This window comes from Zea mays, chromosome 4 (genome assembly GCF_902167145.1).
Source record: "Zea mays cultivar B73 chromosome 4, Zm-B73-REFERENCE-NAM-5.0, whole genome shotgun sequence".
In the NCBI taxonomy this organism is placed as follows: Eukaryota; Viridiplantae; Streptophyta; class Magnoliopsida; order Poales; family Poaceae; genus Zea; species Zea mays.
In genome coordinates, this window is record NC_050099.1 from 76,409,443 (window position 1) to 76,480,758 (window position 71,316).

The following is a 71,316-nucleotide window of genomic DNA, read 5'->3' on the forward strand; positions in this document are numbered from 1 at the left end:
CCGATAACACGTGCCCCAAAAATTGAATTTCTTCCAGCCAGAACGCGCACTTACTGAACTTGGCATATAGCTGATGTTCCCGGAGGCGCGTCAATACAATCCGTAGATGCTGAGCATGGTCCTCTTCATTCTTAGAATATATCAAGATATCGTCGATGAAGACTACCACAAACTTGTCCAACTCGGGCATGAACACCGAGTTCATCAAATAGGTGAAGTGGGCAGGAGCATTTGTGAGCCCGAAAGACATTACCAAGTATTCAAACAATCCATATCGCGTAGTAAACGCGGTCTTCGGTATATCCTCGGGCCGAATACGGATTTGATGATAGCCCGACCTGAGATCAATTTTGGAAAATACCCTCGCCCCAGTCAGTTGATCAAATAAGATGTCGATCCTTGGAAGAGGGTACTTATTCTTGATAGTGACCTCATTCAGGGGTCGATAATCCACGCACATTCGCAAGGTTTGATCCTTCTTCTTAACAAAAATGGCGGGGCAACCCCACGGGGACGAGCTTGGCCGGATGAATCCCTTATTCAGTAGATCTTGTAGTTGAATTTTCAATTCCGCCAACTCATTAGGGGGCATACGGTACGACCTTCGGGAGATGGGAGCCGTACCGGGCTTTAGCTCAATTACGAATTCTACATCTCTTTCAGGGGGCAGTCCAGGCAAATCTTCCGGAAATACATCTGGAAACTCACATACTACCGGAATGTTCTTGATCTCCGGTACCATGGCTTCATATACTCTACCAGAAGTTTTGGCTGGGTTGGTTGCGGGGAGGGTCAAAAGAATCTCTTCTTGATTATAGCTCAACCTGACGGTTCTGAGTTCAGTGTTGAGGATTGCCTTGTGTTGGGTTAACCAATTCATACCCAATATTACATCTATATCCTGGCCCTTTAGAACAATCATGTTAGCAGGAAAGTTCCGTCCGGCCATTGTTACTGGCACTCCATAGGCCACTTCTTTAGTAAAAATGTGTCCCCCAGGTGAATGAATTTTAAATCCCTCTTTCGATTCATGGTATGCAATATGATGTTGCTCCACAAATGTCTTGTTAATGAATGTATGTGAAGCACCAGAATCAAAAAGAATAATTGCTGGGTGACTGGCCACGGGAAACGTACCCATCATCACCGGCTCTCCTTCCGGTGTAGTAGCCACTTGAGTGTAATATACACGCCCTGTCTTCTTTGTATTCTTCCCCACAGCATTTCCTTTAGGCTGAGCTGATTTCCCAGATCCTTGCGAAGCATTTGATTGATTTTGCCTAGGATATGGGCAGTCTTTGATGAAGTGTCCCGACTTGCCGCAATTAAAACACCCAGTTGAAGAACTAGGCAAGGCAGGGAATCGAGTGCCTGAGGCACCCGACTGTTTTGGGGTAGTGGGGGTATTGTTGGGGCAGATAATGATTGGTTGTTTGAAAGGGAATGAGGGTGGACGAGAAAAAGGGCGATTTTGATTTGAAGGTCGGATCACAAACCGTTGCTTCTTCGCCTGGCCCTGATTAGGCCTCTCACCACTGAATCCCTTATTCTTCCCAGAATTTGTGTATTTTGCTTCAACAGATAAGGCCGTGCTGACAGCCTTTCCATATGTGAGATCTATGCATGTGGCCATTTTCCTTTGTAGCCGATCATTTAGTCCTCGCATAAAACAGTTCTTCTTCTTTAAATCAGTATTAACCTGGTCAATGGCATACTGCGACAGGTGATTAAACTTGTTAAGATACTGATTGATGGTGTCTCCTCCTTGTTTCAGCTTCATGAATTCCTCTTGTTTCATATGCAGCACCCCTTCAGGTATGTAGTGCTCACGGAAGGCTGCTTTAAATTCTTCCCAAGTGATTTGATGGTTGTCAGGTTGGATAGCCACAAAATTTCCCCACCAAGTACTGGCAGGGCCACGGAGTTGTTGTGCTGCGAACAACGGCTTCTCCGTCTCTGAGCAACGGAGAAGACCAAACTTTTGTTCAATAACCCGAATCCACTCATCCGCTTCAAGGGGATCTTCAGCTTTGACGAATAGGGGTGGACGGGTTTCAGAGAAGTCCAGATAGGTGGTCTCACGGGGTCCTTGCGGATAACCTCTTCCCGCCTGCTGCTGGAATTGCTGCTGACCCGCCATTTCCCTAAGGAAGCGGGTATTGTCTGCGGTGGCATTCACCAAGGCGGCAATCGCCTCGGCTAACGTGGGAGGAACTGGAGGTGGGTTTGGGGTAGCATCCCTTCCCCCAGAAGTTCCTGCTGCGTCCTGTCCTCGAGTCCTGGTCGGCATCTGTGGCAAAGAATATTTGAAGTAAACATAATGTGCCAAAGAAAACCGTCCATTTCACATTACTATAAAAAGTAATGATACAGACTCGATATTACATAACAGGATACATTACCCATTATACAAAAGTTCAACCTATTATACAACAGTACACCCTACAATACACTACTCTACTTTTACTTCTATTACACCATTATTCCTGCTTTCCATTAGTCTTGGCGGCCTCATCGTCAGGTGTGGGAGTCCAGGCATCAACCAACCTCAAAGAAGGAGGGGGCTCAAAAAGGTCTAACTCCCCACCCAGCGCGCGTCCCACAACGTGAGATGGTCCGGCTTCCGCCTCAGTAGGGTGTGCAGGCACACTAGGGTGTAATTGTGAGTATAGTATATGGACTTCCTCATGCAACGTATTGCAGTAAACCTGCAGGTCATCGACAGTCGAGCTAAGTTCTTTAATTCGGGCCTGAGCCCTTGCTTCCTTAGCACACATTAGCAAACGAGACTGTACGGCCCAGTCAAGTGCTAAGTCTCGATCAACGAGCTGATCCTGCAGATGTCGGATGTCCCTTCTCAGTTCATTGATTCTATCTCCGTCGGCGACCCAAGCATCGGTCCTATGTTGCAGCGCTGTTTGAAGTCGACTCACATGGGCTTCAAGATCTCCGATGGGGTCGTTACTTCCACTGCTGCTGCTTTCATGTCGGGGAGCCAGTTGATGCCGAGGCACCCCAATTGGTCCCGTAGACTTGCGTGCCGTTAGCCTGGTGCGTGGCAACATCTTTTTAAGGGGGAAAATGTTATTAGTATGATTCTTAGCATGATGCATGTATAATTACAGAATCAACCTTAGTCGATTCAACCTTCTATACATTGCACTCTTCCAATCTGGTCTTTAAGATAGACTCTTCAGAATACTTAGGTAAGAAGAGAAAAGAGTTCTTAGGTAAGACTTTTGAAAATTCTTTTGAAGATGCCTCATAATATTTGCAAAGAAGGGCTACGCTCCGATACCAGCTGTGACGGAACCTCCCAAGTAATTAGGCCCACCTACAGTTGTCCTTGTCCAACGGACCTCAGACAACCCTGTAGGTGCCCCTGAACTACTTGACAAGTTCGGTATCTTTCCTTACCTTACCAGGAACGTCTCACCCGTCTTGCAGACATTACAGAACATCGGAGATAAAGAAATGCGGAAGCGAATTACATAACTTACATTTATTTCAAAAGCAAGCTTGAGTTATTTTATTACAGACCAGACTAAAAGTGAGTGCAGAGTAGTAATATTATACAAACCAAGGGAGGCACAAACTCCTCCCGATAAGTTATAAGCAAAAGATTCTAAGTGGAGGACCGAGTCCTCCCGCACTTCAGTCTTGTTTTTCTTCTTTGGGAACCACCTTGGCACAGAAGCAGCAAAAGTCTGCCACTTCCTCACCTAAAAACAACGAAGGGATAAACCCTGAGTATGGAATTACTCAGCAAGTCTTACCCGACTAAAGAAAAGACTCTCAAGGGTATGCTGGTTATATGGGAGTCAAGGTAAGGCTTTTCAATCATCAATGACTCTGTTTTTGTAGAAATGCTTACTAAAGTGGATCCTTAAAAATCCAATTTTACTTGTCAAGTTAAGTAAAATTACCTGCACTAGAGTTCTTTCTACCCTAGTTCAATCACTGGTCCTGCACTAGCCAATTTCTTAACAAAAGCCCATCGTCTTTAGTGGAATGCTACGTGTAGGGCAGTGACCAAGTCTTCATAACCGCGAAGGTACGGCGATCCGAATCGATTATACTCAGCTGAGGATCTCCAATCACACGACATATGTAGCACTTAACCCTTGCATATGTCAACCCGCCACCGGGGTTCTTAAGACCGGATCAGGTTCATGCAAACCGAGAGCACAGATACACCACCGTCCAGCCTCTTGCCACGGAGGGTACACGCTACTCTCGCCACCGCTCCACACCCATTTCGTGTTATCTTATTCCGGCCTTAGTCTGCCCGAGGCAAGGCTTACCCATGACGAGGCATGTGACCAGTTAAAGGGTCATCGATCATCAAGCCTACATCGACAAGGTCCTTAATCGACTCAAACGGAGACACTACACCGAGACTCTCTTCTCGTGCAAGTCACCCGCCCGGTCTCAACTTAATTATTTCAAACCCAAAGTTTGGTACCTGGCAGAGGTACATCTTTTCCGATGTTGAACCTATCAAGGCCTTTGATAGATCCATCATCAAGTTTTATTTTCGAAAAACATCCCACCCACTTTTGCCACATCATATTTTGTAAAAACAAAACCTTTTGTTTTTCTAAAGCAAAGCTAAGCATCAAAAAGCTTTTGTAAAATAGGTGATCAAGAAAGGTAATCAAATTCAAGGAAGGTAATGCAGGAATGGTTTTATCAAGCAACTCCTATCACCTAATGCAGCAATCAAGTGAGAAAGATTTTAAAACAGCAAGGAAGGTGGCAAATGCACCGGGGCTTGCCTTCGTTTACAGGTGATTCGGGTTCGGATCCACAGATATCGAAGTAGAAACTATTCCCGGCCTGGGATTCCGAAGGTGGTGGTGTCCTGTCTTCGGTGACTTCTACCTCTTCTTCACGTTCTAAACATAACCATACATAGGTATAAGAATGGATGCCATGGGATGCTCATGAGGATGCAAAGATAGCATAAACTTATTATTTATGTCTTGAATACAACTTTCCTTCACGGAGTTCCGGGAACTTAGGGTTTCCGGAGTCGGTAAAGGAGTTCATAGGGCAGGGGGGTGTTTTGGGTTTTGGTGATCAAACAAGGTTCAAATCAATTCAAACTTTACCCAAGGCTTCTAAATATTGTTTTAAGTTTCCATAAAAAGTTTGGGCATTTTTGGACTTATCAATTATTTTCTAAAAATCTATAACCAATACTTTTAACTATTTCAAATACCCTAAAATTTCTTACTTCAACTAAAAATCACAAAACTATTTTTACTAAATTCTAGGGAAAATAAGGAGCCTAGGAAAATTGGTCTCATATTTTTAGGATTTTTCTGTAATTTTCTACATATTTTTAAAGCTCCACTGAAAAAGAAAAAGGAAAAATTGTAACAGTATTGGGCCAATTCTAACTCAAACGGCCCAACACCAGAGGAAAAAGGGCGCCCGCGCCCGCGCGCTCTGGTGACTTTGCAGAAAGGTCCTCGGTGTTCTGGCTAATCTGAAATGAGCATAAACACTATTTTCAGGAGTCGCTGACACTACACAGAAAGGCCCTCCAGTTTCTATCTCTTCCCCGCGAATGCCCCTGACCACGGCGCGTTGTTCGTTCATCACGGACAAGGTCTGTACCGGCCATGGCCGACAAAGATTGCTCAAGCTAACTATCTATGAGGCTTCACTGACCTACAACGGCCTTAGAACGCACACTAATTTGACCCGAACACCCCGAGAACGACCGGTCCACGTGCACGGCGGAAACCGAGCACGGGAGTACACGTTCCCGCGGATTGGGAGTGGTCTAGTTCGATTTAACGGGTCGGTGAGCATCAAGAGCAAGCAAGGATGTTGAAACAAGGAAACCGAGGGTGAGATTGGACCTGAATCGGGCTGACCACGGCGAGGTCAAGTTGTGCGGTGTTCCTGAGCGTTTTGGGGGAAATCTCAAATTGAAGCTTTCTGGTGGAGGATTTGAGGTGCAGAAGGGTGCGCTAGATGCTCGAATACATAACGAAGCTAACGGTGCACTGGATTTATAGACTCCGGGGGCGGTGGCTCTCAATTTGACCGCGATGTGTTGGCGGCCGGAGACGGGGAAGAAGCCTGGCGCGCGCGGTTACGTGTCCCTAGCCGTGGCGGGCTCATCGGCGATGATGGGACGGCAGTAGGGAATTACGGCGGTGCCGTGGAAAGGCTCGGACACGCGGCGGGCACAAAGATGGCACGACGGCGGCGAGCGGCTTTATCTACGGCGGTGAGCAAAGGGGAGGGGTGCCGTGGCCGATCGGGGTGGCTTCCAGCTCGGCGGTGACGACTATCTTTTGACGCCGCGAAGTTATCCACTTACCCGAGCGCAAATCGTGACGCCGGCGACGTGAATCACGGCGGAGAGGTTACCGGCGTCGAGCTGTCCAAGCTGGCGTCCTTATCAGTGCACTGTACCATCGAGGAGCTTGTTCAGACAGTCTGACAGAGCGATTTGCAGGGGGTTTTCCTTCCAATTTCATGTTGCAACAAGTCTAAGTCTCTGCATCCAAGTTGTAGTTCTATGTACCAGCTACAAATCGACTATAGGGATTAAACCTATTTGAGCACTGGATCAGGGTTTAATTCAAGTCCAAAGTTAGCTCTGTTGCACTGAACTTCTGAACTTCTGACTGAATCAGCCTGACAGCCAATCTTCAGGTTTAATTATCTCCAATATTCTCATAGGATCATGGCTTGAATCCTTAAACAAAGTTGTTCTCCTATGATTGGTTTACAAATTTGGTGCGGTGACCTAGGGAAAAAATCCTATGCTTTGAAAGTTACAAAGCCCCAAAGTGGAGCATTCAACACTGAATTTCAGACTTAGTATAGAACTCAAATGAGGTCCATTTTGCATTTAAGTCCAAAACTTAGGGTTTGGCTTTCAAGTCCACATATTTGTGAACCAAATGACTTAAAATACTTATTTAGCTTGGTTTTTGCACTTTAACCCAAAAGTGGGCTAATTTTGCACATAAGCCCCTAGGGTTTGGTTTCAGGGTTTTCCAGGGTTCCAATTAGGGTTTCTGGTATCCCAGGGGTATAAAGGTGATTCAAGTTTATTTTTGGGGTCATTTTATGACTTTTACCCTAAAGTCTTTAGGTTTCCTTAACTTGGGTTAAGTTTTACCCCTTTAACCACTATTTAGGGTTAAGTTCTTTAACCAGGGTTCTATTTGCAAAAACATTAAAACAATACAACTTGTTTGAAATTTTTGCCTAGTGAATGCACTCTAGGTGTGTCAAACATATGCAATGCCAATGCTATGATGTCATGCTCAAGTTTTAGTTATAGTAACACCAGGGGTGTTACAGACAGTACCCCTCGCTGACCCGCTCCAGGTCCATGTCGTAGTGGGAAGCGAGCACGACGAAGGCCCGCCTAACGCCGTGATGCAGCGCCTCGCGGAGTCTGCTGCGCACATGGCCACCCAGGGACCACAGGCGACTCTGGGGGGAGCTTCTCGAGGGGACGTCGTCAAGACCAAAGACCTGGCAGAAGGCCGAGATAGCTTCAGACATGGCCACGCGGTCGGCCTCCTTCTGCTCAATCGCCTGGGCAAGTGCCTTGGCGGACTCGTTGAGAGCTGACTCGAACTCTGCAAACAGCCAAACAGAATTCTTCAGACACGAGTTGAAGAATGAAGCTGAATCGAAGTCATAAAGCGGCCAAAACATACCTTTAGCCCGGGCACGCTGCTCCGAGGCTGTGGCTTGGGCAGACTGGACTGACCCGACGGCCACGGCTAGGTCCTCCGCAAGGGCTCCGGCCCGAGCAGACACCTCGGCTAGCTGGCCCCCAAGGGCCTCAGCCCGGCCTACAGCCTTGGCAACCTAGTTCCGAGATTGGTCCCGCTCGCCGATGACCTGGCCAAGCTCCAGCTACCGCTGATGCGCCTCCGCCAGTGCCGCCGCTGCCTCCGCCTTTAGCTAATCACAGAGCAACCGAAGGTCCGCCGCCTCAGTGCTTCGTTGGGCGAGGCGTTCGGTAGCCTCGGTAAGTGCAGCCCTCAGGGACTGTAGCGAACCCCAGACGTCGGTCTCGCGGCGGATGAACAACAACTTGGCGGTGCTCAGATCTGTCAGATCCTGAGGAAGGGAAGCAGGGTGTCACAAAGAATGCCCTGGTCACGCGAGAGGTATGCCTGAAATCCTTACCTGGAGGACCCTGGGAACATACCTGGAAAGGATCTCCATGGTCGACCGAAGCGACCCCATCGCTGCCTCGGCATACTCACGGAGCTCATCCCGAGACTGCTCCTCCCGCTCATCGTCAAGGACGAAGAGGGGTTTCGAGGCACCGCGGGTCCAGAACCGGAGCGCCTACCCACGCCACTCATTGGGATCGCGCCGTGCGGGGATGAGGTCATCGCTCCCCAAGACGGGCCGCGGTTCTGCGCCCCCTCCTCTAAGGCGTCGAGACCCCCTGCAGTCGACGCATCAGACACCCCCTCGGCTAAGGAGGCAGGCTTCCAATCACCGACCTCGAGCAGCGGCACCTCAGCCATCTCAGCATCGACGGCGACGGGTGGCTCCACAGGCAAAACAACAACGACCTCGGCAGGAGCTGGTGCCGACGCCGGCAACACGTCAGGTGGGCTCAAGGCCGCGACCACGCCAGCAGCCTCCCTCGGCACGATGGCCGCCCCGATGGAGGGGTCAGCCTGGGGAGCATGCCCCATGGCAACTCGTGCCGCCTGGGCCCCCCGCTTGAGGTCATCTTGTGTGGAGGCCAACCAACCGGCGTGGCACGGTGTGGCACTGGCTGCAGAAGCCAGCGCCGTCTTAAGGGCCTTCCGGGGAGCCAGACCGGCCGAACCTTGCCTTCGTTTGCTGAGAGGGAAAGATAAAGCAAGATCAGGACACACGAAGGAGGAGCTAAAACAGGGGTGTCCTCAGATACTTACCCGCTCCGGACCAAGGCCAATCGTGCCTGCGGAGAGGCCCCTCGGGCCTCGGCCCCCACAGGCGCTGCCGAGGTTTGCCCCGCTTCCGGCTTCGACACCGTTCTCGCCTCGAGCGCCTGGGGCGCCGAAGGGATGGTCTGCCCAGGCGCGGTCGCGACGGCCCCCGAATCAGCCTCCTGTACGGCCGGCACGGGCGACTGCTCTTGGGGGACAAGCGGGCCGGCCTGACTCCCCGGGGTCACCTCAACTACCTCGGCCAAGGGGTCAAGTACCCCCTCGGCCTACCCCCGCTCCTCGGACCGAGACCTAGATGGCCCGGCCCTAGATGCCGACGACTCCAGCCCACTTGGAGGCTGGCTCGACGACCCCTGGCCCAGCCTCAGATCCGGGCTAAGGCCGAGGCAGGCCGCCATGTCATCATCCTCGTCATCATCGTCATCATCATCATCATCGTTAGGCGTCTCCGACGAGGGCTCCCTTGGGAGCCCGTCCCTCTCCTGCCTCCGACGGCGCCTCTCCAAGGCGTGCCGAGCCCGCATCCGCTCGCACGCCCGGGCCTTCTTCGCGTCCTTCTTCTCCTTCTTCTTCTCCGCGGCGACCCTCCGCGCGGCTCGTTCCACCGCGTCCTCCGGGACCGGTGGCAGGGAGGGCTTGAAAAACCCCAACTCCTGGAGACGAACGGAAATCCCGACGGTGAGAATCAAAGGCGACCCGGCACAAGGTAGAAGAAGGAGCAGACACTCACCAGGGACACGTACCCACACTCGGGACACATCACGGGCTGGGTAAGGGCACCGACATCTAGCCTCCCTACCATGCCCGCTATCCGCCTGCGGAGGTCGTCGGTGGAAAGGGGAGCCGAGGACATCTGCGAGCCCTCCAAATAGACCCCCGGCTTCATCTCCGAGAGCGGCACCCGCCGCTCTGCCAAAGGGAGCACCCTCCAGCGATGGATAGCGGCGACCACCCCCGCAGCGGTGAGCCCCCATCTCGCAAACTCTGCAAGGCCTCCAGAAGAGGCTGGAGATTCTCTTGTTTCTCGCGCGTGGCCCCCAATGCCAGTTGCTGCCGGCGGCGGTCACCACTCGTTGAGAAAACGACGGGAGCCTTCCGTCGTCGTTCCGGAGGTAAAACCACCGGCGCTGCCACCCCTTGTTCGAAGACACAAGGATGGCGGGGATGTACTGCTGCGCGCGCGCCTGCCTCAACTAGAGGGTGCAGCCACCGGCCCGCACCGCCATGCGGACCTTCTTTTCCCCCATCGTCAAAGCAAAAAGCTCCGCGGAGAAGAGATGGGTCCACAGATCCCAGTGGGGGTCAACCCCCAGAAAACCCTCGCAAACCACCGCGAAGATGGCCGCTTGCACAATGGAGTTGGGGTTGAAGTTGTGCAGCTCCACCCCGTAATAGTGCAGGAGCGCCCGCATGAAATGGCTCACTGGCACTCCGAGCCCCCGCTCGTGGAAGGAGACGAAACTAACCACATACCCCGGTGGCGGAGTCGGGACGGCCTCGCTCGCAGGGACCACCCACTCCGGCTGCGGGTCACCAGAGAGGGGACAGAGCAAACCATCGGTGACAAGGGCCTCCAGATCATCCACCGTGACGGTGGAGAGAGGCCACGGATCGCGCGGCGAAACGACGGTCACCCTGTCGGCCATCACCGAACGAAGGGGGCGGAGGCGGAGGGAACAAGGTGCGTGGTTTTCTTTTCTCTGGCTATTCTCTTAGGTTGCGGAAACCAAAGTAGAAGGCGAGTAGCAGAGTAAAGAACCACTGCCGGCCCCTCTTCTAAGTATATAAAGGCCCGGGCGAGATCCGTTCAACACTTCGCCCGAACCCGCCACAAAAATTCAAACTCGAAGGCGAAACGCTCGTTCCTCGAACGACTCGCGCACGCGCAACGGCCGCCCCGCGAATCGCCCGTCCCGTCGCATTAACTCCTCGGCAGGGGAAGCGACGCCTTTGGCAGGCGAAGCGGGCGATGTTTCGCCTCCGCCATGATGACCGCGTCAAAAAAAGGTGCGCCACACCGTTTAAATTCATATTCTTTTCCTTCTCCCCTTTCTCTCTCTTGCTACAGGGACCGGTAAAGGGGATACTCCAAAAAGGGATCCTTCTCCGTGAAGGAAGCGGGCCCCGAGCCCTCCTACTGATCAGGGGTTCGAAGGCTAGCCCCTCGGAAGGGTTTGACAGCCGCCCTAGAGCACTAGGGCTTCAGGCTCATTACTGATCAGAGGTTCGAAGGCTGGCCCCTCGAAAGGGTTCGACAGCCGCCTCAGAGCACTCGGGCTCCGCGCCCACTACTGATCAGGGGTTCGAAGGCTGGCCCCTCGAAGGGTTCGACAGCCGCCCCAGAGCACGCAGAGCGAGGGATGACTGTGGGTACGTCTGATAAATGGCCGAGGCTCGGGCTACGCTCCCGAGGTACCCTAGGACATTTCCGAGACCAGCAGGAGCGATTTTGTAACGGAATCTCACCAGAGGGAGGCATCGAGCCCTCGGACCCTATCGAACGGGACCGGTCCGGCAAATCACCTGCAGGTACTTTTGGAGCGCGCCTCTGGGCCACTAGCCGACCCTTATCGAACGGGGCACGGGCGCCCACTCGGATCACCCGTTAGCAACTCACTGGAGACACCATGTTCGGCGCCCTCCGAGGGCAACATGGCGCTTTCCCCCCTCCTTGCGGAAAGGCGATGAAGGGGCGTATGATAAAAGTCGAGTTAGTCCTTGATCGTCCTCTCGCTCCGTGCAGAGGCTCAGGGGCTGCTCTCGCAAACCTGGCTACGGCCAAACCGTTGACAGCGTCAATAGACCAGCCTGAAAACTCGGAACCCGACCTTGCACCCGGGCTACCATCAGATCGCATGAGGGAACAACCAGACCGACCAAGGCATCGCGAAAGGCATTAAGACCTCAGAGGAGTCAAACCACTCCTTCGAGGCCTCAGGGGCTACATCCGGCGGGTGCGCTCGCGCGCACCCACCGGAACAAAATGTAACCGAGAAAGGCCGGTCCCCTTGCAAAAAAGTGCGACAAAGCCTCCAAGCGAGTATCAACACTCCCTTTGAGGCTCGGGGGCTACTATCGGGTACCATAATTAGGGGTACCCCCAACACTCCTAAACTCGGCTGGTAATCACCATCAGCACAAGCTGCAGAGACTGATGGGCGCAATTCAGGTCATGGCTCCGTCCACTCAAGGGACACGATCTTGCCTCGCCCGAGCCCAGCCTCGGGCAGGAACAATACTCCTAGATGAATTCACGCCTCGCCCGAGGGCCTCCTCAAGCAACGGGCGCACCCTCGACTCGCCCGAGGCCCAGCTCGGGCAGGCTTCGCAGTGAAGCAACCTTGGCCAGATCGCCTCGCCAACCGACCGTATCGCAGGAGCATTCAATGCAAGGATCACCTGACACCTTATACTGACGCGCGTTCCTCAGTCAACAGGGCCAAAGTGACCGCAGTCACTTCGCCCTTCCACTGACCAACCTGACAGGAAAATAGCACCGCCTGCCCCACTCCGACTGCTGTGCCACCCGCTAGGGTGAGGCTGACAACAGCCAAGTCCAGCCTCAGGCGCAACAGGAAACTCCGCCTCGCCCGACCTTGGGCCTCGGCCTCAGAAGGAGGTCTCCGCCTCGCCCGACCCCAGGGCTCGGCCCCCGCCTCGGCCTCGAAAGGTGGTCTCCGCCTCGCCCGACCCCAGGGCTCGGCCTCAACCTCGGCCTCGGAAGGTGGTCTCCGCCTCGTCCGACCCCAGGGCTCGGCCTCAACCTCGACCTCGGAAGGAATCGCGTCCTCGCCCGACCCCGGCCTCGGCCTCAGGGGGAGTCTCCACCTCGCCCGACCTTGGGCTCGGACTGACCACGCCACAGGGGGTACATCATTGCCCTACCCCTAGCTAGCTCAGGCTACGGGGAACAAGACCAGCGTCCCATCTGGATCGCCCCGGTAAACAGGTAATGATGGCACCCCGCGTGCGTCCATGACGACGGCGGTTCTCAAGCCCCCTACGGAAGCAAGGAGACGTCAGCAAGGTCCCGACAGCCCCGACAGCTGTGCTTCTACAGGGCTCAAGCGCTCCTCCTACGACCACGACACCGCGTGCATAGGGCTCTAGCACCTCTCCGTCAGCCACGTTGGCATGTACATAGGGCTCTGGCTCCTCTCTGCCGGACACGTTAGCATATAGCTACACCCCCATTGTACACCTGGACCCTCTCCTTGCATCTATAAAAGGAAGGTCCAGGGCCCTCATACAGGAGGGTGGTCACGCGGGAGGACGGGCTGACGAACCGGCTCACACTCTCTCTCTCTCCCTCGCGAACGCTTGTAACCCCTACTGCAAGCGCACCCACTCTGGCGCAGGATAACACGAGCCGCGGTTTTTCCCCACCTTGTGTTCCATCTCGCACCAACTCATCTGGGCTGGGGCACGCAACGACAATTTTACTCATCGGTCCAGGGACCCCCCGGGGTCGAAACGCCGACAAAGATGGTCTCTTGCGATTTAAGGGTCGAGTCTAGATTGGTAATAATGCTACAGTCCAACAGTCCATTATGTCATCTCTCCATGCTTCTCCTGTGGAAGGCCATTCAGGTATCCCTGTGACATACCAACGCATTAAGAAGTTGTTTGCTTGGCCTGCTATGAAGAAATGTATCCAAGAGTTTGTGGCTTCTTGCATGGTTTGCCAACAAGCAAAACCAGAGCGAGTGAAGTACCCAGGATTACTCCAACCACTTCCTATTCTTGACCGAGCATGGCAGACTGTGACTCTGGATTTCGTTGAAGGGTTACCGATGTCAGGCAGTTTCAATTGCATCTTGGCAGTGGTTGATAAGTTTTCTAAGTTTGCTCATTTCCTTCTTTTGAAGCATCCTTTCACAGCTGCCATTGTTGCTAAAGTTTTTATGCAAAATGTATACAAGCTACATGGTTTGCCATCTGCTCTGGTGTCTGACAGAGATTGTGTGTTCACTAGTGCATTGTGGAAAACTTTGTTATCTATGGCTGGGGTTTCTTTGCACATGAGTTCCGCGTATAACCCTAAGTCGGATGGTCAGACTGAGCGGGTTAATCAATGTTTGGAAACGTTTTTGAGATGTTTTGTCCATGCCTGTCCCCACAAGTGGAGTAAGTGGATTCACTTGGTCGAGTTTTGGTATAATACCAGTTGGCATTCAGCTTTGACTTATTCTCCTTTTGAGATGTTTTATGATTATTCTCCTTGGCATTTTGGTGTTGATGTTCTGTGTCCAGTGCCCTCGCTGTTGGATTGGATTCAGGAGAAGGCCATCATGACTGACTTAATACAACAACATTTGAAGCGTGCCCAACATTGGATGAAACATCAGGCTAACAAAAATCGTGTGGAACGCCAATTTTCGGTTGGTGATCTTGTCTTTCTGAAGTTACAACCTTATGTGCAAACCTCAGTGGCTCGAAGATCCTGTCAGAAATTGACATTTCGCTATTTTGGTCCCTGCCGGGTCTTGGCCAAGATTGGGTCAGTGGCTTATAAGTTGGAGCTTCCTGCTACTTCAACTATTCATCCTATTTTTCATGTATTTCAATTAAAAAGAGTTGTCGGTACAACTGTTGTTGTCACCCAGTTGCCTGATTAGTTGGTTGGGTGTCGGGTTCCTGTTCATGTGCTGAAACAATGTGTGGGTACTGACGGGGCAGGTTCAAGTGTTTGTGCAGTGGTCTGATTTGCCTGTGTCCCTTGCTACATGGGAGGACTTTGCTACTTTGCGACAACAGTTTCCTTTTGCTCCTGCTTGGGGGCAAGCAGGTTCTCTTCAAGAGGGGAATGTCAGCAAGGGCACCATTTCATCAGGAGAAGGCGTTCTGGAACCAGTACATGATGTAGCACTTGGTGATGGGCCGAGAAGGAGTGGAAGAGTTCGACGAGTTATCCCAGCTGTGTTCGGCCCAGAGTGGGTCACATATTAAGCCCAAGATGTAATAGAACACTAAGAGCTGATTTGGTGACCCGGGATCCTGGGAGGATTGGAGGGAATTAAGGGGGAAATTAGTTCATTTTCCCCTTAATCTCCTTCAATCCTCTCGTGATCTCCTTGTCACCGAATCAGCCCTAAGTACAAATAGAACCCTAAGTACAAATAGAACAAAGGAGAGAGGAGAGATCAGACTTATAACAGAATGCTAAACTCTTGTCCAAGGAATACAATTCCTCAGCACGTCCTCCTGGGCGTCTCTCATCCCTCTCTTCCAATTCTCTCATCCCACCTCTGCTGCTAACACCTCGTCGCCACCGCCATGTCTCCACCACGGCCACCGCCAGAGGACGACCGCCGGGGCCTGCCTCGCCTCGAGGTTGCAAGTCTAAAACATGCCCCCAATTGCCTTTGAACCATCTCTTCCCTCTGCCATATCTACTCCTCACTCACCGCTCTAGGCGATTGTGGTTCACGCCGGCACCCAGCGGGAGCTTCCGGCCTGCTCGCGTTCGTGTTTGACGAGGTTGCGAGGGCGGCCAACGTGGTTCAGAGGAGGGCGTCCACACGCACGGCGAGTTAGGGCCTGAAGGAGTGCCCAAGGAGGTCATGGCGAAGGTGTTGCACCGCCTCGTTCCGTGCGGGGTCATGACCGCCACGGGTGTCAGCCGAGGCTGGCGGAACTGCGTAGGCCGGGTCTAGCACGTGGCCAAGGAGCTCTGTCTCCGCATCCTCGCCTCCTCTAGCGTCGGCCTCCTCTCCACGCTACAACGCGCTCTCCTGCCTCCACCTCTGAATGGAAAGGTTAGGTACCTCTGGCTGATCTCACCTGGAACAGTATGATTCTTCACACGATCTGGGCACTGATCTCACCTCTACGCTGCTCATTTGATGTGATGCCTAGGGAATTTGTCCACACGTAATTCCTTCTACTCAACTTTGGTTAAGGGAAGGGATACTATAAATCACAAGAATATTATATGGGCAAAAAGTTCATATTTTGTGGTGACTCCTAAAGTAGCATAAGATGCATGTATGTAACACCCCAAGGTCCCCAAACACTTTGGGTATCACCAAAATTACCCTTCCCACAAACTGCTATAGAAAATCGGCATCCTCTCCCTTAGTCTCATAAACGAGGAAACCACAGTGTATAAACATAATGCATGATAAGGATAAACATACATAACATTATTAACTCAGCTAGCAAAGAAACGATCACCATAATGACCAGAACAGATTAAACCACTTGCACACATTATTTAAAAGAGACCAACATCATTGACCCGAAGTCCCTAATTAATGTCATTACTAAGCAGTGGCAAAGTTATTTAAAAGTGTAGGTGAACGTGCTGCTACTTCCCTCCTTTCCCAAACAAGATTCAAGTTCCTGCATCAAGCAATGTAAGAGTGAGATGACACATCTCAGCAAGTAAAATGATTATCCAACAGTTTGACAACATATCTACAGTGTTGTACCAACCACGGATTTCACAACTTCCTTCTTAAATATTAGAGTGCAGCAAGAATACAATGTACCATACACCTAGTTCCAAAATCACAAAGAGGAAAATCTCAATAGTAACATATCAATTCCATGTTCCACATTTTCCTCATGAGTGCATATGACTACAAATGCAATTATGACTTCTGCCTTCATATCTTTAGAGATATGAATCTGCATCGTACCCCTCCTCGGGCAACATACGATGCTTATTGTACCGGTACGGTCGGACCATATGATCGCGACATAACTTCAATGCAAAAGGTGATGGATGCACTATGTATGACAAGCCAACATAATTTCACATCATTTAACATGTGTTAAATAGATACTTCAACTTCATCAAGATAGGAATCAACTACCTATAACATTCTCGAGTCAATGACCTCAATATATTTAAAACAATAGAACATGAATAATTTCAAACAATGATGGACACATTCGATACTTATATAAATTCAAAGACAAGGCACATGATACAACCAAACGGTATAAACCACCACTGCATTTACTTGCCTTCACCGGGAATTTGAAATGGTACTAAGTACGATCCGGAGGTCCACCACCTGTTTTGGCATAAAACTTAGTGCACACATTCACATAACAATCGCTAATAACCAATGCCGCTCCTACGCACAACCCCAACCCGTCGCGGACAGCACCTCTCCCCACCACCCACCAAACTGCAGCAGCACTGCTTGTTAATTTCATAACTTTAAAATTGTAACAACAGCGATATCAAACAAAAACTCCAGAAACATCTACATAAAATTCCCTACAAGTTTTGTATTCAAAAGATAATTAAATTTCAACATCACGATGACCCCAAATAGCCGACAAAGTACACCTTGTGTTCTGTTTTTTGGATAGCAACCTAGTTGAGTTCAAAATGTGATATCTCCTAGAATATTACACCAAATTGAACGTATAAGTACTCTATGGAAAGATATGATAATACTCTACATGAATTTTACAGTGATGATAGCTAATCGACCTCGCAAAAACCCTAGAAACAGCCAACACTACTGCTGTCTGTCCGCCAACAAAAATTAGGACATCACCCCTCCTAATTCGCCTAGGAGAACGGATAACCAAATGAAATTGCAGCACAATTACAAAATAGTAAACAAGATCACCTTGACTCATTCACCCCTTTCTTCTTCCTCCCACCAATCCTCCAATGGAGGCTTGCACAAATCCAAAAGAGATCCAAGGGAGGGGGGTTGCTGCACCTTGGAGGGGGTGGAATGGGGGGTGACAGCTAGGGTTTAGATGGGGAGGAGAGGGCGGCTGCTTGGAGAAGATGGGAAGTAGCTACAAATATGAGAGAGGGAGAGGGAGAGGGAGAGGGAGAGGGAGAGGGAGGGGTGGTCGGCTGCCAAGAGAAAAATGGGAGGGGCGGCTGCAAGGGGAAGTGGGAAGGGGCGACTAAGGTTAGAGGGATGAGGGGGCCTCCAATCCCCTAGATGCGGAATCGACGGCTCACAGCCCGTTCTCCCCTCTGAGCTCCCGGCCCCAGCGAATGAATGCCAAAATGCTACCGTTCAACTGAGGTATTCCGCTCCGAGAACTCCAAACTCCAATGGCACAGAGCACGAAAGAAGAGGGAAAAGAATTTAACTTTTTTCATAAAATTGGGTATCACACTCTACCCCCCATAAAAAGAATTCGGCCTCGAATTCCAACGCTTCTAACGGAACGACACAAGAAAAAACGGCAAAGACAAAAACTCGCCAATAACGAAAAGTTTGGGGTACTTCTGCCACATCAGCTCCTCAAGCTCCCAAGTAGTCTCACGCTTAGACTGATTAGTCCACAAGACCTTAACATACTTAATTGTTCTCCTTCTCATGACATGCTCCGAGGACTCCAATATACGCATCGGGCAACACTCCAGAGTAAGATCTTGCTGCACAGCGATCGGTTCGAACTTGATTTGATGGTCCAGATCCCGCAGATACTTCCTCAACATAGAGACATGAAATACCGGGTGTACCCCTATCATGGATTCCGGCAATTGCAAGCGATAAGCCAAGCTGCCAACCTAGGCAGAGATAGAGAATGGTCCAATGTACCTCGGGCTAAGCTTTCCTGAGACACCGAACCGAACGACTCCTCTAGTAGGTGATACCTTGAGAAGGACTTGATCACCCACTGCAAATTCCAAGTCCTGCCTCCTCACATCAGCATAACTCTTCTGACGGCTCTGAGCGGCTAGAATATTCTGACGAATCTCCCGAACTTTCTCAGATGTATGCTGAATCTAGTTAGGACCGACCAAGGATTTCTCTCCCAAACTCTCCCAGCACAAAGGGGAGATACACCGCCTGGCATATAAGGCCTCATACGGTGCCATCTTGATGCAAGCCTGATAGCTGTTGTTATAAGCGAACTCAGCCAAGGCGAGATGATCCTTCCAGCTACCCCTCCATGAAAGAACACAAGCACGCAGCATGTTCTCCAAAGTTTGAATAGTCCATTCTGACTGACCATCAGTCTGAGGGTGAAAAGCAACACTAAGAGAAAGATTTGTACCCAAAGCACTGTGAAGACTCTCCCAAAATTTGGATATAAATTTGGAGTCCCGGTCTGAAACAATGGACTTAGGCACACCGTGAAGCCTTATTACTTTTTTCATATACAAGGGAACCAACTCTGAAGCTGAATTTGTGGTCTTCATGGGAATAAAGTGCGCAGACTTAGTTAGGCGATCCACTACAACCCATATAGCATCCCTGCCTCGAGGAGAACAGGGTAAGCCAACCACGAATTCCATGGTGATATGCTCCCACTTCCATTCTGGAATTCCCAACGGCTTCAATAAACATGCAGGCCTCTTATGTTTAGCTTTCATGCGCTGGCACACCTCACAGGCTGCCACATACTTAGAAACATCAACCTTTATCCTCTTCCAACATAAGTTTTGCTTCAAATCACTGTACATTTTGGTTTCGCTAGGGTGAACGGTGTAAGGCATTTTATGAGCTTCTCTCAAGATATCCATCTTCACCTCTGATTTCTGTGGCACACAAAGACGGCCTTTGAAACAAACCAAATCATTCTCATCAATGGTGAACTGCTGCTGTGCCACACACACTCTATCCAGAAGGGAGGATTGAATGAGCATTTGAGTCTCCTTGCTAGCGGTTACAACATAGCACAAAGCAACTCCCATATGATCTAGATCCGCAATCAAAGGCTTGGCCACCTTCGGGACACAGGTCCTACTGAGTGCATCAGCCACCACATTTGCCTTTGCTAGGTGATATTGAATTGGCAGATCATAATCCTTTATCAACTCAAGCCACCGACGCTGCCTCAAATTTAGCTCTTTCTGAGTGAAAATGTACTTGAGACTCTTATGATTGGTGTAAATGTCACAATATTCACCATAGAGATAATGCCTCCACGATTTCAGGGCAAACACAACAACGGCCAACTCGAGGTCATGGGTAGGATAATTTCTCTCATGTTTCTTCAACTGCCTAGAGCCATAAGCAATCACCCTGCCTTCCTGCATCAACACACAACCAAGGCCAATACGAGAAGTATCTGTATAAACTGTGAAACGCTTACCACTCTCAGGCAAGGCTAAGATAGGAGCATTCACTAACTTGTTCTTCAATGCCTGATAACTGACCTCGCAATCATTGGTCCAGACAAAAGGAACACCTTTCTCCAAGAGTTTAGTCAATGACTTAGTAATGCTGGAAAAGTTTGGCACAAAACACCGATAATATCCAGCAAGCCCCAAGAAACTTTGGATTTTTGAGACACTAGAAGGTATCTTCCACTCCACCACAATAGCGACATTCTTGGGGTCAACCGCAATGCCATGCTGATTAATCACATGACCCAGAAAAGCAACTTTAGAAAGACAAAAGGCACACTTCTTCAATTTTCCATAGAATTGATTCTTCGTAAGATAAGAGCATCCAGAACGAGACGAAGATGTCGCTCATGCTCTTCCTCTGTCTTTGAGTAAATCAGAATATAATCCAGAAACACAACCACAAAGTCATCCAAGAACTCATGAAACATCTTATTCATTGCTTCCATAAAAGCAGCAGGGGCATTAGTTAAGCCAAAGGACATGATGATAAACTTGAAGTGCCCATACCTGGTGCTAAAAGCTGCCTTCTCAATATCCTCCTCGCGAATCTTCAACCGATGATAACCATAGTTCAAATCAATCTTAGAGAATACCTGGGCACCTCTTAGCTGTTCAAAGAGAACGTCAATATGAGGTAGCGGATATTTATTCTTGATTGTCACTTGATTTAGAGCACGATAATCCACATATAACCTCTTGCTTTTATCCTTCTTCTCAACAAATAATACCAGGAAAGCCCATGGTGACCTGCTAGGCCTAATAAAACCCTTAGCAAGCAGATCGTCCAATTGCCGCTTCAATTCAACCTGCTCCTTTGGAGACATCTGATACGTGGCCTTATGAATAGGCTATGTACCCGGAATCAGCTTGATTTCAAAAGCCGCATCGCACTCTGGTGGAATGCCTGGTAGCTCCGCTGGAAACACGTCGGCATAATCACAGACCACCTAGATCTCCTGCACTCGCAAGGCAGCCTCACTCTCCACCATCATAGAGAAAAGGATTCCTGACTTCCTTGTCCGACGATCCGAAAGTAATTGGGACAACAAGGAAAGAGTGTACTTTGGAGAGCTTCCCAAGAATACCACCTCCCTACCCGACGGCGCCTGCAAAGACACTGTCTTCCAAAAACAGGATATAACTATGCGATATTGAGTTAACCAATCCATACCCAAAATAACATCAAATGACTCCAGGGAAACCACCACGAGATTAGCCGAAAAGATCTCATCAGCAAGGACGACGGAACAACTCGGGTAGACTAAACAACTACTTATGGAGCCCTTAACAGAACTAACCCCAATTGGGTGACCCATCCTTTGCACCGAAAATCAGCACACGACACAAAATCCTCCGAAACGAACAAAAAACTAGAGCCAGAGTCAAAAAGAGAATGTGCATCAAACGAATCAACTGAGACCGTACCTGTTACCACGTCTCCATGATCTCTGCCATCTGCAGAGGGTAGCACATATGCTCCGTGAACACCCACAGAAGAGGAATCTCCCAGAGTGAAATTAACAGAAGAACTCCAAGGAGTTGCAGGATGAGGCGGACGAGGAGCTCCAAACTGAGGTGGTAAAGGAGCGGTCGGTGCAGGAGTAGGCGCGACCAAGTACTGAGGGAAACCTGGCATAGGCAAGTACTGAGGAGTCCCAGGCATATAAAACTTCTGCTTAGGGGGCGGTTGAGAGCACCTAGAGGGGGGGGGTGAATAGATGATCCTGTAAAATCAAACACTAAATAGCCACAAACTTGATTATAAAGGTGTTAGTGCGAGTTAATCAAGTTGTTATGAAGCGAGCTCTTGCGAACACAAACAATCACAGAGAAGAGCAGCACAAGAGACACGATGTTTTATCCCGTGGTTCGGCCAAGTATAACACTTGCCTACTTCCACATTGTGGCGTCCCAATGGACGAGGGTTGCACTCAACCCCTTTCAAGTGATCCAATGATCAACTTGAATACCACTGCTTTTTGTTTAGTGTTCTTCTCCCGTTTGCGAGGAATCTCCACAATTTGGAACCTCTCGCCCTTACAATATAGATCACAAAGAAGCACAAGAGTAAGGGAGGAAAAGCAACGCACACAAGACTCGAATCGCAGCAACACACACGCACACACGTGAAGGAGTGAGCACACAAACATGGCGCAGAGAGTTTACAACTCAAATGGTGCTCAAATCTCAAGAACGATGATCTGATTGCGTGATTGCAGAGTCTAGGCGTCTTAAGATGTTTCTTGCAAGCTTGGTGTGTTGCTCCATGCGCCTAGGGGTCTCTTTTATAGCCCCAAGGCAGTTAGGAGCCGTTGGAAATCAACTTGGAAGGCAATTCTTGCCTTCTATCGAGTGGTGCACCGGACAGTCCGGTGCACCACCGGACAGCTACATTACATGTCCGGTGCTTGATTCCCTTCCATATCGGGCGCAGCCGACCGTTGGGCCTCAGGACCGATTGGCGCACTGGACACTGTCCGGTGCACACCGGACAGTCCGGTGTGCCCAACCGACCGTTGGCGCGGGCCACGCGTCACCCGCTGATTGTGCAGTCGACTGTTGGCCGCAAGCGCCTATGGCTCACCGGACAGTCCGGTGCACCACCGAATAGTCTGGAGATTTTTAGCCACGGCGCTTTATCCTTTTCCCGAGAGCGACGAGTTTGTTGCCGAAGTGCTTGGGCGCTGGCGCTGAAGACTCACCGGACAGTCCGGTGCACCACCGGACAGTCCGTTGATTTTTAGCCACGTCACCCGCCGATTCCCGAGAGCGGCCAGTTTGCCGTCAAGCCAGCCTGGGGCATCGGACAGTCCGGTGTGCTAGGCTAGTGCTGGTTTTGGCTTACTTAGCCATTCCTTCTTCAATTCTTTTCCTCTTTTCTTGGCTATGTCTCTAGCACTTAGATTAACATGTTAGTACCCAAAAACAATTTACTAAGTCCGGAGACATACCTTATTCCTTGATTTGCATCTTGGCACATATAAACTTTGAACCATGTGTTGGGCATCTAATCACCAAAACAATTCTAGAAATGGCCCAAGGGCACATTTCCCTTTCAATCTCCCCCTTTTTGGTGATTTATGCCAACACATCAAAAAGCAACTAAGAAGTGCAAATTTAAGACCAAATTTTATTCACAAAGGATTTTGGCATATTTGGATCACTTTTGCCACCACTTGGTTTGTTTTTGCGAATCAAATCCTTTTTCCTATCTCTAAGTCAAACACCCTTTTTTTGGGTAAATAGTGAGATATTGCAAGAGTAAAATTGATCAAGTGTCAAAAACTCCCCCTTTTTCCCATAATCAAAGTTCTCCCCCATAAGAGACCAAATTTTGCAATAAGAGCCATTTGTGCAAAATACAAATTCTAACTCTACTATTTTTGAAATTCACAAGTGGTTGGCTGATCCAGTTGCTTTGGCCCTTAATTTCTCCCTCTTTGGCATTAAGCACCAAAACGGGAAAACTTTTGGCCCTTTAACCTCATTGCCTCACCAAAATGTCAAATAAGAGCAAAAAGGCAATGAGAGCATTAGTATGAACTTGGAAATTAAATACACTTATACTAGAGTGCAGTGGAAGTCTTTGCATTGTCCAAGTTCATTTTCCCTTTCAATGGTCCTTCGAGACTACTTCAAGTGTACTCAAACAACAAGTTAGTCTTAAAGGAGTCAAGTTGTAGCTCATCTCCCCCTAAACATGTGCATCATTTGCATACGGACTTGTGAGGTTCGGGGATGATTTGTACAAATTGAGCACCACAAATAAGCAATAAATAATTTAAATGCTCAAAGTAACATGATCAAAGGCATGAAACACATGTATGTTATGGATCAATCCAAGTTACGCGAATCTAAGACATTTAGCTCACTACGCAACCTGCAAAACCTTTTCTCATCTAAAGGCTTGGTGAAGATATCGGCTAGCTGGTTCTCGGTGCTAATGTGGTAAACATCGATATCTCCCTTTTGCTGGTGATCTCTCAGGAAGTGATGCCGGATGTCTATGTGCTTAGGACGGCTGTGTTCAACAGGATTATCCGCCAAGCGGATTGCATTCTCATTGTCACATAGGAGTGGGACTTTGCTCAGATTGTAGTCAAAGTCCCAGAGGGTTTGCCTCATCTAAAGCAGTTGCACACAACACTGTCCTGCGGCAACGTACTTGGCTTCAGCGGTGGATAGGGCAATGGATGTTTGTTTCTTGGAACTCCAGGACACCAGGGACCTTCCTAGAAATTGGCACGTCCCTGATGTGCTCTTCCTATCAACCTTGCACCCGACATAGTCGGAGTCTGAGTATCCAATTAAGTCAAAGGTAGACCCCTTTGGATACCAGATCCCGAAGCAAGGCGTAGAAACTAAATACCTAAGAATTCGCTTAACGGCCACAAGGTGACACTCCTTGGGGTCGGATTGAAATCTAGCACACATGCATACACTAAGCATAATGTCGGTCTACTAGCACAAAGATAAACTAATGAACCTACCATAGACCGGTATGCCTTTTTATCAACGGACTTACCTCCTTTGTTGAGGTCGAGATGTCCGTCAGTCCCCATTGGTGTCTTCGCGGGCTTAGCATCCTTCATTCCAAACCTCTTGAGAAGATCTTGAGTGTACTTCGTTTGGAGGATGAAGGTGTCGTCCTTGAGTTGCTTCACTTAGAATCCAAGAAAGTAAGTCAACTCGCCCATCATGGACATCTCGAACTTTTGCATCATCACCCTGCTAAACTCCTCACAAGACTTTTGGTTAGTAGAACCAAATATAATGTCATCGACATATATTTGGCAAACAAACAGATCACCATCACAAGTCTTTGTGAAAAGAGTTGGATCGGCTTTCCCAACCTTAAAAGCATTAGTAATAAGAAAATCTCTAAGGCATTCATACCGTGCTCTTGGGGCTTGCTTAAGTCCATAGAGCGCCTTAGAGAGCTTATATACATGGTCGTGATACCTATCATCCTCAAAGCCAAGGGGTTGTTCCACGTATACCTCCTCCTTGATTGGCCCATTGAGGAAAGCGCTCTTCACGTCCATTTGGAACAGCCTAAAGGAATGGTGAGCGGCATAGGCTAATAAAATATGAATTGACTCTGTCACACCCGGTTTTGGAAGGCAAACCGAATGCGAACTATGTACGTGCCAGGATCAGAACTCACGTACACAGCGATTACATAAATGAACATCATCACACAATGCTCGAATAATAACATAAAAGGGGTACTTATTACATCATAGAGTCATAGACATCCACATATTCATTGTCTTAACAAGTAAATCAAAGTACTAGCGAAACGCAGTAAAGATAAGGCCTCCACAGGCAGCTGACTGGGGGTTGCCGCCAACCCACACCTAGAATTCATCGTAGTCTTGGAACTCCTGGAAGTCTCCTTCCACGACTTCATCTCCTCCTGAGCAGTGGTTGCAATGCGGACAACCTGGTGTTTTGTGGTAAAGCAAGGATGAGTACACATCAACGTACTCAGCAAATGTCCCGTTTGGCTGAAGTGGACTAGCTTTATGTGGGGGTTAGGCTCAAGCAGTTGCTTTTAGTTGGTCAAGTATTTATCATTAGTAGAAGCCAGATTTTAGCATTAACCAACCCGTAAACCATTTCCTCATCGAGGAACAACATCATCATAGTCGAACCAAAACCATAACATAATCCTTGTCTCTCGAACCATCTGTATCTCTAATCAAAGAGGATCCCAAGGCTGCTCTTAACCGTGAGCATGGCTGATATATCAGTTTCACTACCCTCTGCAGAGGTCGCACACTTTACCCATGAGCCGTGATTCCCGTTTTGCCCAGGGATCATGACTCCCCATTGATCACTTCCTAGGTGGTCCGGCAGGGTATCACTACGTAGCTGTTACAAAGATTCCCTAGAGGTCATAGCCGCCCGTTAGGTTTCTCCAGTTTGATAAACACAGTACCTCTCCCCGCAGGAGGGTGACTAACAAAAGCAAAACGAAAGAACCTTGGCACTCAGCCTCGGCAGAGCAAGCACTGTGCCTGGACCCCATTGACGACACGACGGCGAAGAAACTACACCTCTAGTTCCTCTAATTAATTAGCTAAGGGCATCCCATTTCACCCTCATGGTTGCACTGTTATCCCGGGTGATCTCTCAACGAACAGGTCCTTACGGAGAGGCACTCGAGAAACAGCCCGAGTCCCCTAAATGCCACAAGTATATCATCATATCCAGAATGAAATCATAGTATCATCATTGTATCTCATCATGTTCATTGATTAAAGTAAAGCGCTAGCATGTAGCTAACCATAGTAACCCAAAAGGTAAATCAAGGACCAGGTAAATAGAAAGCTAGTAAATCCTTAGGTTGTTCATAGTATGCGGGACAATGTATTATAAAGTAAATGGGACATAATGGGTCAGAGGACACTTGCCTTCACCAAACAGATGCTCAGGGTCTTCAACCTCATAGAACTCAGAGAGCTTGATCACTTGGTCGTCGAAGCTTGACCGTCGACTCCTTGAAGCTTGGAGATGGATCGCACTCTAATCGCAACGCGAAACGAAGACAAACAGACACAAGCAAGCAAACACATATATGCATAAGAACATTACACCATACAAATAAAAACATAGTAAAACATGCAAAACAAAATAGAGAGCGTTACTACGGTCACACGAGGAAAAAGAAATGTCGAACTCGAAGCGACGGCCGGGAAAATATCACGTTTACGCTAAACAAGTATTGACGCTAACAATTAATTCGACCTTATCAATTATAAATTATATCAACCATTTAGTTTGATTAATCTGCTACACTAACAACTGTCAAATAAATAAGTAATTGAATTAACACAAGAGATTCTAAGAGAGACGAATTTATGACAAGCGAAACAACCTGACAGCGTGCAAACGACACATGGACACGCGCGACATAGCACGCTGACAACACACGTAACATTGCGCGCGACCGGCGCGAAAGGCGCGCGAACAGCACACCACCACGTGCGGAATAGCACGCGCGACAGACAAGAAAACTAAATAGGTAACACATTTATACTAAACACCTATTAAATAAATAAAAACAAGTTAAGCTAATATTAGCCAGGTTAAATGCTAATTACAACCTTACAAGTAATCAGATTATATTTACAAACCTTGCATAGGACCTGCTACATTTAAGCAGTAAATCTTGAAAGGCATGACACGCAAAGATCGTAATGACATCGTTTTTATGCTAAGTGGGTATTAACTATAATACTTATTTTCAGCATGATCATATTAATAGGCATTTATAAAATATAAATTAACGCAACTGCTTAGTCTCAATTATTTTAATAATCTAATAGTTAATAGCTACACAGGTGATCAATTAACATGAATGATCATAAGCGAAAACAATTTAATAACGCGCGAAAGACGCGTGACGACACGTGACACTGTGTGAAACAGCATGCGAACGGCACGCGGAATAATGCACACGACAGCGCGTGACACGCGCGAGTCAACGCGACTACGCGCACGAACAGCACGATGTCACACAAACGATGTCGTGCGCGAACAACAAACAAAATAATTAATGAAAAGTATTTCAGTTGGTATTAATCACGTTAACTAACATTTATTTATAAAAGCGCGAGTTAAAGCTATAAAACAGTTTTAATTAGAAGGTCGTTTTAATAAGTATGGAATGAATAGCTAATTAAACAATATAGACTTGTGACATGTTAGAATACATTACTAATACGGAATCGACGCGACTGAACAATTAATTTAGAACGAACACAATATGCCGCAGCGCTAATCGATATCATGTCTATACTAACCAAACATAAACGAAAACGCTTCGGATTGACACAACTACCTTAATAGCTATCGATGAAGCGTGTAATTAAAATTACAAGTTCATTCTCGGTCGAATTGTTATTTTAATCACCGACCGCTAAACAACTAATTACCAGTTAATTGTTTAACATGCACGAAGTGGCGAAACGATTTTACCAAAACGTGCAACTAGCGATTTGCGCGAACGACGGCTCGCGCGAAACAGCACGCGAGACAACCACGAGAAACAGCGTAAACGACGAGCGCGAACGACACGCGGATCAGCACGTAACCACGGGCAAAACCGTGCGTGCGATACGCGAGATAAACTAAATAAACGTCGCATTTATATTAAACTAAATATTAATCACGTCGACGTGCATTTATAAAGCGCAAGTTAATAACTATAAATTAGTTTAATTAAAAGGTCTAATTAATTAACTAGAAAAAATGTAAGACATGGTGAAACGATGTTACTAACGCGTATTGGATGCTCACCTCGCAACGACGGCGGACGACCAGACGAGCTCGAGGCGAGGCACGAGAATGGCGAGACTGCTGTTGCGCTGGGGCTGCGCAAAACCCAACCGGGGACGGGGCTGGGCCTCGCGCACTGCGCTGGGTGCTGCTGGATGGCGCGCAGGGACGGAGGGAAGCGGGCTGCGGGGAGGACGATCTGCGTCGCTACGGGCGAGCCGCGAAGATTGCCCCGCCGAGCCACCGCGCCGCCGCGTCGGTAGGCATTGGACATCGAGCTAAGGCTGCCAAGTTGGGCGTCCCGGCTGGCTAGGGGAGGAGAGGGGAGATCTGGGCGTCTGGGCGCTGGGATCGGCAACGACGAGGCAATAGGGGCATTGGCGGTTGCAAGCATCAGAGAGAGGAAAAAATGGTGATGCGCGTCATGGGAAAGCAGGGAGAGAAGTTGGGGAAGAGAGAGATGGCAGGGAAAGGTGAACAGGGCCCCGACGGCGCCTAGGAGCCCATGCACGTGCTTGGTGACTGCAGGCGCGCGGCTGGGCATGCGCGCGTGTGGGCCGGGCGGGCAGGCCGGCTAGCGAGCCGTCACTGGGGCAGTGGGCCGCTCATGGCCGAGCGGGTAGGCTGTTTTGGGATTTCCTTTTTTCTTTTATTTATTTATTTCGAAATTCCTTTTCCTTTCTTTTTTTTCTTCACGTAAGTTATTCAAAATATATAAATAAATATATGTTTATTTTTTTTAATAATTCCAAATTATAATAATTTAAAAACAATAATATTTCTAAATAAAATATTCAATAAATAATTTTTGGTACATTTCTATCATTAATTAAATTGGGCTTCGCAAAAAGAGACTAAATTAAATGGTAAAAACTCTTTCAACCCCGCAGTAAACAAAAACAATGCCCCAACATGTGATGCAACATTTCAAAACTTGTGGGGGGGGGGGTTTATCTCGCTAACGCTCAACACTTATATATAATATGAAATAACTCTTCATTATTTAGGAAAAAGAGAAGAAAAACAAAAAAAGGGGAGGGTAACACCTGAATTTGGTGGATATTAGGAAAGAAATTTTATAACCCCCAAATTCAGGGTGTTACAAATCTAACCCCCTTAACAGAATCTCGCCCTCGAGATTCAAGAAGAGGCTAGCAAGAAAATGAGATTGGTTCATTGGTTGTTCATAGCTTCTTCTAACTCAATTTTGACTCTGACAACTTTAACTTGTGGACTGGTTGCTTTGGTTTTCAAATGCTTGAGACCGATCGATGCAATTCTTGAGGATCTCCTGGACCTGTGGGTTAGGACCCACACACGCTTTCGTTGCGCCACTCTGATCTTGTTGGTTGATGTTGATCGCATTGTCTTCATTGGGGTTAGCGGCTAACCCCCTTAACAGGAGCATTGATACACACTTGATGAATATGTCGTCGACTCTGATCTTGACTGATTTGGAGGAGTTGGAGATTGCCAAATGGACAGGTGTAAGAGGAAAGAATAGCGAGAAAAGGTAAGTATAGACGGATTAGAGAGCGCAGGGGGAGAACCCAACTACTTAACTCTATGGCACTCACCTAGTAAACAGATTCCATTGCAGACCAAGGGCCACAACAAATCAACACTCATTCCAAAGAAGCAAATCATTCATAGCAGAAGGACAAACATCATGAGCACACAACAACAAACATCTCGTTGCTATATGTTCCTTTTAATTAAATGGTGGTCTTTCCTTAAAAGTGGAAACTACTCTAAGGCCAACAAAAGGCAAGGGGAATAATAAGTCATGGAGGGTAGGGGCATGAGCATAACAAAGGATGGAGCTAAAGCAATGATTGTAACCGACAAGGGAGAGAATGCAACCAAGGTCAAGATAGGTAAAACACCATTCTCAAATCGAGATGGAAAAGATGATATTTCAAAAGGTAGGCATAAGATAACATCATGGAAAGATCTAGAGATTACAAAGGTAAGGGAAGTGAAAGGCAAAAACACACCAAAAGATAGAGTTAGGACAAGACTTGCGACGCAACAGAGGAAAAAGGGAACGAACAAGAGCGGGATAGGTAAGACATCACTCTTGAAATGAAATGGGAGAGGAGGCTTTAAAATGCAGGTGCAAGATAAGCATCATTGTAAAGATCAAGGGATGACAAGGGTTAAGGTGATAACAGACAAACACAACCAAGAATGCATTTTAGACAAAACTTGTGAGGCATCAAAGAAGGGGAAGCAATCAATGGTGAAGTAGGTGAGGCATTATCCTCAAACAACGATGAAAAAGAGTAGGCTTTAAAGGGTAGGTTCAAGATAAGCATGAGGGCAAGGGCATAGATATCACGAGGGTTCTAAAGGTAATAACGGAAAAGGATATAGGATAGGAGGTAAATAGGCATAAGACAAAAGTTATAAGTACCATAAAGGATGGAGTTAGGATATGACCTACAAATGGAAAATGAGAGGGTGCGTCCAAGGGCCAGATAGGTAAATTGCCACTCGCAAATTGAGGTGGAAGAGAGAAATTTTTTAAAGAGCAGGCATAAAGATAAGTATCAAGGTAAGGTCAATGATTGACAACGGTAATGGTGACAGCACACCGAAACAAGTCAAATGATGGAATTAAGACAAAACTTGTACGACGATGAAGAGGGGAAGCGATCAAGGGAGAGATAGGTAACTCACCGCTCTCAAATCGGGTCGAAAGAAAGGGGAGGCTTTTAAAGGATAAGTTCAAGGTAAGAATTTAGGTAGAAGACATAAATATCACAGGGTTCAAAGGCGATAATAGACAAGGGCATAAGGGAAAAGACGAAGGCACAGAAGAGCCAGTGGTATAAGTACAACAAAGAATGGAGTTATGTCAAGGCTTACACGTGGTGAAGAAGAGGATATTGCCAAGGGTGAGATAAGTAAAACACCGCTCTCAAATTAGGATAAGAGATTGGAGATTTTAGATAACATACATAATGTAATCACCAAGGTATGGTCGAGAGATGGGAAAGGTAAAGGCAACACTAAACAGAAGCACAACAAAGGATGGAGTTGAGAACTCGCAAGCGACAAAGAGGAGGATACGACCAAGGGAAAAATAGGTAAAATTTAACTCACAGATTGAGATGGAAAAGAGGAGACATTAAGGGCAGGTATAAGATAAACATCAATGTAAGATATAGAGGCGTCAAAGGTAAAGGTGGTAATAATGAAAAGCATAAGGATAGAGCTCAGGCAAGACTCGCTAGGTGGCGAAGTGGAGAAAACAATCAAGGGTAAGATATGTAAGGTTGCAACAGAATGGTTGAAGTTAAAATTCATTACCGAGGGATGTTACAAGGGAACAACGAGATCACCAAGGATGCGCAAAATAAAATGACCGCTCATGAATCATTGAGAAACAAGGGTGGTCAAGGGCATGTTAACTGAAATGTCTCAAATAGATATTGGGATATAAAGGTAAGCATATATAAAAATAAGAGTATGCAAGATTCCAATGGTACGAGCATACCAAGACCAAGAGAGTACAAATTGCCAAAAAGATAGCGACCTAACAATAGAATAGGAAAGGGTCTCAAAAGACAGTAAGATCATGGACATATAAACTGAAATGTTTAAATAGGCAGCATAGTTTTTATTAGAGGTAGGTATTGAAACAAGAGTATTGAAGAATCTAGGGGTACGAGCATGTCAATACCAAGGGAGTAGACATGGTTAAACAGTGGCAAATTAATGACGGAAAAGAAAAGAATTCCAAAGGCAAGAAGGTTATGATCAGGGGGCATCTATAAAGATGTCGCAAGCACAAGAGTGAGATTAGATCTAATAGGTTGAGAGAAGTATAGACCATACTAGAATAAAATACTTTTGGCAAGGAGGCATATAGGAGCACAAAAAAAATTAGTCGAGGTGACCAATATTTTGAAGCAGAATCAAGGATGAGGTGAAGTAATAATCAATAAGTCCTTAAAACGACCAATGCTACTCTAGGTCAGCGGTCCTACAGTCAGCACGACTTTGATACCACTTATGTCACACCCGGTTTTGGAAGGCAAACCGAATGCGAACTATGTACGTGCCAGGATCAGAACTCACGTACACAGCGATTACATAAATGAACATCATCACACAATGCTCGAATAATAACATAAAAGGGGTACTTATTACATCATAGAGTCATAGACATCCACATATTCATTGTCTTAACAAGTAAATCAAAGTACTAGCGAAACGCAGTAAAGATAAGGCCTCCACAGGCAGCTGACTGGGGGTTGCCGCCAACCCACACCTAGAATTCATCGTAGTCTTGGAACTCCTGGAAGTCTCCTTCCACGACTTCATCTCCTCCTGAGCAGTGGTTGCAATGCGGACAACCTGATGTTTTGTGGTAAAGCAAGGATGAGTACACATCAACGTACTCAGCAAATGTCCCGTTTGGCTGAAGTGGACTAGCTTTATGTGGGGGTTAGGCTCAAGCAGTTGCTTTTAGTTGGTCAAGTATTTATCATTAGTAGAAGCCAGATTTTAGCATTAACCAACCCGTAAACCATTTCCTCATCGAGGAACAACATCATCATAGTCGAACCAAAACCATAACATAATCCTTGTCTCTCGAACCATCTGTATCTCTAATCAAAGAGGATCCCAAGGCTGCTCTTAACCGTGAGCACGGCTGATATATTAGTTTCACTACCCTCTGCAGAGGTCGCACACTTTACCCATGAGCCGTGATTCCCGTTTTGCCCAGGGATCATGACTCCCCATTGATCACTTCCTAGGTGGTCCGGCAGGGTATCACTACGTAGCTGTTACAAAGATTCCCTAGAGGTCATAGCCGCCCGTTAGGTTTCTCCAGTTTGATAAACACAGTACCTCTCCCCGCAGGAGGGTGACTAACAAAAGCAAAACGAAAGAACCTTGGCACTCAGCCTCGGCAGAGCAAGCACTGTGCCTGGACCCCATTGACGGCACGACGGCGAAGCAACTACACCTCTAGTTCCTCTAATTAATTAGCTAAGGGCATCCCATTTCACCCTCATGGTTGCACTGTTATCCCGGGTGGTCTCTCAACGAACAGGTCCTTACGGAGAGGCACTCGAGAAACAGCCCGAGTCCCCTAAATGCCACAAGTATATCATCATATCCAGAATGAAATCATAGTATCATCATTGTATCTCATCATGTTCATTGATTAAAGTAAAGCGCTAGCATGTAGCTAACCATAGTAACCCAAAAGGTAAATCAAGGACCAGGTAAATAGAAAGCTAGTAAATCCTTAGGTTGTTCATAGTATGCGGGACAGTGTATTATAAAGTAAATGGGACATAATGGGTCAGAGGACACTTGACTTCACCAAACAGATGCTCAGGGTCTTCAACCTCATAGAACTCAGAGAGCTTGATCACTTGGTCGTCGAAGCTTGACCGTCGACTCCTTGAAGCTTGGAGATGGATCGCACTCTAATCGCAACGCGAAACGAAGACAAACAGACACAAGCAAGCAAACACATATATGCATAAGAACATTACACCATACAAATAAAAACATAGTAAAACATGCAAAACAAAATAGAGAGCGTTACTACGGTCACACGAGGAAAAAGAAATGTCGAACTCGAAGCGACGGCCGGGAAAATATCACGTTTACGCTAAACAAGTATTGACGCTAACAATTAATTCGACCTTATCAATTATAAATTATATCAACCATTTAGTTTGATTAATCTGCTACACTAACAACTGTCAAATAAATAAGTAATTGAATTAACACAAGAGATTCTAAGAGAGACGAATTTATGACAAGCGAAACAACCTGACAGCGTGCAAACGACACATGGACACGCGCGACATAGCACGCTGACAACACACGTAACATTGCGCGCGACCGGCGCGAAAGGCGCGCGAACAGCACGCCACCACGTGCGGAACAGCACGCGCGACAGACAAGAAAACTAAATAGGTAACACATTTATACTAAACACCTATTAAATAAATAAAAACAAGTTAAGCTAATATTAGCCAGGTTAAATGCTAATTACAACCTTACAAGTAATCAGATTATATTTACAAACCTTGCATAGGACCTGCTACATTTAAGCAGTAAATCTTGAAAGGCATGACACGCAAAGATCGTAATGACATCGTTTTTATGCTAAGTGGGTATTAACTATAATACTTATTTTCAGCATGATCATATTAATAGGCATTTATAAAATATAAATTAACGCAACTGCTTAGTCTCAATTATTTTAATAATCTAATAGTTAATAGCTACACAGGTGATCAATTAACATGAATGATCATAAGCGAAAACAATTTAATAACGCGCGAAAGACGCGTGACGACACGTGACACTGTGTGAAACAGCATGCGAACGGCACGCGGAATAATGCACACGACAGCGCGTGACACGCGCGAGTCAACGCGACTACGCGCACGAACAGCACGATGTCACACAAACGATGTCGTGCGCGAACAACAAACAAAATAATTAATGAAAAGTATTTCAGTTGGTATTAATCACGTTAACTAACATTTATTTATAAAAGCGCGAGTTAAAGCTATAAAACAGTTTTAATTAGAAGGTCGTTTTAATAAGTATGGAATGAATAGCTAATTAAACAATATAGACTTGTGACATGTTAGAATACATTACTAATACGGAATCGACGCGACTGAACAATTAATTTAGAACGAACACAATATGCCGCAGCGCTAATCGATATCATGTCTATACTAACCAAACATAAACGAAAACGCTTCGGATTGACACAACTACCTTAATAGCTATCGATGAAGCGTGTAATTAAAATTACAAGTTCATTCTCGGTCGAATTGTTATTTTAATCACCGACCGCTAAACAACTAATTACCAGTTAATTGTTTAACATGCACGAAGTGGCGAAACGATTTTACCAAAACGTGCAACTAGCGATTTGCGCGAACGACGGCTCGCGCGAAACAGCACGCGAGACAACCACGAGAAACAGCGTAAACGACGAGCGCGAACGACACGCGGATCAGCACGTAACCACGGGCAAAACCGTGCGTGCGATACGCGAGATAAACTAAATAAACGTCGCATTTATATTAAACTAAATATTAATCACGTCGACGTGCATTTATAAAGCGCAAGTTAATAACTATAAATTAGTTTAATTAAAAGGTCTAATTAATTAACTAGCAAAAATGTAAGACATGGTGAAACGATGTTACTAACGCGTATTGGATGCTCACCTCGCAACGACGGCGGACGACCAGACGAGCTCGAGGCGAGGCACGAGAATGGCGAGACTGCTGTTGCGCTGGGGCTGCGCAAAACCCAACCGGGGACGGGGCTGGGCCTCGCGCACTGCGCTGGGTGCTGCTGGATGGCGCGCAGGGACGGAGGGAAGCGGGCTGCGGGGAGGACGATCTGCGTCGCTACGGGCGAGCCGCGAAGATTGCCCCGCCGAGCCACCGCGCCGCCGCGTCGGTAGGCGTTGGACATCGAGCTAAGGCTGCCAAGTTGGGCGTCCCGGCTGGCTAGGGGAGGAGAGGGGAGATCTGGGCGTCTGGGCGCTGGGATCGGCAACGACGAGGCAATAGGGGCATTGGCGGTTGCAAGCATCAGAGAGAGGAAAAAATGGTGATGCGCGTCATGGGAAAGCAGGGAGAGAAGTTGGGGAAGAGAGAGATGGCAGGGAAAGGTGAACAGGGCCCCGACGGCGCCTAGGAGTGCCCATGCACGCGCTTGGTGACTGCAGGCGCGCGGCTGGGCATGCGCGCGTGTGGGCCGGGCGGGCAGGCCGGCTAGCGAGCCGTCACTGGGGCAGTGGGCCGCTCATGGCCGAGCGGGTAGGCTGTTTTGGGATTTCCTTTTTTCTTTTATTTATTTATTTCGAAATTCCTTTTCCTTTCTTTTTTTTCTTCACGTAAGTTATTCAAAATATATAAATAAATATATGTTTATTTTTTTAATAATTCCAAATTATAATAATTTAAAAACAATAATATTTCTAAATAAAATATTCAATAAATAATTTTTGGTACATTTCTATCATTAATTAAATTGGGCTTCGCAAAAAGAGACTAAATTAAATGGTAAAAACTCTTTCAACCCCGCAGTAAACAAAAACAATGCCCCAACATGTGATGCAGCATTTCAAAACTTGTGGGGGGGGGGGGGGTTTATCTCGCTAACGCTCAACACTTATATATAATATGAAATAACTCTTCATTATTTAGGAAAAAGAGAAGAAAAACAAAAAAAGGGGAGGGTAACACCTGAATTTGGTGGATATTAGGAAAGAAATTTTATAACCCCCAAATTCAGGGTGTTACAGACTCTAACCTAGCCACAGGAGCAAAAGTCTCCTCAAAATCCAAACCTGCGACTTGGGCATAACCTTTTGCCACAAGTCGAGCCTTGTTTCTTGTCACCACTTCGTGCTCATCTTGGTTGTTGCAGAACACCCACTTGGTTCCCACAACATTTTGCTTTGGATGTGGCACTAGGCTCCACACTTCATTCCTTTTGAAGTTGTTGAGCTCTTCCTACATGGCCAACACATAGTCCGGATCCTGTAAGGCCTCTTCTACCCTGAAAGGCTCAATAGAAGAGACAAACGAGTAATGCTCACAAAAAGTGCTAATCGTGAGCGAGTAGTTACTCCCTTGCTGTTGTCACCCAGAATCTGATCGACGGGGTGATGTCTTTGGATCGTTGCTCAGACTTGAGTTGGAGGGGCTCGTGGTGCTTGTCACACCCGGTTCCAGGGGTAGAACCGAGCGCATACCATATGTGTGCCAGGATCCATTTTCACACATATGTTGACGTCACAAGTGTAGTATATCAAAAGACAATGCAATAAAGGCATAAAGAGAGTATAATACTTTATTACATCATCTGAAGCATTATATCTTTAACAAGTATCACATCAAAGTAAAGCGGAAATAAACAACTGGGCAATCTCCAACAGGAAGATGACCGGCGCATCGTTAGACTTAGAATTCATCACCGTCGATAAAATCTCCATCAAAGTCTCCAGCATCACCCTCTGATCAAAATATTAGCAAGGGTGAGCTCACTTATGGTCGGGGCTCAGCAAGTGGGGGAAAATTAATGCAGGTATAACAAGGTGAGGCTAAGGTTGAGCAGTAAGAATTTTAGTTGGTCAACATTTTATTAACAACACCTGTCTTACTAATAATTGTGAATCCCAAATATCCCATTTAAACAAAAGGAATATGAATATAACAAAAACACTTAAGTGAAACCACTTAAGCAAATTATTGGTAGATCATCGGATCCCAATTTAATTCCATCTTCAAGTTCAATTATCATGTGAGGAGTCCAGGTCGCTCATAACCGGGAGCACGACTGATATATCAGTTTTACACTCTGCAGAGGTGGTACAACTTTACCCACAAGCCATGTATCCCATCTAGCCCAGGTTGATCGGACCCTTAAACACTGCCGAGGTGAATGGCTAGGGATCCATTATGAGGCTTTCACAAAATACGCTTAATACGAAGCAACCCGCTAAGGTTTCTAAAGAAGATGGTGGTAGCCCCCTGGGCGAGGTACCTTAGACAAGAATACGTCCCCATGTTAACGTGGGCTGCCAGCACCTACTGCTCCCCCTCTTGCCCATATTTCAGGTAAGGTTGCTAGGCACTAAGCATATAGAGCTAATATACCAAAGCCAGAGCCATGATAGCACTCGTGGTTGCACTGTTATCCTGGGTGGTCACTCCATGTTCCAATTAATTTGAAATAATGTTATCTTAACCATCGGGTTAATGTCATAATTGCCAATTAAATTTTGGAACATCAATAACAATTAATGAGTGACATTAATATCGTTAAGTTGAGCGGTAGCACAAATTTTGCACAACTTAATAATTTTCCCAGGTTAAACAAGGAATACAAGTAGTAAATCTAGGAAATCCTTAATTAGGTTTAACCCATCAAAATTATGCAATATATCAAAAAGTAAACATTATTATATGCAATGAGTAGGTACAAATAGAATATGCAGAGGGAGAATCCACTTGCCTTGCTCAAGCGAGTCCTGTGGTTCGTCTTCGAACGTATTCGAATCCTCTACCACACGGTCGGCTTCTAATAGAGTCGCATAGCGCACATACAAAAATAAAACATACACCAATAAATAAACATGCACCATTTCATAAACATACACCAATACATCATTAAACACACATTAACATATCGCACTAATCACATCTTAAATTCGTCCTAATCGCATAAATACTTATTAATTCAATTATAGCTATTATTGTGAGTCCTAAATGGTGAATTTATGGGTGGGTGCAATAAATATAATTTTAACTAATATTAATATATTTTAACATCATCAATGAAATTAAATGATAATTATCGTCTAATAAATAAATTAATAGCTTTTATCCTTTTTATTTCTAACTCAAATTGAGTATAGCCAAAAATGAATATAACATTCTAAAAATCCTTATAAACTACTAATTGAACATTTTCTAACACAAGCGAAGTTATTTGACATAAACTAGTACTTCTAAAAATTTAAGTGCTAAATTTGCGGATATGCTTATTTGGCTAGTAGAAATCTACTTTCCATCCTACTAATGATATTTTCTCCTTTCTTTATAAAAAGAAAATGTTAGTAAAATAATTAACTAAGTCATCTAGAATTCCTATATTATTCATATGACATGAGTTCTATACCATTTTCCAAATCCAATAAAATGCACCTAACTATAATTCTCCAAATAGTTTCTAAGTTTATTGCGACCAAATTTACCTACAAAAATTCCTATCTATTGTTTTTATCACCAACGTGTGACTACTAAATTTTGTCATATTTCTCTAATCCAAAAATCAACGCGTCGATTAACATGAAATAACACGGTGTACTAAGGATCGCATATCTCTACCAAAAATTCCACAATGCACATACACATAAATTGCGAATCACATGTGTTCATATTACAACAAACAAAATATACAACTCATGAATCGAATCAAAAAGTATTTTATAAAATACACAAAATAATTTGGGTCGTCATCAACCTTGGGTTCGCACGTGCGACAGGGAGCGTTTGACGGGGTTCGGCCGGGTGGAGAGCAGGGCTCGACTACAGACGGTGAGTGCGTGGCTCCGGCGATGAACTGCGGCTCCGGTGAACTCCGGCGACGAACAACAACGAACGACGGCGTTGAGCTGTGCACTGGTGAGCTAGAGAGATGGGGCGCTTGGGTAGGCAGGAGAGGAGAGAGAGCTCTGCTGTTCCCTTTTATAGAGAGAGGGAGGGAGAGAGAGGAAAAGTCTGCCAGGGAGCTTCAATGGGGCGCTGTCGGGTCTTCATGGAGGCTTCAATGGCGTTCTTCACTGGGAGAGTAAAGGGGAGAGGAGAAACAGACGAAATCAATCTCCATAACGAGAGAAACGGACGCGCCGTCGACGGTTAGGCTTCGGTTCCAGAGCGCGTGAGGCAGGGAGGCGGCTCGGACGCGGCTGACGCGGCATCGGGTCGGCTCGGGTGCTCGGTGTCGCGGGGTCGGGGTCGCACGGGGAGGCCGTCGAGCGTGCAGGGCGGGCGCTGGCGCAGAGCTCGGCAACGGGGCTTTGGGCGCGGCGCGTAACGCGCCTGGGCGGGCGCTCGGCCGCTTGGCGCGCGGGCAAGGCCTGCAGGGCGGCTCGCGGGGATGCAGCGTTGCGCGCGGGGAGGCCGGTTGCCTGGTGCGGCTGCTCGGGCTCCAAGCGTGCAGGGCGCGTGGTGCTCGCGTTGCTCCTGGGCGCGACAGAGAGAGCGAAGTAGAGAAGAGAGAGAGAATTAGGGGAGAGGGAGAGAGTAGCAGGCGGCGGCGGCGGCTTCTGCTGGCGCGCGCGGCTGTAGTCTAGGGTTTGGGGTATTGGGCCCCTAGTGGGCCGGCTAGGTTAGGGGTTTTTTCTTTTGTTTTCTTTTTTTTTTCTAATTCCGAAATACATTTTTAAAGAGCTCAAAAATTCATAAAAATTACACCAAAACTATTTATAAATAAAATACTTATTTTTAGACTAATAACTATTATATTATTTAATTATTATTATAATCACTAGGTTTTTCTTTAACAAGAATTGATTAAAAACATCCGATAATCAATCAAGCGCATGCAAAGAAAACTGATCCAAAAATGCAAATAAATAATTGAACACTAAAAAATTATTACCCTAATTAATATAATAACTAAATTTATTATTTTTAATTGATGGCTTTTATGGTGTTACAAACCTACCCCTCTTAAAAAGAATCTCGTCCTCGAGATTAAGAAACTTCCGAGAATAACTGGGGGAATTCTGCTCTGAGTTCATCTTCTCTTTCCCAAGTGGCCTCATCTTCCGAATGATGACTCCACTGAACTTTGCACATGTTAATAACTTTACTCCGTGTAATTCTGCGAGATGTTTCCAGAATTCTGACCAGGTACTCCGAATAAGTCAAATCCTCATTGACATTTAGTTCTTCCATGGGTAACTGTTCTTCTGGTAATCTTAAGCACTTCTTGAGTTGTGACACGTGAAATACGTCATGCACATCCGATAATCTATCGGGTAGCTCTAACTGGTAGGCTACTTCACCTTTTCTTTCCAAAATCTTGAATGGGCCAACATAGCGAGGTGATAATTTTCCTTTAACCTTAAACCTTTTCATTCCTCTCATCGGTGAAACTTTAAGGTATACAAAGTCTCCTACTTCGAACATCAACTCTCTTCTTCTATTATCAGCATAGCTTTTCTATCTTGACTGTGCTATCTTCAAATTTTCTTTGATAATCTGCACTTGCTTTTCCGCTTCTTGGAGAATTTCTGGACCAAATACTTGACTTTCTCCAGTCTGATTCCAATAAAGCGATGTTCTACACTTTCGTCCATAGAGTGCTTCAAATGGTGCCATTTTTAGACTTGCCTGATAACTGTTGTTATACGAGAATTCTGCATAAGGCAAACTTTTATCCCAGCTTCTACCATGCTTTAGAGCACAAGCTCTTAGCATATCTTCCAACACTTGGTTTGTCCTTTCTGTTTGCCCATCCGTTTGCGGATGATAAGCTGAACTAAAATTTATCTTGGTATCCATGGACTCATGTAGCCTTTTCCAAAAGCGCGAGGTAAACTGGGTTCCTCGATCTGATACGATCTTCTTCGGTACTCCATGCAGACAAACAACCCTCGACATGTATAACTCTGCTAACTGGGCTCCTGAGTAAGTTGTCTTCACAGGTATAAAGTGTGTCACTTTAGTCAACCTGTCTACTATGACCCATATTGAATCATAGCCATCTCGAGTACGGGGTAGTCCAACTATGAAATCCATACTGATTTCTTCCCATTTCCATTCAGGTACCTTGAGAGGTTGTAGCAATCCTGCTGGTCTTTGGTGTTCGGCTTTAACTCGCTGACACACGTCACATAATGCAACATGAGTAGCAACATCTCTTTTCAATCCATACCACCAATACTTTTCCTTAAGATCTTGGTACATCTTTGTACTGCCAGGGTGAATAGAGTAAGCTGAATCATGAGCTTCTCTCAAAATAAGTTGGCGCAAGTGCTCGATTTCGGGTACACAGATTCTCTTCTTAAACCATACTGTGCCTTGTTCATCTTCCGTGAAATATGGGGTTTTACCTAAACCAATCAAAGCTTTAATTTCCTTAATCTTCTCATCGGACTCTTATCCTTTACGATTCTCTTCTTCCAAAGTAGATTCCACTTCCATAACTGTTGCTTCTACATTATTGAGCAATCCAAGGTTGAGTTGTTCCATTCCCAGCACAATTCCTGTGACATCAAATGAGTAGTGATGTTGTTCACTTGACCCTTACGGCTCAAAGCATCAGCTACTACATTTGCTTTTCCGGGGTGGTATTGTATTTCCAAATTGTAGTCCTTAATCAACTCAAGCCATCTTCTCTGTCTTAGGTTGAGTTCCTTTTGAGTGAATATATATTTCAAGCTTTTGTGATCCGTGAAGATCTTGCACTTGTTTCCAATCATATAGTGCCTCCAAATCTTCAAAGCATGCACTACGACAGCTAGTTCCAAATCATGCGTAGGATAATTCTTCTCATGTTTCCTCAATTGTCTTGAAGCATAAGCTATCACTTTTCCTTCTTGCATTAGCACACATCCAAGTCCAAGGTGTGATGCATCGCAATATACATCAAATCTCTTGTGGATGTCTGGCATTACCAATATTGGTGCAGTGGTTAACCTCTTCTTGAGTTCTTCAAAACAATTCTGACAAGCTTCATCCCACTTGAATTCTTTACCTTTCTCTAGTAGAGAGGTAAGTGGTTTCACTAACTTGGAAAAACCTTCAATAAATCTTCTATAGTATCCTGCCAATCCAAGAAAACTTCTGATCTTGGACGCATCCTTTGGTTGCTTCCAATCTAGTATCTCACTTATCTTTCCTGGGTCCACTTTAATTCCACCATCGGTAACGATATGCCCTAAGAAAGCAACTTCCTTTAACCAAAAATCACACTTCGAGAACTTCGCATATAGTTGGTTGTCACGAAGCTTTTGTAGGACTAGCCTTAGATGATCTTCATGTGTTTCTTCATTCGGAGAATATATCAGTATGTCGTCAATGAATACGACCACAAACTGATCCAGATATTCCATGAATACTTTATTCATCAAGTTCATAAAGTATGCTGGTGCATTAGTCAGTCCAAACGACATGACCAAAAACTCATATAATCCATATCTCGTCGTAAAGGCTGTCTTCGGTACATCTTCTGCTCGAATCTTTAACTGATGATATCCCGATCTTAGATCTATCTTCGAGAATATCTTAGCTCCTTTCATTTGATCGAATAAATCTTCAATCCGAGGTAATGGGTACTTATTCTTGATGGTTACTTCATTCAAACTTCTATAATCAACGCACATTCTCCTCGAACCATCCTTCTTGTTCACAAATAGCACTGGGGCTCCCTAAGGGGATGAACTTGGGCAAATGAAACCTTTTTCTAGTAATTCTTCTATTTGTTTCTTCAGTTCTACTAAATCTTTGACATCCATTCTATATGGTCTTTTCGAGATAGGTGCGGTTCCGGGTACTAATTCAATAGAAAACTCTATATCACGCGATCAGGTGGCATATCTGGTAATTCCTCCGGAAATACGTCTGGGTACTCACACACTATCTTGATATTTTCCAAGGGCTTTTCTTCCAAGTGATTGATCACTGTCTTTCCTTTTTCATCTGTTGACTTGTCTATGTTAACTTGGATTCTTTCACATTGAGGACTTGTCAACATAATTGTTCCCTTGGCACACTATATCACTCCATCACAACTTTTCAACCAGTTGCATCCAAGAATCACATCAATACCGTTGGATCCTAGGACCACTGGGTCGACTGAAAAATCTATTCCTTGGATCTTGATATTAACATGGGGGCATGAGTGTGTGGCCTTTATGTCACCTCCCGGTGAACTAATATGTAACATCTTCTTAAGAGGGTACTTAGGTATGTTGTATTTTTCCACAAATGACTCAGTTATAAACGAATGTGATGCTCCAGAGTCAAATAAAACTGATGCAGGTATGGAGTTAACAAGAAACATACCATACACTATGTCGGCATCCTCAGGCACTGATTCTGCAGTGACGTGATTGACCCTTCCTCTGCTCTGGTTCTGAGGAGTCTTGTTCTGAGCAGATCCACGAGTAGGGGTGTTCTGGTCATTTCTCTGGTTATTGATTTCTGGGGTGTCTGCTGGTTGCGCCTTGGGCAGTTGTTGGCATAGTGGCCTAGCTCACCGCACTTGAAGCAGCCATTGGGTTGGACAGGTGCGTTGTTTCTGGCCTGCGTGTTACTGGCGCCACCTTGATGATTCTGGGAATTCCCACCAGACCTCTGGTTGGTCTGAGAGTTGCTCCTTTGTTGGTTCTGATTCTGATTATTTCTCTGGCTTTGCTGTCCAGAGCGTTGCACTTGATAATTATTTCCGCCTTGATTTCCAGAGCGGAACTGCGAACCTTGAGCGTTGTTAGGGCGAGTGTTCCTACTTGACTGACCTTGAAACTTCCTTTTATGGTCAGATAGCTCCTTTCTTTTACTCTCAAGGCCAATTTCCTTGTTCAACAGTGTCTGGAAGTTGGGAAAAGTGTGACTCTGAAGTTGATAGTTCAGAGGTCCAATTAGTCCTTCCAGGAAACGCTCTTGGCGCTTCTCATCAGTGTCCACTTCTTCAGGGGCATAGCATGAAAGCTGAGTGAAGCGATCACGATACTCGCTGATAGACATATTCCCTTGAGTAAGGGAAAGGAATTCCTTCTTCTTCAGCTTCATAATTCCTGAGGGAATGTGATGAGCGCGGAAGTTCTCTTGAAACTCTTGCCAAGTTATAGTATCCGCGTTGGGGTGTGCCGCTGTGAAGGCATCCCACCAATCGGACGCGGAACCCTCAAGTCTTCCCGAGGCGTACAAGACCTTCTCCCGGTCGTTGCACTGAGTGATGTCCAACTTCTTTCCAATGACCTTTAGCCAGTCATCGGCATCCAGAGGATCAACCGCATGAGAAAATGTCGGCGGGTGATGACTCATGAAATCCCGGTGCTTATCTCTGGCCAGGGGTGCATACTGCTGATGCTGCTGGGGTTGCTGATTCTGTTGGTTCTGTTGAATTTGCTGAACAGCCACAGTGAGTCCTTGCAGAATCTGCATCTGGGCGGCAATGAACTGCTACATGTTGGGATTTGGTGGTGGTGGTGGTACTTGTTGACCACACTGGTTCCGATTGTTGTTGGGTCTTTGACGAGCGTTCACCATCTGATTGGTTAGAAAGTGAACATCTTAGAGAAGAGAAGAGTAGAAAGATTCTAGAGGGGAAATGGCTTAAGTTTTAAAATTTTTATATGTTCTTATGGCCATCATTCCATAAGACCATTGCACTCAAACAAAGATCCAAATCAAACATTTCAATCAATCACCATCACATGGTTGGTATTTATTAATATGATAACTTAAAGAGACTATCGTCGTCTAACGCGAAGTATAACTTATTACATCATGACTCAAAACTCCTAAAGCAGCCTAGTGACGGATCCGGGCTCTCCGTAGCGCAGCCTCTTACGGGGAGGAGACAACGCCATGGCAGGGACCTGAGCTTTGGGTGGATCCAGTCCTTGCAGTTGGGCTTCCAGGGCTGCAATCCTAGCATGGGCATTCTCCAGCTCCAAGTGCACCCTGTAGAGATCCAGGGTGGCACTGTCTAGGTCGGTGTTGAGACCGGCCACTACACCAGCTAGGGTGTTGAGGCGATCCTCACCAGCTTCTCCTGGGACGATGTCGGTCTGGCTTCCTCCACGCAGACGCTGAGGAAGATGCCTGAACCTCGTGTTTTGCAGCTGCTGCCGGTAGGTGTTGCTGAGCGACCACAGGGTCCGACGGGCAGCATCGCTGACCGAGGCAGCGTAGGTGGACAGTGGTGTCAGGGACTCGTGAGCAGACAGAGTCCTGAATCCCCTGTCACCTGCATCCATCACCCTGACATGGATGCGAGTGATGTAATAGCAAGCCCAGAGAGGCTCGCTCACTCGCCTTGTTTCGTACAGGGGGCGGACGTAGGTGCCTAGCGCATGCAGCACTTCTTACAGCAGGTTGGGGAAGTGCCCCGTCTCGAACATTGACGTGTAATGTTCGACAACAGGATCGAACCCCATGAAGTTGTTCTGCTGGGCGTAGTCAGCTTCCTCGTGGACGTGTTCGTCTCCACCTTCTTCGTCGTCGTCATCCTCGTCATCGTCGTCTCCAGAGTCATCGGGGTCGTCGCCTCCGGGTGCAGGTGCTTGGAAGGCTGGTGCAGACGGTGCTGACGTCGATGACCCAGCTGCGAAGGCCAGGGACTCTACCAACAGAGTGGGCGTCGACAGCTGTTCCTTCGAGCTGTCCTCCAGGTTGACTACATTCTCCACTCGGATGGGAGGGAGATCCGCCGGAACTTCCTCGACTACCACTGGGTAGACCGGGATCTGCCGGGGCTGAGGGGCGTAGCTGGTGTTGATGCGGGTAGTTTGGAGAGTGCGAACCATCTACAAGAGAAGTGTCAACTCAGTTGAATTTTCAAAGAGGTAAGGCTGATAAAATAATTTATAAGAGTGAAATTAGCAAGTTTGAACAACTAGGCTTTCCATTTCTAACTAATCTAACGACCTAGGGTCAGCATAGCTTTGATACCACTTCTGTCACACCCGGTTCCAGGGGTAGAACCGAGCGCATACCATATGTGTGCCAGGATCCATTTCCACACATATGTTGACGTCACAAGTGTAGTATATCAAAAGACAATGCAATAAAGGCGTAAAGAGAGTATAATACTTTATTACATCATCTGAAGCATTGTATCTTTAACAAGTATCACATCAAAGTAAAGCGGAAATAAACAACTGGGCAATCTCCCACAGGAAGATGACCGGCGCATCGTTAGACTTAGAATTCATCGTCGTCGATAAAATCTCCATCAAAGTCTCCAACATCACCCTCTGATCAAAATATTAGCAAGGGTGAGCTCACTTATGGTCGGGGCTCAGCAAGTGGGGGAAAATTAATGCAGGTATAACAAGGTGAGGCTAAGGTTGAGCAGTAAGCATTTTAGTTGGTCAACATTTTATTAACAACACCTGTCTTACTAATAAGTGTGAATCCCAAATATCCCATTTAAACAAAAGGAATATGAATATAACAAAAACACTTAAGTGAAACCACTTAAGCAAATTATTGGCAGATCATCAGATCTCAATTTAATTCCATCTTCAAGTTCAATTATCATGTGAGGAGTCCAGGTCGCTCATAACCGGGAGCACGACTGATATATCAGTTTTACACTCTGCAGAGGTGGTACAACTTTACCCACAAGCCATGTATCCCATCTAGCCCGGGTTGATCGGACCCTTAAACACTGCCAAGGTGAATGGCTAGGGATCCATTATGAGGCTTTCACAAAATACGCTTAATACGAAGCAACCCGCTAAGGTTTCTAAAGACGATGGTGGTGGCCCCCTAGGTGAGGTACCTTAGACAAGAATACGTCCCCATGTTAACATGGGCTTCCAGCACCTACCGCTCCCCCTCTTGCCCATATTTCAGGTAAGGTTGCTAGGCACTAAGCATATAGAGCTAATTACCAAAGCCAGAGCCATGATAGCACTCGTGGTTGCACTGTTATCCTGGGTGGTCACTCCATGTTCCAATTAATTTGAAATAATGTTATATTAACCATCGGGTTAATGTCATAATTGCCAATTAAATTTTGGAACATCAATACCAATTAATGAGTGACATTAATATCGTTAAGTTGAGCGGTAGCACAAATTTTGCACAGCTTAATAATTTTCCTAGGTTAAACAAGGAATACAAGTAGTAAATCTAGGAAATCCTTAATTAGGTTTAACCCATCAAAATTATGCAATATATCAAAAAGTAAACATTATTATATGCAATGAGTAGGTACAAATAGAATATGCAGAGGGAGAATCCACTTGCCTTGCTCAAGCGAGTCCTGTGGTTCGTCTTCGAACGTATTCGAATCCTCTACCACACGGTCGGCTTCTAATAGAGTCGCATAGCGCACATACAAAAATAAAACATACACCAATAAATAAACATGCACCATTTCATAAACATACACCAATACATCATTAAACACACATTAACATATCGCACTAATCACATCTTAAATTCGTCCTAATCGCATAAATACTTATTAATTCAATTATAGCTATTATTGTGAGTCCTAAATGGTGAATTTATGGGTGGGTGCAATAAATATAATTTTAACTAATATTAATATATTTTAACATCATCAATGAAATTAAATGATAATTATCGTCTAATAAATAAATTAATAGCTTTTATCCTTTTTATTTCTAACTCAAATTGAGTATAGCCAAAAATGAATATAACATTCTAAAAATCCTTATAAACTACTAATTGAACATTTTCTAACACAAGCGAAGTTATTTGACATAAACTAGTACTTCTTCTAAAAATTTAAGTGCTAAATTTGCGGACATGCTTATTTGGCTAGTAGAAATCTACTTTCCATCCTACTAATGATATTTTCTCCTTTCTTTATAAAAAGAAAATGTTAGTAAAATAATTAACTAAGTCATCTAGAATTCCTATATTATTCATATGACATGAGTTCTATACCATTTTCCAAATCCAATAAAATGCACCTAACTATAATTCTCCAAATAGTTTCTAAGTTTATTGCGACCAAATTTACCTACAAAAATTCCTATCTATTGTTTTTATCACCAACATGTGACTACTAAATTTTGTCATATTTCTCTAATCCAAAAATCAACGCGTCGATTAACATGAAATAACACGGTGTACTAAGGATCGCATATCTCTACCAAAAATTCCACAATGCACATACACATAAATTGCGAATCACATGTGTTCATATTACAACAAACAAAATATATAACTCATGAATCGAATCAAAAAGTATTTTATAAAATACACAAAATAATTTGGGTCGTCATCAACCTTGGGTTCGCACGTGCGATAGGGAGCGTTCGACAGGGTTCGGCCGGGTGGAGAGCAGGGCTCGACTACGGACGGTGAGTGCGTGGCTCCGGCGATGAACTGCGGCTCTGGTGAACTCCGGCGACGAACAGCAACGAACGACGGCGTCGAGCAGTGCACTGGTGAGCTAGAGAGATGGGGCGCTTGGGTAGGCAGGAGAGGAGAGAGAGCTCTGTTGTTCCCTTTTATAGAGAGAGGGAGGGAGGGAGAGGAAAAGTCTGCCAGGGAGCTTCAATGGGGCGCCGTCGGGTCTTCATGGAGGCTTCAATGGCGTTCTTCACTGGGAGAGTAAAGGGGAGAGGAGAAACGGACGAAATCAAGCTCCATAACGCGAGAAACGGACGCGCGGTCGACGGTTGGGCTTCGGTTCCAGAGCACGTGAGGCAGGGAGGCGACTCGGACGCGGCTGACATGGCATCGGGTCGGCTCGGGTGCTCGGTGTCGCGGGGTCGGGGTCGCACGGGGAGACCGTCGAGCGTGCAGGGCGGGCGCTGGTGCAGAGCTCGGCAACGGGGCTTCGGGCGCGGCGCGTAACGCGCCTGGGCGGGCGATCGGCCGCTCGGCGCGTGGGCAAGGCCTGTAACGCCCGAAATCTGATTTTGGGGAATAGTAATAGAAATCAAAGTAAAGTGTCCCTAATGAATAGTTATACTTTGGAACCCACCATCTTCTAAAAATAAATAGAAACATTAAAACAATATTAGTTAAGGTAAAATAGAAATAGAAATTCAGTTTGTAAATTTCAAGAAATAATGAATGGATTATCCCCTTCTAGGACTGTATATAAAATATTTTTTTACGTGTTAAAGTAACTCATGATAGAAAAAAAATACATTACTTCCCCCTAAAATAATCAAGTAATGAATATTCACTTTTAAATGAAATTTTAACTAAAATACTTAAAACCATATTTTCTTAAAAATAAACATTTCATGTGTGCATTGCATATTTGAAATAAATTTTCAAATAACGAGGTAAGATAATTAGTAAAAAAAATACTTGCATATTATACTGGATATTTTATCTGTTTGTTGTGAATTCTATTAAAGTCTAAAACCTAGAATAAAAATTGAAGTTGGGATTTAAAACTGAAATGGGAAAATAAGAAACATAAAAGAAAAAAAATAAAACTACTACTCGAGACGTACCACATAGGAGACGTTGAATTTCCACTTTCTTTATTCACCTAGACGGAGCTTACGTCATGCTGATGCAAGAAGTGATGTCATCATGCAAATTCAACCCAGCACGTAGGCGATGCGGCCGGGGAGCAGCTGGACCAGGTCCCATGACCGCCGGACTCATAGGGATTGCGTTGGGTTCAGGTTGTTGAGATCTGTGTGATTCCGTAACAAACACGGATGCTATCTAAGATTCAATCGGCCTCCTCTATGGGCATATATTGCCGAGCCCTTCATCCATCTTGCACAACCGAGCGAACAGGAGGGAGATTACCGCCATGGCGAGGAGCCTGCGTCCCGTGGTGGACCTCCGCGTAACCAAGAATCCCGAGCCGGCCGAAGACCCTGCGCCATCGCCTATCGTCTGGCCGAACGCTTTGGCGCCCTCGTCCTCCTCGACACCTCCTCCGTCGCGTCCAGCCATCCATCGATCCGCTGACCGCCGGGCCACCGCCGCCATGGGGTTTCATCGCGCCGCTATAACACGTAAGGGCTCCTTCATCGTTTTCATCGTTGATCCTCGACGCATAGGGTTTCGCGGGGTAGGATTTGGGCCGTCTGTAGACCTGGAATTGCCACCAGCGCGCCATTAGAGCCGTGGCGCCGCACCACGCCATGGAAAGGGGCCAGGGCTTATCCTATCTGGCTGTTCAGGGTTTCGGATTGAGTCCGCCATATGCTGAGCCTCGTGTAGAGCTTGTCAAACTCGGGTCGGTCCCATCGTTGGGCGGTATCCACGGCGAGCTCGCCGGGAGCGCCGTCGTGCGAATCGCTCGCCTCTGCCCTGTTGTGTGCGCAGGGAGGGAGAAAGGCACCGACCGTTGGATCCCTTTCTTGCGGCTGTGATCAGATCGCCTGAGAGAGCTATTCGACCGATTGAATCCTGACCGTTGATTAACCAGTTGAAGGGCTAGGATTAGATCTAGGTAATGTTTCGCCCGCGACCGTCGGATCACGATCGGACTGCTCATGGCACGTACCGATTCAGACCCCTCACGATTTAATCTGGTGCGTCCGGAGTTGATCGGACGACTCTGATTAAAGGATACCCCTTCGGCCCTGGTACATTTTCTTAAGAGCCCTCGGATTTTGATTAAACTAACCCGCGGTCCAGACCAGTGGTGCGCTGTGTCTTGGCGATCTTGCGGGTTAGCCCCTGTATTTCTTAGTAAATGACGCGCAGTCCAGAGTATTATAAAATCAGAGAAAAGTAATTGGAAAATAGATTTTTAAATACAAAAATAAATGCTAGAACTTTAATAATTCATAGAAAATTCATATGAGCTCCAAATTAACCCATTCCACTTTCTAAAATTTTGTAATATTATTCTCTATCACTTAGAGCCTATGTTTCGACATGAAAATAGTAAGAAAAATAATTTCTCACTTAACCCTATTTCAAGCACATAAAACCTTTGGAAATTCATATCTTAAAATCTATAACTCCAAAATTAATAATTCTTGTTCCTTTGATCTTATTTTAATATGTAGATTATTAATATATATTTGTACTTATGTTTGGTGTAATGTTTCCTATACAATGTTTGTTTGTATTACTACGACTAGAGCGAGGTCACGTGCCATCTGAAGAGCAAGTTGGTACCTGGAATCTCAAGTCCCAGGCAAGTTGTGCCCTTGATCACTTCTTTTTACCCAGCCATGTTCTGATTAATCATAATGATCTGCATAGGTTAAATTTTGATGGGACCCAATAGGTTACCCTAGTTTGATTATCTTTATACCTTGTTACCACTGAACTTTTTGGGTAGTACTTGCTAGTGCTTTATGTGGTTTTGGGTATGAAGATACATTACTCATGATTATACTTTTGTTATTCGTTGTTATTTATCGTTCATGATAAGATCATTATGTTAATTGGAACATGGAGCGACCACCCGGGAAAACAGTGCTACCACAAGGGTATAATGGGACGCCCTTGGCTGATTAATTAGGAAAGCTAGTGGAGGACTACCTTACCCGAAAGGGGCAAGGGCAGTAGGGGAGTGGTCAGTGTAGGGAGGCCCTCGGGAGGATTTTGCTGCGATGGCGGTCCTGCAAGGGAATTCCTGCATTGGAGCTTCCTATAAACTGTAGCGGGTTTTCTGAAGCTAGTGGAACTTTGTAAAGGCCTCGTAGTGTTACCCTGCCTCGCCTCCTCGGTAGAGGTGTATGGGAAGTCGCGATCCCTTGGCAGATGGGTAACATGACTTGTGGGTAAAGATGCGCAACCTCTGCAGAGTGTAAAACTGGTATACTAGCCGTGCTCACGGTCATGAGCAGCTCGGACCCTCACATGATTAAATTATGGAACTTAAACTCAATTTGTCATATGCATTGCATCGCAGGTGAGGTTGTTACTTCTGTTCTACTATTTAATTGGGTTGGTATTTACTTATACTTAGTAATTGCTAATAAAATTTTGACCAACTTTAAAAGCAATGCTCAGCTCTAACCATCCTTTTTGGTAAGCCTTACACTTCACATGAACTCCCACCTTTGGCGAGTTCATTCACATTATTCCCCACAACTTGTTGAGCGATGAACGTATGTGAGCTCACTCTTGCTGTCTCACACCCCCCCACAGGTCAAGAGCAGGTACCACAGGATGAGGCGCGTGGAGGATGCTGTGATGAGTTCGTGAGTGGTCTAGGCCGTCGTCTCCCAGTCAACTTTGGGTTGCTGGACCGTTGTCTCCTTATAATGTAATTATTTATTTTGTATAGAACTCCTATTATATAGTAAAGATGTGACATTCGATCCTGTGCCATGATTCATCATATGTGTGAGACTTGGTCCCAGCACACCTGGTGATTATGTTTACACCCGGGCTTTGGACCCCCTAAAATCCGGGTGTTACAAAAGTGGTATCAGAGGAATGTTGACTATAGGACGAAACCTAGATAGAACTGGACAACCATTGTCTACTTACCTTTGCTACTCTGATTCTCTCTAAACTTTTCTTAATCTTTCTCATCTATTTCCGCTTTACTCTGATTATTCTTACCCCTTTCATTCTAAAGACAAATGTGGATTTCACACTTTGAAATCCTGTGCCTAAAGTGACTTTAGGAATAGGAGACCTACTCTTAGGAACAAAAACAAAACTATTTTTATGGGTATTTGTATGCTTGAATGTTTGTTCTTATGATACTTGTTTGATTTGGATCTTTGATTGAATGTGATTAGTTGTGGAGTAATGTCCACAATCACATCTGCATATACATATAGAAAAAAAACAGTTATAAAAATATCTAAATGAACTAGGTTATCCCTCATCAAAGAATCTAGCCTAGCAAAATCCATCTTATCTTGAAAAAGTCTATCCTACACTCATAGATCCATCTTATCCTAAAAAAAATAGATTCTCATCTTATCTTGAAAAGATTTTATCTCATCCTAATAGATATAACTGACCTTAAAAGATTCTATCTTATCCTTATGGATTCATCTTGCCCTAATAAGCATATTTATCCCGCACTAGTGTAACAACCATGATCTAATCCAATGTAATTAGATATTATCTAGTCTAATCTAATTATACCAATCTAATCTAGATCCCATCTAATCTAATATGATCCAATCTAAAGTGAGTCATCTAACATGTTAGTTAATCTTGGTGAAATAGATTAAACTCTACTTCTATAGTCATGTTTTAACCTAAAATTGGTGCCCTGCACTAACTTGGTCATATACAACCAACCTGACCTACATGTTGGGTTGCATAACCTGCCTAACCCGACCTAGAAGCAAAACAACAAGACAAATTCTGTTTAAACTTATTTAACTCATAACCACCGACTAACCTATTTTGTTTACCTACGAAACTGCCTTAACCACATATCTCTGATTCGGATAACAACATCAAGAACGAAGACCAAAGAGGATCAACGTCATCAAGAAAGGATAAGCACCAACTCAAGTCTTCAAAGATCAAGTTGAATCGCCAGCGGAATCAAGATCCACGGTTCTGGATGAAGTCTGTCCTTATTACACCCTTGCCATAATCGTGCCTCATGTGACATAATAGATGGCTAGACATACAATATCCATATGTTCCAAATCGTCTACTAACTGTTATGTAAAAAAACCTTGAACAAAACTTTGATTTCCAAAACCCAATGAGAAACTAAAATTCTAAACCATACCTATTGTATCCTTTTTCTTACAAATCTCGAGGACGAGATTATTTTTAAGGGGGTAGGATTTGTAACGCCCGAAATCTGATTTTGGGGAATAGTAATAGAAATCAAAGTAAAGTGTCCCTAATGAATAGTTATACTTTGGAACCCACCATCTTCTAAAAATAAATAGAAACATTAAAACAATATTAGTTAAGGTAAAATAGAAATAGAAATTCAGTTTGTAAATTTCAAGAAATAATGAATGGATTATCCCCTTCTAGGACTGTATATAAAATATTTTTTTACGTGTTAAAGTAACTCATGATAGAAAAAAAATACATTACTTCCCCCTAAAATAATCAAGTAATGAATATTCACTTTTAAATGAAATTTTAACTAAAATACTTAAAACCATATTTTCTTAAAAATAAACATTTCATGTGTGCATTGCATATTTGAAATAAATTTTCAAATAACGAGGTAAGATAATTAGTAAAAAAAATACTTGCATATTATACTGGATATTTTATCTGTTTGTTGTGAATTCTATTAAAGTCTAAAACCTAGAATAAAAATTGAAGTTGGGATTTAAAACTGAAATGGGAAAATAAGAAACATAAAAGAAAAAAAATAAAACTACTACTCGAGACGTACCACATAGGAGACGTTGAATTTCCACTTTCTTTATTCACCTAGACGGAGCTTACGTCATGCTGATGCAAGAAGTGATGTCATCATGCAAATTCAACCCAGCACGTAGGCGATGCGGCCGGGGAGCAGCTGGACCAGGTCCCATGACCGCCGGACTCATAGGGATTGCGTTGGGTTCAGGTTGTTGAGATCTGTGTGATTCCGTAACAAACACGGATGCTATCTAAGATTCAATCGGCCTCCTCTATGGGCATATATTGCCGAGCCCTTCATCCATCTTGCACAACCGAGCGAACAGGAGGGAGATTACCGCCATGGCGAGGAGCCTGCGTCCCGTGGTGGACCTCCGCGTAACCAAGAATCCCGAGCCGGCCGAAGACCCTGCGCCATCGCCTATCGTCTGGCCGAACGCTTTGGCGCCCTCGTCCTCCTCGACACCTCCTCCGTCGCGTCCAGCCATCCATCGATCCGCTGACCGCCGGGCCACCGCCGCCATGGGGTTTCATCGCGCCGCTATAACACGTAAGGGCTCCTTCATCGTTTTCATCGTTGATCCTCGACGCATAGGGTTTCGCGGGGTAGGATTTGGGCCGTCTGTAGACCTGGAATTGCCACCAGCGCGCCATTAGAGCCGTGGCGCCGCACCACGCCATGGAAAGGGGCCAGGGCTTATCCTATCTGGCTGTTCAGGGTTTCGGATTGAGTCCGCCATATGCTGAGCCTCGTGTAGAGCTTGTCAAACTCGGGTCGGTCCCATCGTTGGGCGGTATCCACGGCGAGCTCGCCGGGAGCGCCGTCGTGCGAATCGCTCGCCTCTGCCCTGTTGTGTGCGCAGGGAGGGAGAAAGGCACCGACCGTTGGATCCCTTTCTTGCGGCTGTGATCAGATCGCCTGAGAGAGCTATTCGACCGATTGAATCCTGACCGTTGATTAACCAGTTGAAGGGCTAGGATTAGATCTAGGTAATGTTTCGCCCGCGACCGTCGGATCACGATCGGACTGCTCATGGCACGTACCGATTCAGACCCCTCACGATTTAATCTGGTGCGTCCGGAGTTGATCGGACGACTCTGATTAAAGGATACCCCTTCGGCCCTGGTACATTTTCTTAAGAGCCCTCGGATTTTGATTAAACTAACCCGCGGTCCAGACCAGTGGTGCGCTGTGTCTTGGCGATCTTGCGGGTTAGCCCCTGTATTTCTTAGTAAATGACGCGCAGTCCAGAGTATTATAAAATCAGAGAAAAGTAATTGGAAAATAGATTTTTAAATACAAAAATAAATGCTAGAACTTTAATAATTCATAGAAAATTCATATGAGCTCCAAATTAACCCATTCCACTTTCTAAAATTTTGTAATATTATTCTCTATCACTTAGAGCCTATGTTTCGACATGAAAATAGTAAGAAAAATAATTTCTCACTTAACCCTATTTCAAGCACATAAAACCTTTGGAAATTCATATCTTAAAATCTATAACTCCAAAATTAATAATTCTTGTTCCTTTGATCTTATTTTAATATGTAGATTATTAATATATATTTGTACTTATGTTTGGTGTAATGTTTCCTATACAATGTTTGTTTGTATTACTACGACTAGAGCGAGGTCACGTGCCATCTGAAGAGCAAGTTGGTACCTGGAATCTCAAGTCCCAGGCAAGTTGTGCCCTTGATCACTTCTTTTTACCCAGCCATGTTCTGATTAATCATAATGATCTGCATAGGTTAAATTTTGATGGGACCCAATAGGTTACCCTAGTTTGATTATCTTTATACCTTGTTACCACTGAACTTTTTGGGTAGTACTTGCTAGTGCTTTATGTGGTTTTGGGTATGAAGATACATTACTCATGATTATACTTTTGTTATTCGTTGTTATTTATCGTTCATGATAAGATCATTATGTTAATTGGAACATGGAGCGACCACCCGGGAAAACAGTGCTACCACAAGGGTATAATGGGACGCCCTTGGCTGATTAATTAGGAAAGCTAGTGGAGGACTACCTTACCCGAAAGGGGCAAGGGCAGTAGGGGAGTGGTCAGTGTAGGGAGGCCCTCGGGAGGATTTTGCTGCGATGGCGGTCCTGCAAGGGAATTCCTGCATTGGAGCTTCCTATAAACTGTAGCGGGTTTTCTGAAGCTAGTGGAACTTTGTAAAGGCCTCGTAGTGTTACCCTGCCTCGCCTCCTCGGTAGAGGTGTATGGGAAGTCGCGATCCCTTGGCAGATGGGTAACATGACTTGTGGGTAAAGATGCGCAACCTCTGCAGAGTGTAAAACTGGTATACTAGCCGTGCTCACGGTCATGAGCAGCTCGGACCCTCACATGATTAAATTATGGAACTTAAACTCAATTTGTCATATGCATTGCATCGCAGGTGAGGTTGTTACTTCTGTTCTACTATTTAATTGGGTTGGTATTTACTTATACTTAGTAATTGCTAATAAAATTTTGACCAACTTTAAAAGCAATGCTCAGCTCTAACCATCCTTTTTGGTAAGCCTTACACTTCACATGAACTCCCACCTTTGGCGAGTTCATTCACATTATTCCCCACAACTTGTTGAGCGATGAACGTATGTGAGCTCACTCTTGCTGTCTCACACCCCCCCACAGGTCAAGAGCAGGTACCACAGGATGAGGCGCGTGGAGGATGCTGTGATGAGTTCGTGAGTGGTCTAGGCCGTCGTCTCCCAGTCAACTTTGGGTTGCTGGACCGTTGTCTCCTTATAATGTAATTATTTATTTTGTATAGAACTCCTATTATATAGTAAAGATGTGACATTCGATCCTGTGCCATGATTCATCATATGTGTGAGACTTGGTCCCAGCACACCTGGTGATTATGTTTACACCCGGGCTTTGGACCCCCTAAAATCCGGGTGTTACAAGGCCTGCAGGGCGGCTCGCGGGGATGCAGCGTTGCGCGCGGGGAGGCCGGTTGCCTGGTGCGGCTGCTCGGGCTCCAAGCGTGCAGGGCGTGTGGTGCTCGCGTGGCTCCTGGGCGCAGCAGAGAGAGCGAAGGAGAGAAGAGAGAGAGAATTAGGGGAGAGGGAGAGAGTAGCAGGCGGCGGCTTCTGCTGGCGTGCGCGGCTGTAGTCTAGGGTTTGGGGTATTGGGCCCCTAGTGGGTTGGCTAGGTTAGGGGTTTTTTTCTTTTTTTTTTCTAATTCCGAAATACATTTTTAAAGAGCTCAAAAATTCATAAAAATTACACCAAAACTATTTATAAATAAAATACTTGTTTTTAGACTAATAACTATTATATTATTTAATTATTATATTAATCACTAGGTTTTTCTTTAACAAGAATTGATTAAAAACATCCGATAATCAATCAAGCGCATGCAAAGAAAACTGATCCAAAAATGCAAATAAATAATTGAACACTAAAAAATTATTACCCTAATTAATATAATAACTAAATTCATTATTTTTAATTGATGGCTTTTATGGTGTTACAGTGCTTCTTCCTCCATAATCTGTTCTTCCTGTGCTCCCCCTTGATCATGCCCCTCGTCTTGAGGTACCTGTACCTCGTCTTGAGTTGGGGGATGCACCATTGTTGAGGAAGAAGGTTGATCTTGTTCCTGTAGTTCCTGTGGTCACACATCTCCTATCGCCATAGTTCGCATTGCAGCCGTCGGAACCTCATCCTCATCTATATCATCAAGATCAACTTGCTCTCTTGGAGAGCCATTAGTCTCATCAAATACAACGTCGCTAGAGACTTCAACTAATCCAGATGATTTGTTGAAGACCCTATACGCCTTTGTATTTGAGCCATATCCTAGTAAAAACCCTTCTATTGCTTTGGGAGCAAATTTTGAATGTCTACCTTTCTTTACCAGAATGTAGCACTTGCTCCCAAAAACACGAAAATAAGAAACATTGGGTTTGTTACTAGTAAGGAGTTCGTAGGAGGTCTTCTTAAGGAGACGATGCAGATAGATCCAGTTTATGACGTGGCAAGTTGTGTTCACAGCTTCCAACCAAAACGGCTCAGGCGTCTTGTACTCTCCAAGCATCGTTCTCGCCATATCGATTAGCGTCCTATTCTTTCTCTCTACCACACTTCTTTGCTGTGGTGTGTAGGGAGCGGAGAATTCGTGTTTGATGCCTTCCTCCTCAAGAAACTCTTCAACTTGTAGATTCTTGAACTCGGACCCATTGTCGCTTCTTATCTTCTTTACCTTAAGCTCAAACTCATTTTGAGCTCTCCTTAAGAAGCGCTTTAGGGTTCCTTGGGTTTCAGATTTGTCATGCAAAAAGAAAACCCAAGTGAAGCGGGAAAAATCATCAACTATAACAAGACCATACTTACTTCCCTCGATGCTGAGATAGGCAACGGGACCAAAGAGATCCATGTGAAGAAGTTCTAGTGGTCTTGATGTTGTCATCACATTCTTGCTGTGGTGAGTGCTTCCCACCTGTTTCTCTTTCCCTTTTATGAGAATGGAAGTCTTTTGGCTTGTTAAGTTCTTGGTTTCCTTTCGAAAACCATGTCCATCCTTAATTGAGGGGTGGTCTACCAACAGTGTAGGCATCCCTAGCAAATTTTAGTTTATCATAATCATCTTTGCAAGTCTTAAGTTGAGCATTAAGACTTGCAACCTCATTTTTAATTTAGCAATAGAAGTAACATGTTCATCACATGCATTAACATCAAAGTCTTTACATCTATTGCAGATTACTACATGCTCTACACATGAACTAGTTGTGTTTGCTTTTTCTACCTTGGCACTCAAATCATTATTTACATTCTTCAAGCTAGAAATAGATTCATGACAGGAAGACAACTCAGATGACAGTATTTCATTTTTCTTAATTTCTAAAGCAAGAGATTTTTGAACACTAATAAACTTATGATGTTCCTCATATAAAATATCCTCTTGCTTTTCTAGCAGTCTATCCTTTTCATTAAGAGCATCGATTAATTCATTAATTTTCTCCACTTTAGCTCTATCTAATCCTTTAAACAAATCTGTGTAATCTACCTCATCATCGGAAGATTCCTCATCGCTAGAAGAAGAGTACTTAGGAGTGTCTTGAATACGTACCTTTTTTCTCCTTAGCCATAAGGCATGTATGGCGTTCGTTGGGGAAGAGTGAAGATTTGTCGAAGGCCAAGGCAGCTAGTCCTTCATCGTCGGAGTCGGATGAAGAACAGTCGGAGTCCCATTCCTTTCCAAGATGTGCCTCGCCCTTCGCTTTCCTGTAGTTCTTTTTCTTCTCCCTTTTCCCGTTCTTTTCTTGTCCCTGGTCATTATCATTATCGAGGCATTAAGCTATGAAGTGACCAGTCTTACCGCATTTGAAGCAGGAACGCTTTCCCCTTGTTTTATTCTTGTTGGGGTATTCCTTGCATTCTTTCAAGGCGGTTTTGAAACGCTTGATGATGAGCGCCATTTCATCCTTGTTGAGCTCGGCAGCCTCCACTTGTGCTACCTTGCTAGGTAGCGCCTCCCTGCTGCTGGTTGCTTTGAGAGCAACGGGCTGTGGCTCGTAGACGGGTAGTGGACCGTTTAGTGCATCGTCCACGTATCGTGCCTCCTTCACCATCATGTGCCCGCTCATGAATTTTCTAAGGATTTCCTCGGGCATCATCTTGGTGTACCTGGGGTTTTCACGAATAAGGTTGACAAGATGGGGGTCAATAACTGTAAATGACCTGAGCATGAGTCAGATGACATCATGATCCGTCCATCTTGTGCTTCCGTAGCTTCGGATTTTGTTGACCAGGGTCTTGAGCCTGTTGTAGGTTTGTGTTGGATCCTCTCCCCTGGTCATCGCGAACATCCCCAGCTCGCCTTCCACCAGTTCCATTTTGGTAATCATGGTGGCATCGTTTCCCTCATGAGATATCTTGAGGGTGTCCCAGATTTGTTTGGCGTTGTCCAAGTTGATAACCTTGTTATATTCATCCCTGCACAGAGATGCTAGCAAAACAGTAGTGGCTTAGACATTTTTATGAATTTGCTCATTGATAAACATAGGATTATCGGAACTATCAAAATGCATCCCATTTTCTACAATTTCCCATATACTAGGATGGAGAGAGAATAAATGACTACGCATTTTATGACTCCAAAACGAATAGTCCTCTCCATCAAAATGTGGAGGTTTTCCAAGGGGAATTGATAGTAAATGCGCATTTGAGTTGTAAGGAATGCGAGAATAGTCAAAAGAGTAATTCTGATTAACTGTTTTCTTTTTCGACGAGGAGTCGTTGTCATCGTCATCCCTCGATGAAGAAGAGGAGGCGTCGCTGTCGTAGTAGATGATCTTCTTGATGCGCCTCTTCTTCTTCCCGTCCTTCTTCTTGTGACTCGAGCCTGAGTCAGTGGGCTTGTCGTCTCTTGGTTCATTGAAGATGGACTCCTTCTCATTGTCATTGACCACCATCCCCTTACCCTTAGGATCCATCTCTTCGAGCGGTTAGTCCCTTAGATGAAGAGTACGACTCCGATACCAATTGAGAGCACCTAGAGGGGGGGGGGTGAATAGGTGATCTTGTAAAATCAAACACTAAATAGCCACAAACTTGATTATAAAGGTGTTAGTGCGAGTTAATCAAGTTGTTATGAAGCGAGCTCTTGCGAACACAAACAATCACAGAGAAGAGCAGCACAAGAGACACGGTGTTTTATCCCATGGTTCGGCCAAGTATAACACTTGCCTACTTCCACGTTGTGGCATCCCAATGGACGAGGGTTGCGCTCAACCCCTTTCAAGTGATCCAATGATCAACTTGAATACCACGACTTTTGTTTAGTGTTCTTCTCCCGTTTGCGAGGAATCTCCACAATTTGGAGCCTCTCGCCCTTACAATATAGATCACAAAGAAGCACAAGAGTAAGGGAGGAAAAGCAACACACACAAGACTCGAATCGCAGCAAACACACACACACAAGTGAAGGAGTGAGCACACAAACACGGCGCAGAGAGTTTACAACTCAAATGGTGCTCAAATCTCAAGAACGATGATCCGATTGCGTGATTGCAGAGTCTAGGCATCTTAAGATGTTTCTTGCAAGCTTGGTGTGTTGCTTCATGCGCCTAGGGGTCCCTTTTATAGCCCCAAGGCAGCTAGGAGCCGTTGGAAATCAACTTGGAAGGCAATTCTTGCCTTCTGTCGAGTGGTGCACCGGACAGTCCGGTGCACCACGAGACAGCTACAGTACATGTACGGTGCTCGATTCCCTTCCATATCGGGCGTAGCTGACCATTGGGCCTCAGGACCGGTTGGTGCACTGGACACTGTCCGATTCATACCGGACAGTCCGGTGTGCCCAACCGACCGTTGGCACGGGCCACGCGTCACCCGCTGATTGCGCAGCCGATCGTTGGCCGCGAGCGCCTATGGCTCACCGGACAGTCCGGTGTACCACCGGACAGTCTGGTGCACCACCGGACAGTCTGGTGATTTTTAGCCGCGGCGCTTTATCCTTTTCTCGAGAGCGACGTGTTCGTCGCCGAAGTGCTTGGGCGCTGGCGCTGAAGACTCACCAGATAGTGCGGTGCACCACCGAACAGTCCGATGATTTTTAGTCACGTCGCCCCGCCGATTCCTGAGAGCGGCCAGTTCGCTGCCGAGCCAGCCTGGGGCACCGGACAGTCCGGTGTGCCAGGCTGGTGCTGGTTTTGGCTTACTTAGCCATTCCTTCTTCAATTCTTTTCCTCTTTTCTTGGCTATGTCTCTAGCACTTAGATTAGCATGTTAGTACCCAAAAACAATTTACTAAGTCCGGAGACATACCTTATTCCTTGATTTGCATCTTGGCACATATAAACTTAGAACCATGTGTTGGGCATCTAATCACCAAAACAATTCTAGAAATGGCCCAAGGGCACATTTCCCTTTTAGCGGTACAGAAAATTGTTGCTCAGTGGTTGTGAAAGGGAATTAGGCTTACACCTATTTCCTAATTGATTTTGGTGGTTGAATTACCCAACACAAATAATTGGACTAACTAGTTTGCTCTAGTCTATAAGTTATACAGGTGCCAAAGGTTCAAAATAAGCCAGTAAAAAGACCAAGAAAAGGGTTCAAACAAGAGAGCAAGGGATAACCGAAGTGTGCCTTGGTCTGGCGCACCGGACAGTGTCCGGTGCACCAGGGGACTCCAAGCTGAACTCCTCACCTTCGGGAATTCTCAGAGGCGCTCCGCTATAATTCACCGGACTGTTCGGTGCCCCAAGGAAGAGCGACTCTGAACTCGCCAGCTTCGGGAATCCGCTCCGCTAAAATTCACCGGACTGTCTGGTGTAACAGCGGAGCAACGGCTACTTCACGTGCAACGGTCGACTGCAACGCATTAAATGCGCGCCTGCGCGTGCAGAGAAGCAGAGCACGCGCGGGTGGCACACCGGACAGCCTACAGGGCCTGTCCGGTGCACCACCGGACAACCAGGCGGGCCCACACGTCAGAGCTCCAACGGTCGGAACCCAACAGCCAGGTGACATGGCTGGCGCACCGGACTGTCCGGTGCGCCCGTCGACAGCAGCCTTCACCAAACGGCTAGTTTGGTGGTTGGGGTTATAAATACCCCCAACCACCCACACATTCTGAGAGCACCTAGAGGGGGGGGGGGTGAATAGGTGATCCTGTAAAAACTTGTTCTCTAATCCACAAAACTTGATTAGGAGTTAGCACAATTAAGCCAAGTGGCTAGAGAAGAGTCTTTGCAAGACACGATAACCACAAGAAGATCAATCACAGATAGACACAGTGGTTTATCCCGTGGTTCGGCCAAGTTCAACACTTGCCTACTCCACGTTGTGGCGTCCCAACGGACGAGGGTTGCAATCAACCCCTCTCAAGCGGTCCAAAGACCCACTTGAATACCACGGTGTTTTGCTTTGCTTTACTATATCCCGTTTGCGAGGAATCTCCACAACTTGGAGCCTCTCGCCCTTACACTTTGATGTTCACAAAGAAGCACGGAGTAAGGGAGGGATGAGCAACACACACAAGACACGAAATCAGAGTACCAACACGCACACAAGCCGCAACAAGAGCTCACAACACAACCCGGCGAGTTCACAACTCAAAGAGAGCTCTAATTGCTATCACAAAGAATCAAATGCGCGGAATCGAAGTCTTGGTGCTTAGTAATGCTTAGAGAATGCTTGGTGTACTCTTCCATGCGCCTAGGGGTCCCTTTTATAGCCCCAAGGCAGCTAGGAGTCGTTGAGTGCATTCCAGGAAGGCAATTCTTGCCTTCTGTCGCCTGGCGCACCGGACAGTCCGGTGCACCACCGGACACAGTCCGGTGCGGATTTCTTTCCTTCTTTGGCGAAGCCGACCGTTGGCGCTTTGGAGCCGTTGGCGCACCGGACACTGTCTGGTGCACACCGGACAGTCCGGTGCCCCCTTCCGTCCGTTGGCTCGGCCACGTGTCTCGCGTGGATCGCGCGACCGACTGTTGGCCCGGTCGATCGTTGGCTCACCGGACAGTCCGGTGAATTTTAGCCGTACGCCGTTAATCACTTCCTGAGAGCAGCAAGTTCGCCTGAGCCAGCCTGGCACACCGGACACTGTCCGGTGCACCACCGGACAGTCCGGTGCACCCAGACAAGGCTGACTTTGACTGAACAAAGCCATCTTTAATTTCAACTTGATTATTCCTGTTTCCAGCACTTAGACACAACACATTAGTTTCTAAAACAATGTACTAAGTCTGAGAAACATACCTTTATACTTGATTTGTACTTTGTCCACCATTTAACACTTAGGCACTTGTGTTGGACACTAAATCACCAAAATACTTAGAAATGGCCCAAGGGCACATTTCCCTTTCAATCTCCCCCTTTTTGGTGATTTATGCCAACACAACATAAAGCAAGTAGAACAAGTGAAAAATCACTTCAATAAGAACTCAAAATTGTTTTGATTCAAATTTGGCATATATGGATCATTCTTTGCCACCACTTGGTTTGTTTTTGCAAATCAAACTCAATTTCCTATCTCTAAGTCAAACACACATGTTGACACATAAAGAGAGATATTTCAGGAGAAATTGATCAAGGATTCAAAAACTCCCCCCTTTTCCCATAATTAAGCCTTCTCCCCACAAGAGACCAACTTTTGACAATAAGAGGCAAACAAGAGTATTTTGACAAACAAAAACTCTAACTCTACTATTTTCAAAATTCTCAAGTGGTAGCTGATCCATTTCTTGCTTTGGCCTTATTTTCTCCCCCTTTGGCATCAAGCACCAAAACGGGATCAATTTTGGCCCTTTAACCCTCTTGCCTCACCAAAATCTTCAACTAAGAGTAAAAAGGCAATAAGAGTACAAAGATGAACTTGGAATAAGTTACTCTTTCATCGGAGTGCAGTGTAAGTCTTGCATGGTCCAAGTCCACCTTTTCCCTTTCAAACCTCCTTTGAGACTAGATTAAGTAAACTCAAGCATACAGTAAGTCTCAAATGGTCAAGTTGTAGCACATCTCCCCCTAAATATGTGCATCACTAGCAAGTGAACTTGTGAGGTTCGGGGAGTGTTTGTACAACTTGAGCACCATAAATAAACAACAAAATGCTTAAGGAACATGATCAAGGCATAAAACACATGTATGCTATAAATCAATCCAAGTTCCGCGAATCTAAGACATTTAGCTCACTACGCAACTTGCAAAAGGTCTGCTCATCTAAGGGCTTGGTAAAGATATCGGCTAGCTGGTTCTCGGAGCTAACATGAAACACTTCTATATCTCCCTTTTGCTAGTGGTCTCTCAAAAAGTGATGCCGGATGTCTATGTGCTTTGTGCGGCTGTGTTCAACAGGATTATCCGCCATGCGGATAGCACTCTCATTATCACAAAGGAGTGGGACTTTGCTCAGATTGTAGCCAAAGTCCCTGAGGGTTTGCCTCATCCAAAGTAGTTGCGCGCAACACTGTCCTGCGGCAACATACTCGGCCTCAGCGATGGATAGGGCAACGGAAGTTTGTTTCTTAGAGCTCCATGACACCAGGGACCTTCCTAAGAATTGGCACGTCCCCGATGTACTCTTCCTATCGACCTTACATCCAGCATAGTCGGAGTCTGAATATCCAATCAAGTCAAAGGTAGACCCCTTTGGATACCAGATCCCGAAGCAAGGCGTAGCGACTAAATATCTAAGAATTCGCTTCACCGCCACTAAGTGACATTCCCTTGGATCGGATTGAAATCTAGCACACATGCATACGCTAAGCATAATATCCGGTCTACTAGCACATAAATAAAGTAAAGACCCTATCATAGACCGGTATGCCTTTTGATCAACGGACTTACCTCCTTTGTTGAGGTCGGTGTGTCCGTCGGTTCCCATTGGAGTCTTTGTGGGCTTGGCGTCCTTCATCCCAAACCGCTTGATCAAGTCTTGCGTGTACTTCGTTTGGGAGATGAAGGTCCCATCCTTGAGTTGCCTCACTTGGAACCCAAAGAAGTAGCTTAACTCGCCCATCATCGACATCTCAAACTTTTGAGTCATCACCCTGCTAAACTCTTCACATGACTTTTGATTAGTAGAACCAAATATTATGTCATCGACATAAATTTGGCACACAAAAAGATCACCATCACAAGTCTTCGTAAAAAGAGTTGGATCGGCTTTCCCAACCTTGAAAGCATTAGCAATTAAAATGTCTCTAAGGCATTCATACCATGCTCTTGGGGCTTGCTTAAGTCCATAGAGCGCCTTAGAGAGCTTACACACGTGGTCGGGGTACCGTTCATCCTCGAAGCCAGGGGGTTGCTCCACGTACACCTCTTCCTTGATTGGCCCATTGAGGAAAGCGCTCTTCACATCCATTTGGAACAACCTGAAGGAATGGTGAGCGGCATATGGTAGCAAAATGCGAATGGACTCTAGCCTAGCCACAGGAGCAAAAGTCTCCTCAAAGTCCAAACCTGCGACTTGGGCATAACCTTTTGCCACAAGTCTAGCCTTGTTCCTTGTCACCACCCCGTGCTCGTCTTGTTTGTTGCGAAACACCCACTTGGTTCCCACAACATTTTGCTTGGGACGAGGCACCAGTGTCCAAACTTCATTTCTCTTGAAGTTATTGAGCTCCTCTTGCATGGCCAACACCCAGTCCGGATCTAGCAAGGCCTCCTCTACCCTGAAAGGCTCAATAGAAGAGACAAAGGAGTAATGCTCACAAAAATTTACTAATCGAGATCGAGTAGTTACTCCCTTGCTAATGTCATCCAAAATTTGGTCGACGGGATGATCCCTTTGAATCATCGCTCGGACTTGGGTTGGAGGTGCTGGTTGTGCTTCTTCCTCCGTTACTTGATCATCTTGTGCTCCCCCTTGATCACACGCCTCCTCTTGATGAACCTGTTCATCTTCTTGAGTTGGGGAATGCACCATTGTTGAGGAAGAAGGTTGATCTTGCTCCCTTTGTTCCATTGGCCTCACATCTCCAATCGCCATGGTGCGCATTGCAGCCGTTGGAACGTCTTCTTCATCTACATCATCAAGATCAACAACTTGCTCTCTTGGAGAGCTATTAGTCTCATCAAATACAACGTCACTAGAGACTTCAACCAAACCCGATGATTTGTTGAAGACCCTATACGCCTTTGTATTTGAGTCATAACCTAACAAAAACCCTTCTACGGCTTTGGGAGCAAATTTGGAATTCCTACCCTTCTTCACTAGAATGTAGCATTTACTCCCAAAAACTCGAAAATACGAAACATTGGGTTTGTTACCGGTTAGTAGCTCATATGAAGTCTTCTTGAGGAGGCGATGAAGGTAGACCCGGTTGATGGCATGGCAAGCCGTGTTCACGGCTTCCGAGCAAAAGCGCTCGGGGGTCTTGAACTCTCCAAGCATCGTCCTTGCCATGTCTATAAGTGTCCTGTTCTTCCTCTCTACCACACCATTTTGCTGTGGTGTGTAGGGAGCGGAGAACTCGTGCTTGATTCCTTCCTCCTCAAGATACTCCTCCACTTCAAGGTTCTTGAATTCGGACCTATTGTCACTCCTTATCTTCTTCACCTTGAGCTCAAACTCGTTTTGAGCTCTCCTTAGGAAGCGTTTTAGGGTCCCTTGGGTTTCAGATTTATCCTGCAAAAAGAATACCCAAGTGAAGCGGGAAAAATCATCAACTATAACAAGACCATACTTACTTCCTCCTATGATTAGATAGGCGACGGGTCCGAAGAGGTCCATATGAAGTAACTCCAGGGGTCTTGATGTTGTCATCACATTCTTGGCATGATGAGAGCTTCCCACTTGTTTCCCTGCTTGACAAGCTGCACAAGGTCTATCTTTTTCGAAAGTAACATTAGTTAGACCTATCACATGTTCTCCCTTTAGAAGCTTGTGAAGGTTCTTCATCCCCACATGTGCTAAGCGGCGATGCCACAGCCAGCCCATGCTAGTCTTAGCAATTAAGCATGCATCTAGACCGACCTCCTCTTTTGCAAAATCAACTAAATAGAGTTTGCCGTCTAATACACCCTTAAAAGCTAGTGAACCATCACTTCTTCTAAAGACAGACACATCTACATTTGTGAATAAACAATTATATCCCATATTACATAATTGACTTACGGATAGCAAATTATATCCAAGCGACTCAACAAAGAATACATTAGAAATAGAGTGTTCATTTGAGATTGCAATCTTGCCTAAGCCTTTAACCTTGCCTTGGTTCCCATCACCGAATATGATTGAATCTTGGGGATCCTTGTTCTTGACGTAGGAAGAGAACATCCTCTTTTCCCCCGTCATGTGGTTTGTGCATCCGCTGTCGATAATCCAGCTTGAGCCCCCGGATGCATAAACCTGCAAGGCAATTTAGGCTTGGGTCTTAGGTACCCAACTCATGTTGGGTCCTACAAGGTTAGTAGAAATAGCTTTATGGACCCAAATGCAAGTTTTATCTCCCTTGCATTTTGCCCCTAATTTTCTAGCAACTACCTTCTTATCCTTTCTACAAATAGCAAAGGAAGCATTTAAAGCATGATAAATTGTAGAAGGTTCACTATTTGTTTTCCTAGGCATATGAACAACATTTCTTCTAGGTATGTGATTAATAGCATTTCTCCTAGCTACATTTCTATCATGCATAATAGAAGAACTAGAAGCAACCATAGCATGAGAATCAAAAGCATCATAACTTCTATAAACATTTCTAGAATGTCTCCTATCATGATACATGAAGGCATGGTTCTTTTGAGCACTACTAGCCATAGGGGCCTTCCCTTTCTCCTTGGTGGAGATGGAAGCCTTTTGGCTTGTTAAGTTCTTGACTTCCCTCTTGAAGCCAAGACCATCCTTAATTGAGGGGTGTCTACCAATCGTGTAGGCATCCCTTGCAAATTTTAGCTTGTCAAATTCACTCTTGCTAGTCTTAAGTTGAGCATTAAGACTAGCCAATTCATTATTTAATTTAGAAATGCAAGCTAGGTGTTCACTACAAGCATCAACATTAAAATCTTTGCACCTATTGCAAATTATAACATGTTCTACACAAGAGTTAGATTTATTTGCTACTACTAGTTTAGCATTTAAATCATCATTAACACCTTTTAAAGTAGAAATGGTTTCATGGCAAGTAGATAGTTCACAAGAAAGCATTTCATTCCTTTTAACTTCTAGAGCAAGAGAATTTTGTGCACTAACAAATTTATCATGCTCTTCATACAAAAGATCCTCTTGCTTTTCTAATAACCTATTCTTATCATTCAAGGCATCAATTAGTTCATTAATTTTATCAACCTTGGTTCTATCTAGGCCTTTGAACAAACATGAATAATCTATTTCATCATCATCACTAGACTCATCCTCACTTGAAGAAGCATAAGTACTAGTATTACGAGTGCTTACCTTCTTTTCCCTTGCCATGAGGCAAGTGTGATGCTCGTTGGGGAAGAGGGATGACTTGTTGAAGGCGGTGGCGGTGAGTCCTTCGTTGTCGGAGTCGGACGAGGAGCAATCCGAATCCCACTCCTTTCCAAGATGTGCCTCGCCCTTCGCCTTTTTGTAGTTCTTCTTCTTTTCCCACTTTCCACTCTTCTTTTCCTGGTCACTATCATTATCGGGACAATTTGCGATAAAATGACCAATCTTACCACATTTGAAGCAGGAGCGCTTCCCTTTCGTCTTGTTCTTGTTGGGGTGCTCCTTGCGACCTTTTAGCGCCGTCTTGAACCGCTTGATGATGAGGGCCATCTCTTCATCATTAAGCCCGACCGCCTCAACTTGTGCCACCTTGCTAGGTAGTGCCTCCTTGCTCCTTGTTGCCTTGAGAGCAATAGTTTGAGGCTCTTGGATTGGACCATTTAATGCGTCGTCGACGTATCTAGCCTCCTTGATCATCATCCGCCCGCTTACGAACTTTCCAAGGATCTCCTCGGGCGTCATCTTCGTGTACCTAGGATTCTCATGAATATTGTTCACAAGATGTGGATCAAGAACGGTAAATGACCTTAGCATTAGGCGGACAACGTCGTGGTCCGTCCATCGCGTGCTTCCATAGCTCCTTATCTTGTTGACGACGTCTGGGTTGGCTCCTCCCCTCTTATCATCGCGAATCTCCCGAGTTCGTCTTCCACCAACTCCATCTTGGTGAGCATGGTGACGTCGTTCCCCTCATGTGAGATCTTGAGGGTGTCCCAGATCTGCTTGGCATTGTCCAAGCCGCTCACCTTATGATACTCGTCCCTGCACAATGAGGCTAACAACACAGTAGTAGCTTGTGCATTTTTATGAATCTGTTCATTGATAAACAAAGGACTATCCGAGCTATCAAATTTCATTCCACTCTCTACTATCTCCCATATACTAGGATGGAGAGAGAACAAGTGACTACGCATTTTGTGACTCCAAAATCCGTAGTCCTCTCCATCAAAATGAGGAGGTTTACCAAGTGGAATGGAGAGTAAATGAGCATTGGTACTTTGAGGAATACGAGAATAATCAAAAGAGAAGTTTGAATTAACTGTTTTCTTATTCTCGTAGACGTTGTCATCGTCCTTTTAGGAAGAAGAGGACTCATCGCTGTCGTCGTAGTAGACGATCTCCTTGATGCGCCTCGTCTTCTTCTTCTTCCCATCTCTTCGTTTGTGGCCCGAGTCCGAGTCGGTAGGCTTGTCATCTTTAGGCTCATTGACGAAGGACTCCTCCTTATCATTGACCACCATCCCCTTGCCCCTAGGATCCATCTCTTCGGGCGGTTAGTCCCTTTCTTGAAGAGAGCGGCTCCGATACCAATTGAGAGCACCTAGAGGGGGGGGGGGGTGAATAGGTGATCCTGTAAAAACTTGTTCTCTAATCCACAAAACTTGATTAGGAGTTAGCACAATTAAGCCAAGTGGCTAGAGAAGAGTCTTTGCAAGACACGATAACCACAAGAAGATCAATCACAGATAGACACAGTGGTTTATCCCGTGGTTCGGCCAAGTTCAACACTTGCCTACTCCACGTTGTGGCGTCCCAACGGACGAGGGTTGCAATCAACCCCTCTCAAGCGGTCCAAAGACCCACT

The 71,316-nt window shown here is 45.6% G+C and overlaps 4 protein-coding genes across 9 annotated transcripts; 2 read left to right on the plus strand and 2 right to left on the minus strand.

Moving 5' to 3' along the window:
• Positions 1 to 15,997: 15,997 nt before the first annotated feature.
• Positions 15,998 to 28,786, minus strand: LOC109946024 (uncharacterized). Of its 2 annotated transcripts, none has more exons than XM_020552561.1 (2): positions 28,321 to 28,781; positions 15,998 to 16,286 (listed from the first exon to the last, which is right to left on the minus strand). In XM_020552561.1, the coding sequence occupies exons 1-2, from the start codon at positions 28,691 to 28,693 to the stop codon at positions 16,279 to 16,281; spliced, it is 381 nt and encodes a 126-aa protein (XP_020408150.1). In that variant the 5' UTR covers positions 28,694 to 28,781; the 3' UTR covers positions 15,998 to 16,278. The 2 variants fall into 2 exon arrangements, with proteins under 2 accessions (XP_020408150.1, XP_020408149.1); XM_020552560.3 differs by lacking the exon at positions 15,998 to 16,286 and adding an exon at positions 25,229 to 26,544 and having other exon boundaries at positions 28,321 to 28,786.
• A 3,616-nt stretch (positions 28,787 to 32,402) lies between these two features.
• On the minus strand, positions 32,403 to 36,012 carry LOC109945528 (uncharacterized). 2 transcript variants are annotated; one of them, XM_020551846.3, is made up of 2 exons: positions 35,526 to 36,012; positions 32,403 to 33,749 (listed from the first exon to the last, which is right to left on the minus strand). In XM_020551846.3, the coding sequence occupies exons 1-2, from the start codon at positions 35,896 to 35,898 to the stop codon at positions 33,679 to 33,681; spliced, it is 444 nt and encodes a 147-aa protein (XP_020407435.1). In that variant the 5' UTR covers positions 35,899 to 36,012; the 3' UTR covers positions 32,403 to 33,678. The 2 variants fall into 2 exon arrangements, with proteins under 2 accessions (XP_020407435.1, XP_020407434.1); XM_020551845.2 differs by having other exon boundaries at positions 32,406 to 32,664; positions 35,526 to 35,994.
• A 13,437-nt stretch (positions 36,013 to 49,449) lies between these two features.
• LOC111589234 (uncharacterized) lies at positions 49,450 to 52,827 on the plus strand. 3 transcript variants are annotated; one of them, XM_023302269.1, is made up of 3 exons: positions 49,450 to 50,530; positions 51,611 to 51,666; positions 52,629 to 52,685. In XM_023302269.1, the coding sequence occupies exons 1-3, from the start codon at positions 50,323 to 50,325 to the stop codon at positions 52,683 to 52,685; spliced, it is 321 nt and encodes a 106-aa protein (XP_023158037.1). In that variant the 5' UTR covers positions 49,450 to 50,322. The 3 variants fall into 3 exon arrangements, with proteins under 3 accessions (XP_023158037.1, XP_035823182.1, XP_035823183.1); XM_035967289.1 differs by having other exon boundaries at positions 51,611 to 52,827; XM_035967290.1 differs by lacking the exon at positions 51,611 to 51,666 and having other exon boundaries at positions 52,629 to 52,750.
• A 727-nt stretch (positions 52,828 to 53,554) lies between these two features.
• Positions 53,555 to 57,635, plus strand: LOC118476920 (uncharacterized). Of its 2 annotated transcripts, none has more exons than XR_004857764.1 (2): positions 53,555 to 55,338; positions 56,419 to 57,635. XR_004857764.1 is itself a non-coding variant. In XM_035967291.1 (2 exons), exons 1-2 carry the CDS (start codon positions 55,131 to 55,133, stop codon positions 57,556 to 57,558), a joined length of 330 nt encoding a protein of 109 aa, XP_035823184.1. In that variant the 5' UTR covers positions 53,555 to 55,130. The 2 variants fall into 2 exon arrangements, 1 of the variants encoding a protein (XP_035823184.1); XM_035967291.1 differs by having other exon boundaries at positions 57,437 to 57,558.
• The last annotated feature ends 13,681 nt before the right edge of the window (positions 57,636 to 71,316 follow it).

What these genes read in the sequence shown, in the direction of transcription:
- LOC111589234 (XM_035967289.1), top strand. Translation starts at nt 50,323, where the DNA reads ATGGCGAGGAGCCTGCGTCCCGTGGTGGACCTCCGCGTAACCAAGAAT. An exon ending in TCATCGCGCCGCTATAACAC is followed by an intron (nt 50,531 to 51,610) that starts GTAAGGGCTCCT and finishes TACTACGACTAG; the next exon opens with AGCGAGGTCACGTGCCATCT.
- LOC109945528 (XM_020551845.2), bottom strand. Translation starts at nt 35,898, where the DNA reads ATGCTTGCAACCGCCAATGCCCCTATTGCCTCGTCGTTGCCGATCCCA. An exon ending in TCGTCCGCCGTCGTTGCGAG is followed by an intron (nt 32,665 to 35,525) that starts GTGAGCATCCAA and finishes ACAAAACATCAG; the next exon opens with GTTGTCCGCATTGCAACCAC.
- LOC118476920 (XM_035967291.1), top strand. Translation starts at nt 55,131, where the DNA reads ATGGCGAGGAGCCTGCGTCCCGTGGTGGACCTCCGCGTAACCAAGAAT. An exon ending in TCATCGCGCCGCTATAACAC is followed by an intron (nt 55,339 to 57,436) that starts GTAAGGGCTCCT and finishes ACCCCCCCACAG; the next exon opens with GTCAAGAGCAGGTACCACAG.
- LOC109946024 (XM_020552560.3), bottom strand. Translation starts at nt 28,693, where the DNA reads ATGCTTGCAACCGCCAATGCCCCTATTGCCTCGTCGTTGCCGATCCCA. An exon ending in TCGTCCGCCGTCGTTGCGAG is followed by an intron (nt 26,545 to 28,320) that starts GTGAGCATCCAA and finishes CGTTGCGATTAG; the next exon opens with AGTGCGATCCATCTCCAAGC.